Source organism: Orycteropus afer, unplaced genomic scaffold, assembly GCF_000298275.1.
Source record: "Orycteropus afer afer isolate SDZICR_OR568_19922 unplaced genomic scaffold, OryAfe1.0 scaffold00006, whole genome shotgun sequence".
Classification (NCBI taxonomy): domain Eukaryota; kingdom Metazoa; phylum Chordata; class Mammalia; order Tubulidentata; family Orycteropodidae; genus Orycteropus; species Orycteropus afer.
The window spans coordinates 12,692,981-12,746,038 of NW_006921593.1; the positions used below are offsets into that span (position 1 = coordinate 12,692,981).

The window sequence follows — 53,058 nt, forward strand, 5'->3', positions numbered from 1 at the left end:
GCTGTGGGTCAGAATGGACTCCAGGCAGTGGGTGTGGTTTGGGCTTTGCTTCTGTGAAGATTGACAGCCTGGGAGACCCTGTGGGCAGTTCCACTCTGTCGTCTAATTGGAAGGTTGGTGGTTTGAACACACCAGCTGCTCCAGGATGAGGCAATCAGCTTCATTAAAGTTAGACAGCCTAGGAGACCCCATGGGGCAGTTCCATTGTCCTCCAGGGGCGCTGTGAGTCACAGTCGACTCCATGGCAGTGTGCTAGGTGTTCCTGGCCTTGTCAGGAGTTCCTTAGCCCCGAGCCACAGCTCCTGACTGTGCTGCGGGTGTGCAAGCCCAATTCCCAGGCTGTCTTCAATCCTGCTCTGAACTCACGCCTGTCCCAGGTGTGTCAGGGACGGTCAGCAGTGACGGATGCCAAGGGGACCCCTTCAAGGGGAAGAGAGGCAGCAGAAACCCCGTCACCACTGTCCTCCTGCAAGTCACCACGCCTTACATTGCCGAGAATAAAAGCTGGGTCGGGTCAGGGGGCCTCTATGATGTGTGTCTGCTGATCCGTTAGGGAAACCATCTGTCTGGGGGAGTCAGCCCGGGGAGAGCCTGTGCCCACCTCGTGGGGGTCCGCACTGTGCTGGGGTGTCTTGGACACACGCGGGAGGGGGTGGGGTGGAGGGAGGCAGAGGTCCGTCTGCCTTCAAGAACCAGAAGGGCCGTGGGCCAGGCCACCACACGCCCATCCAGCTAGGAGGACACTCGAGACTTCTCTTGGTGGCCGCTGGACGTATGAGGAACACATTCTCTGACCTGAAGGGGGAGATGGCGGTAGAAATGAGACTGTCTGTCGACTAGCACTTATTGTAAGTGACACTTTAACCAGACAACGGTCCCGTCTCCACCCCATGACAAGGCCAGTCAGAAGGCCGCAGTGCCTCCTCCTACCCCCAGGGAGTTCAGGTCCCACGCTGTCAGGTAGTGTGGAAGGTTCCAGACAGGCATGTGGAGGCGGAAAACGAGTCCTGAATGAAGCTGCCCTCAGAAGTCCCGTGGCAGAATCTGCTCGAAGCCTCATGGCAGTATCTGCTGTCACGCTGAGCAGAATTACGATACGTTAAAATATGGTGCAAATTAACCGTATGGCCTGAGTCGGCAAGAAATCAATAAAAGACCAGAGTAGCAGCACAGACTGTAATTTCTTAATGCAGCTATGAAATGCTGGCACAAGCAGGTTCTCTCACTCAGATTCAGGAAGAAAGGCAATTACCCAGCCCAGACCCACATCCTCAGACACCCACGCAGACACACACACGCGTCCTCAGACAGACATCCTCAGACACACACATGCATCCTGAAACAGACATCCTCAGACACCCCCCAGACACACACACATCCTCAGTCACCCACACCCTCCCAGGCACACACACACATACACGCACCATCAGACACCCATCCTCAGACACCCACACACTCCCAGGCGCGCACTCAGACATTCTCTCTGATTCAGAAAGGAAAGTAATTGGTGAGCACGCTCACCCCCCCGAGACACCGCCCCCACACACTCAGACACACTGCTCTCGCAGACACAAACTCTCACCCCCCCACCCCCCCCCCCCCCCCCCACACACTCAGACACACTGCTCTCGCAGACACAAACTCTCACCCCCCCACCCCCTCAGACGCCAGCCCTGTATACACGCAGACACGTCCGCTCGCTCTCACTCTAGCAACAGTTTCCCCTACAGAGAAAGGAATGCACTGAAGTGACATCTCTGTGTGGGACGGAGAGTACGGGCCCGAGTGCACATGGTCCCTTAAAGGCTAAGCTTTCGAAAGACGGCATTTTGCCAAACTACAGACCCCCAGTCTGATGCTGGGAAGGGCAGTCCCAAAGGGTTTTGATGAGCCATGTCCCCAAACCCACAAATCCACACAGACACCAGCCAAACCTGTCTGCAAGGCACCTGTCGCTGCAGGTTTGCAGGTTTCCCCACTCCCAGAATTCCCCATCAACCCTTCTCTGGAGGGCCCGAGAGCAGTCTTCCCCACACCTGACAGGTCCACCTGGGATTCAGGAAGTGCCAGGCACACCTGCAGGGGACTCCTGGGTGGGACGAACCAACCAAAAGGCTGCAGGCTCAAGTCCACCCAGAGGGGCCTCAGGAAAATGGCCTGAGAATCTGCTTCCGAAAGGTCACAGCCACTGACAGCCCCACGGACCACAGTTCCACTTCGTCACCATGAGCACGGCCAACAGGTGAGCTTGTGTTCCTGGTTACTCTCCTTGTGGGATAAGTGTTAGGACCCTGAGCCGGGCTCTGGCAGATGTTACACAGGCACTTCAGGCCAGGGGTGCCAGCAGTTAGACCCACAAAGCTCTTGGCCAGAGGACATGCACATGTTGACCCGGCTGTCACCAAGGCCAGGTGCACGCAGCACCATCCTCCAGGCCCTTCCTTGGCTGAGCGATGGCCCACCACCACTGCTGGAGGACCAGAAGGTTCCCTCCTCTCTTCCTGTCCCCAAGCAGCTGTGACTAGGAGGGTGTCCCAGTGCTCACTCACTGGCAGGGTTTGTGGCCATATGGCTCCCGGGGCTGACAGGGCTGGCTAGGGTGTGGGGTGAGAAGGTGGGGCTCATGTCTATGTCCCAGCTGGGCTCCCCTGAGAACAGAACTTCCTATAGCCCTGGGGGAACAGAGGCCTTGGGGTCCTTGCCCCCTCAGACTTGGTGGTTAATAGAGTGTCCCAGTTCAGCCCCTCAGTCTGTTCTTGGAGGGACAGGAAAAAAGCCACACAACCACCAGTGTGAGCCTGGATTCCACTTGGCTGTTCTCACCTCGTTCCCACCCAGCTCTGCCAGGGCTGAATGAAAACCATCCGTTTACTGCCGGAGTTTCTTTTGGAACATTTATTGGGTGCCCCTGCAGGCCAAGCCCGGAGCAGGGAGCCCACGGTGCACATCACAGTCAACCTCACAACAGCCCTGTGAGGTAGGATAGCTCCCATCAGTCACCCAGAACCCGGGGCCCCGAGGCATCGGCCTTCACAGCTCATCCAAGGTCCAGGACTGGGGTGGAATTCAGTCCTTTCTGACTCTAAGCATTTTAGAAAATACAAAAAGTTTGGTCCCTGTTCACACCTGTCCTTGAAATAAGTTGCCGGACTTTGAAAAATAGGATATAATTTTAAAAATCAGTATTGGTGTGTGGTTTGGAGCCTAGCAAACTGTACGTGGTTTCTGTGTGGGTCACCTAGCATCCTCTCTCGTCCACCATTGACCCTGTCTGTGGCCCATGTGCCCTCCTCCTTCCCCGTCTCTTCCACGAAGTCTCAGACCCATGGAGGGGGAAGCGGCCAGTGGCCATTCCCACCGTGGTCACTGCCCAACACACGGTCCTGTTCCTTACACTTAACAAGAGTCAGCTCTCCCACAGGTCGGACCAGACCCACAGGCAAAGCTTCCGGGCTAAGCAGTGGGCGCGGCCTGTGCTAATGCGCCTGCCGGCTCGGCCGGGCCACCAGGAGCCTCTCTTCCGGCTGCTGAGGATAAGGAGGCCACGACAGAAGAGTGAACTGCAAACTCCCCTGGGGCTCCCAGTCCTAAGATGAAAGCACAGATCTCCTGAAATAAGAAACCCGGCAAAGCTGATGCAACTCCCCAAATCACAAGGGGGAAGTTAACGAGCAGGCACCACAATTAATATTTGAACACAAAACGTGAAACGTGTGTCTCTTTGGCTGTCAGGAAACCTGGGCGTGGGGCGCCACGTCTCCACCAGGGATTCTTGTCGCCGTCCCATCACACTCACTCTGGCCACATGGGACCCCTAAGAGCTGCTGTGCGCAACACCCTGCTCGACAGACCCGGGCGAGTGAGCTCTCTGCAGGCCCTCGGCCACACGATTCTGGCCCGGTCCACGTTCCGAGGCCCTTCCGATTCCTCTGGAAAAGAGAGGCCCCGTCTAGGCTCCAGCAGACCCTCTGTGCCAGAGATGGCTCCGCTCAGAACAGCTCCAGCTCCTGGTGGAGCCAGGACGGCATCTGCAGGGAAGTCCAGGCCGCTGCTCCTCTCCACCAAGGGCCTCCTACTGCCGCCGCGAGCAGCTCTTCCGGGGTCTTCCACGGCTGCCACGGTTCCGTTTAGGACTTCACTGGCAAGCTGGCCACTTCATAAGGAGGCCCCAGGAATATGGTCGTACTCAGCCAGGACGCCACACGCCAGGCTGTCAGTGAGACACACAAACACTCGCCTTTGCCTTCCCCAAGCTCCTCCAGCCCTGCAGAGGCACAAAGACGGCCTGGGACCTGTACCTCCAGCCCCAGCCGCTGTTCAAAAGCCTGGCGACGTGACACGGTGGTGCCGGAACACGCTCTGCTTTCTGATGCTTATCCGTGCTCTCCCTTTCAAAGGGCCCACAGCCCCACGCTGTCCACGGAGGCCCCTGCCGGCTCGCCCTCTCAGTGTCTTCATCTGGAACGCAGCGCTCGAGGTGCGTGAGGCTGTTCTAACCATGAAACGATGGCGGGAGGCGAGGCGAACGCTGGCACTGTCTGAGCCCTGGCCCTCTCCCTGCTCTCCAGAACAGACGCTAAGATCCGAGGCGGGAAGGCACATGAACAGCCAGCGAGCAGGCGCCCCCGGCCCACTCCCCGCGCGTTTCCCACTCTGTCCACTGCCGACCAGCCGGAGGAGCCCTGACAGGCAGGGCACTTGGGGAAGGAGCCCATTCGGCCACCCATCAATGCCAACTCGGGACATCTGACAGACGAGCAGCTGGCTACATACATGCTTCTCAAAACTTCTGAAAACAGCAGCAAATGCCACAATGATCGACCAGGAAAATTAAGGAAAAACCCACCACCACCACCTAACCCTAATGAGGGCCTTCCTGCCCTCCGGTGCTTCCTTTCCAGCGAGCCGGCCATCTGAAGGAGCGCAGCTCTTCCCACCATGATGCTCCCATGCCACCCCCACATAACACAAGCCGCCCGAAAGGGACTGTCCGGATCAGCCGACCTGGAAGAACTGCATCAGGACGGGGACATAGAACAGGGAAGGACGGTCCAGGCGAGGGGTCCCTAGACAGCACGCTCTCCTCCTGTCACCAGCCGCTCAGCACGAGGGCCTGGGACCTGTCTGTCTGTCCACGGTACGTCCATCTCTCAACCCAATGACTTGAGTTTATTGTGTCGTGGCCCCCAGCTCTCCTCGGCTGGCTCAGCACACGAACGCATGCAAAGCGAGGAGGGTGTGAGGGCTTCACCAGACAGCTGATTTTGGCAAAAAGAGAGAAACCAAAAACCCGATACCCCAAAGAGCTAAACTTCGTAAGCAGAATTAAAAGCCACGGAAGTGGAAATGATGTCTTTTCTCAGCAGTGTGGACTCAGACTACAGCTAGGACCTGTTGTTAAGTCTCTGTCATCCTCTCCCCGAGCTCAGGCCAGAGCTCACAGCAGCACGGCTCCAGGTCCTCTCACGTGCCGTGTGCTCTGCTTCCGGGGTCAGGGTTCACAGGTCAGGCTCAGTCTGTCCGAAGGACCATGGGAGGGTGCTCACTGTCCTCGTCCAGCCGCAGGGCGCCGGCCTCATCCTCCAGGCAGGCGCCGCCGGCCGCGCCTAAGTCGTCTGTGTAGGCTGCAAAGAGACTGCGAGGTCACGTACAAAGGCCTGGGCCACAGGACACACACTCCTGCCACCCAGCTGGACTGCTATGAGTCATGCTCATGCTGAGAAGGCACCGATTTTAATCCTTCTAACAAGGCTGACATTTGAACCCCCAGCCACTCCTCGTAGACTGCTGCCTAGGAAACCACGTGGGGCAGTTCCTCTCTGAAACACGGGGCTGCTAAGATCAGAACTGACCTGACAGCAACAGGTTCGGTGTGTTCTAACGAGGATCCCCGCAGCTCAGACGGCCTGAGGTGGTGTTTGTCACAAAGCTGCCCACGTGCTAAGTGGCTGATTACCATGCGCCCTGAGGGGCGGGGGGGTGGAGTCCACCCAGAGGTGCCTCCGAAGAAAGAGCTGGAAATCTACTTGTGAACCAGCTGCTGAAAACCCTGTGAGTGCACCTCCCCTTTGACCCACAACAGTGGTGCTAAGCGGAGAGGTGACAAGCTTTCTTTAGTGAACAGGGCACGTGGACACGACCCTTCCTGGCTGACAGGTGGTGGTCTGACAGGATGACGCTCTGAGGCACTAGGCCCTAAGAGGGCTGGTGAGAGCATGCTCAGGTGTGAGACCACAGGCCTCCACGTCAGCACAACCTGACTGCCCGGACAGCCGATTAGGGAGTCACCCCAGCCTCAGTGCCCCACGTCTGTCCACGTGGGTACCGGCAAGCCTCGGGTAGGTCAGCTCAGAAGCATGGGGTGCCGCCTGCCCTGCTCACTGCTGCAGCCCCAGCCCCCAAGGGGATGTGGCATGAAGCAGGTGCTCACAGGCAAAGACCAAAGCCAGAAACACCTGGCAAGCGTGGACTCCCTGGGGACAGAGCCCCAGGTGGGAGGCCTTACCAGGTCTGGTTGGGGATGGAGGCACGTAGGTGCCTTTGGCCCCGGCTGTGCTGTACGGCTGAGTGACTAAAGGACCCTCATGGGATGCCGAGTCCAGGATCTCACTGGCCGTCTCCACGCTGCCATCCAACCTGGAGAAGGCAGAGGAAGGTGAACAGCGGGCTCAGAGCCTGCGCGAGGACCAGCCGTGGCACCACCACCCGGCACTCAGCCACGGGCGCTCACCACCGCAGCACACCCAAGTGCTGCCAGAGTCAAGGTCTACCTCACAAGACCACCTGACCCGTCTTTAACTGAAGAGAACTTTCTAAACAACCTCCCCCAGCCCCACCCCAACCTTCCAACGCCTTACTACACCACTGTGGGGGCTTCTGCACTGAACAGAGCACACCCGACTGTGCTCCCCCCATGAACCAGTGCCCCTGTGAAGGGCGGGTGCCCTCCATCCTGTGGGAACACCGGCCCCCTGGGAGAACGCAAGCCCCCCCACCTGTTGAGAACGTGAACCCCGCCTGGCGAGGTGTCTCTTTCAGGGAGAATGCCCACAGCACAGTGCGCTAAGCTGTGATGTCACCCACTGTGTCCTTTCCTCAGGACGCTCAGGCCCATTCTTGGCCAGGTCCCAGGAAGTGGGCCAGGGCTGCCCCCAACAAATTAAGGACAAGGGTAGTACTCTGCCCTCCAACTCCGGCCACCAGCCTGGCCACAGGGCCAGAGCAGAGGCACCGGCAGCCAGCATTGTCAGAGCACCAGCGGGTGGGGTCAACTCTGTGAGAAACGGCCCCCAGCCCAGCCGGGCTGCTAGTCTCCTAGAGCCGGGTCCCAAGGAAACGAAGAGGCCAAGCGACAGGCTGCGCGCAGAGGGGACACGCGGAGGGCTCGGGCCGAGGCTGCGACAGGCTGCGCGCAGAGGGGACACGCGGAGGGCTCAGGGCTCGGGCACTCACTTGTGCTGCTTCATCAGGGTGCACTCGCCCCCTTCCTGAGGGTCCAGGTTGTACATGTACAAGTAGCCGTCGGACGCACCCACCAGCAGCCGGGGGATCTTCTGAATTCTAATGACAGCAGAAAGCAGGTTCTAGGAGCAGAGCGCTGATCGCAGTGTCTGCTTAACCTGGCAGCCCCGCTCTGGCCTGGCTAGAACCCCTCTATGACTCGGATTCCGAGCTGCACGCCGAGCAGCCGTCAGGCTCCCGCCAGGAGGGCCGAGGATGGACGTGCTGTGAATGCCCCCGCCACCACCTCTGATCCCTAGGGAGGAGCCTGGGCAAAAGCGGCTCCCTGGGGGCTCTGATCACCAGGACTCTGCTCGTCTGGTAGAAAAGAGAAAGACGCTGCTTCCAGGCTGACGGACTTGAGAAGGCGTGCACCACCGGGAAGGGGCCTTTCTCCTGGTCAGTGTCAGGGAACCCATCAGCCTGCGACTGTAAGAGGCTGCATGCATCCTGTGCCCTGCACTGGGACAAGGCCTGTGACTGTAAGAGGCTGCTTCTATCAACCACAAATGGCTCAGCACTGCCAACCTCACAGTTCAACTTAGAACTGTTTTTCATTAACATCAAATACTTTCCATCAAAGAATCCAGAATTAAGCAGAGCCCCCCCAGAGGAAGGCTTAGCAGCTCATCACCGGGCAGGTGCATCTGCTGGCTCCCTCCGTCCCTCCCTGCACTGACCCTGCCCCCCGTCCAAGCTGTCCTGGGTCAGGAGACACTGTCCAGGCGCCTCGCCCCCCTCTCTGGTGTCCGCTCTGGTAGATGGCTGCAGTGGCACACGCTACTCACGTGGCGAGCGAGCAGATGTTCTTGTGGCCGCAGAAGGGCAGGCGGACAGTGGCGAAGGCTCTGCCCTGGTTGAACATCTCCGTGACCTGGGAGGGCAAGTAGCTGGTGGAGGCCAGGAGCACTTTGCCCAGGTAGCCGGTCCAGGTGGTGGGCTCCTCCTGGGGCCTGTGAGGACACACACTCAGACCACAGAGCTCCGTGCCCACGGCCCCTCCCCAGGGATAAGGGTCTTCTGACTCCAAAGCATTTGTCCTGGACAAGGATAAGGGCTCTCCCGGCACACTGTCCCAGGGGCGAGTAGAGAACTGCTCCCAGGTCTTGGAAACAGGCAGGGCCACGCCCCAGGGCCAGGTTCACAGCAGATGACCGTCACTATTGGGTGCTGACCCCATGTGCCAGAGCAGTGCTGCCTATACGGTTTCTCGGGCTGCAATCTTTCCGGGAGCCAATCACCAGTTCTCTTATCCCACGGACCTACTGGTGAAACTTTCGGATAGCACCAAGCACTTAACTGTCGTGCCACCAGGACACCTTGACAAGTGACTAGCTCCCCTTTTACAGCAAATGTAAGACATTAGGGCCAACTTTACAGGACTCCCAGCAGTAGCCTCCAGAGTCAGTGGTGCGCCCTGGGGCCCCTTCGGCTGTGTCCCTCTCCATCAGCACAGACCATAAACAAACAGGACCTTCCCAGCCGGATGCTGCCACACAATTAGAGGAGAGAGAAGAACCCTGCTCACTACACGTATTCGTTACTGTAACGCCTAATTTAAATCAACTGCTATAACATTGGAAACAGCCTCACCCCTTGGCTTAGGTGCAGACAGGATACAAGAGACGGGGTTCTCACCCAACAGGCATCTCCTCACTAAGACATGCCAAGAGGTGGCCACGAGCACTGACCAGAAGGTTCTACCTTCGGTTTAGGTGGGCCAAGCTCCTCCCACTTTCAAGCATCATGTTAAAGTGGGGAAATCCACTATATGGCTGAGCCTAGATTTGGTGGCACTTACAGCATAGTGCCTAAGGCATCTGACTGCTAACCACAAGATTGGCAGTTCAAACCCACCAGCCACTCCTCCGAAGGTTGGGCAACCTACTTCCGTAGTGATACTGCCTCAGAAACCCAAGGAGGGGTTTGCTATGAGTCGGGCCTGACTTGGCACATAACAACATTCTTCACTGACAGAAGTCCTGGTGGTGCAATGGTTAAGTGCTCGGCTGCTAACTGAAAGGTTGCTGGTTCGAACATACCAGCAACTCTGCAGGAAAAACCCTTGGTGATCTGTCCATGTAAAGATGACAGCTAAGACAGCTGTACTGTCACAAAATGGGTCACCGTGGTAGAAACAGACTCAATGACACCATCAACATTCATTACCAGTAATCAGCGTCCACAAGCAGGACCGTGTCTGTGCTTAGGTTCTCACCCCACAGCGTGTGCTGGGTGGCAGAGGTGGTCTGGGATCTCACCCCACAGCGTGTACCGGGTGGGAGAGGTGGTCTGGGGGTTCTCACCCCACAGCGTGTGCCGGGTGGGAGAGGTGTCTGGGTTCCCAGCATGCCTTTCCACTCACTTTTCCTTCACAGTCTCGAGTTTGAAGATGTGCACAGTCTCTGTGTTGCTGGACGCCGAGAGGAACATGCCGTCCATGCTGAAGGCCAGTGAGCAGATGCTGACACACCTGGGGACAGTGCACAATGCACAGGTCTTATTAAGTTGTCACCAGGACACGGGTTAGGGTGTTATAACTAAAAGGATAGAGAAGACAAGTCCCCAGGGCAGGCCGACTCAGGTCTGCTGACATCCTTCTCACTGCCATCCAGCCAGCTGCCCAGAAAGTACTGAGCGAAGGGTGCTGGAAAGTCCAGATCAAATAGGAACAACTCCTTCATCTCGCTCAACAGCCCACACTCTTTGTTTTAAAGAAAGAGCCAAGACCAGATGCTAGAGGAGAGGGGAGCAGGGGGGCGAGGACAGGCACATGGTGCCCAGGCGAAGGTGGGGGAACGTCGTGCAGCACCAGGGCTCCCTGAGGCTTGGGCAATGGTACCAGGGCCCTGGTTCTGTGGGCCTGCCCAGGAAGGAATGTGGCCAAATGAATGTCTGGTTTGCATTTGTTTATAAAGATGCTCCGTTCCATGCCATGAAGAGACCCCCCCCTAATCTCAACCGACCACTGAGGTGGGCTGAGGGGCCTGGGCATCCACCTGGGTCACAGGTCAGCAGATGCCCGAAGCCCAGCCTGCACGCGACTCAGCCCGCAGATGCACACACTCTACCTCTTTACTCCTCTCCGGAACTCAAAGAGCTTATGTCCCTCTGGGGTGGAGAACACCCGGATCACGGTCCCCTGTGACGGGAAGAGAAGGGGCGACAGTGAAGGGTGTGCGGCGTCCTCCGTGCCAGCTCTGCTCTGGCCGGTGAGGGAGAGCTGGGGCTGCCCTCTGCTCTCCTCCCAGCATGCCCCTTGCTGCCCTATTGCTCCCCTCCACTCTCCTCCCAGCACACCTCTTCCACTTCCTGCCCCTTGCTGCCCTATTGTTTCCTCACCTCAAGTCTTTTCTCTCAATCAGCCTACCTCAACTTACTACTAATTCTAAACACCAAGAGTCGTGGATTCAAATGTAGAACATAACATAACCCACCAGCCCCTCCTCGGAAGGAAGGTCGGGCAATCTACTTCTGTAGTGATACCGCCTTGGAAACCCAAGGAGGGGTCACTATGGGTTGGGGCCGACTCAACGGCAAATAACAACAACACTTGGAAGTCACGTGAAGTCACAGCTCATATAGGTAAAAAGCTGGGGCAGGTGCTGCCTGCGAGGAAGCCTGTTGTTGGCTGCCGTGGGGTCAGTTCACACATGGCCACCATGTTACAAAGCGGGGCTGCTCCACAGGGCGTGCCTGGCTGCAATCGTTTTAAGGACCATTAAGCTGTGGAACTTTGCTTTCTTAGTGAAAACATACACAACAGAAGACACACTACTTCAACAATTTCCACGTGTGCAGTTCAGTGACACTGTGCTATTCGAGTGACGCCGCGTCTCACGCCAAACGGGTTCATCACATAGCCCCAAACGCACTGTGCCCTAAGTTTCCCGTCTGTCCGTCTGACACGCTGCTATCAACCCGGTCCCTGTCTGGCTGTGATCTTAATGGAAGCTGATCACCTTTTCTTCCACGGAGCCACCGGTGGGTTCCAAAGCCCAGCCTTTAGGTCAGCAGATGGGGCACCCAGGGCCTTTCTTAACCTGATCATCAGGTGCCCACTGAGGCCCCTTCCAGGCACTTACAGGGATACCTATCAAGGGAACTGAGAGCTGGGAAATATGACTTAGCCACCCCAAGAGACACCTCACGGAGCACAGGAGTGCAAATGTGGAGGCTCTGACTGGAAAGACACGGCAAGGCAGGAATTAACGGTGAGAACGTCCCCCGAGCATCAAACCCGTGTCTGGAAGATGCCCTCCAAACTAAAAGGGGACTTGTGGACAGGGAGGCAGGCAGTAACAAGAAAGCGTGCATGTGAGAGGAACCAGAGGGCAGGGCTTTCAACTTCCGAAGATGACAAGACCGCTACAACAGCTGTATTTTCCAGGTAACCGGATGGCAAGCCCCGGGACGGGAGCATTGCATGGAGGGAAGGAAGACTGATTTCAGAGTCTTCAATCTTGAGCCACACCAATTTTAGAAGGTTTAAATAACTAAATATAAAGACAAACAAATAATTAACATCTAAGAAGACATCTTTTTCCTTTGGGGACAAGAGTGATTGTTAGCACTCCAACAAGAGAAACGACATAAAGGAGCGGATCGGAAATGCTAAGGCCGTGGAGGGTGGATGGGGAGGGCCCCTGCTGGGGGGAGGGGCCGCCGAGGCGAGGCCGCCCAGGTGACTCCCAGTGACCCCGTGCCTGGTGCTGCCCCCCTGCCCCCCCGGACCAGCTGCAGGTCAATAGTTCACTTCTGGAAGGAGATCATCAGGCCTTTGTCCCTAGTCTTCATCCAAAAGCACTGCTGAAACCTCAGCACCACAGTACAGAGCTTGTCAAAAGGCCACAGCCCTTGACCCAGAAATGCTTCTTACCAGCCCCTCTCAAGATACCAGGCAGAGGTGCCCACACAGACTGATGTACAAGATTTACACACAGTCGTTTATAATAAAATATTAAAACCATGTAAGCCACATAACTCAAAGAACGTAGACAATGTCACTGAATTGTACACAGAAACTGTTGCATCAGTGCATGTTCTGGGGTATAAACTATGAAAACAACAAATGAAAAAAATAAACCAGTATTATTGATACAGAAGGGACGCAGTCCCATAGCCCTACCAGGACCCTGCCCAAGAGAAGCACGGTGCCAGGCACAGTGAGAATGAGATGGTACCCATACAACTAGGGTGATACCAACTTTGTTAAATGAATAAAAGAATGCAAAAAGCACACTGAAATGTGTTCAGCAGCTCAGAGTGGGATTCTGTGTTTGCTTTCATGCACAGCACTGTAATGCAAACGTGTTCTACACTGATGTTTTGTGTGTTTTTTTTTTTTTTGCAAACTATGCACTTGTTTCCCTTGATTTGCTGTGTGTGTTAAATGTGTGTGCACATTATTTTCATGGGTGCATTATGTGCAAAAAAAATATGGTACTTCTTGTCCTTTTCTAAGTTTTCTATCCTAAGATACATGGTACCTTCCACCCTCTTCTGAGTCCTCTATCCTGAGATATACGGTACTTCTTGTCCTTTTCTGAGTCCTCTATCCTAAGCAGATGGCCGATTTCATAGTTTAAACCCCAGCGAGGGCATTTTCTTCTCCTCTGTGGGACTCTGTACTTCTCAGAGCAGATGCCTTTATCATCAGAAAAAGCCCAGTCTGTGTTTTTCACTCATTCCCAGGCAGCCCATCTGACAGCCTGGCAGGTGGGTCTCTGAGATTTGATCGCCAGACTGTGGGTCTCTGAGTCGGCCGTGGGTGAGTGGTGGGTGAAGTCTGTGTAGACCCCAGAGCCAGTGTGTGGCCGGGCCGCTGCCACGCAGACTCACCTTCTCTGAAGCAGTGGCGAGTTTCGTGCCACTCGCGTCAAAAGCCAGCGCTGCCAGAGGACTGTCATGAGCTGGGATCATGTTTGCAGCTCTCTGCAAAGGGAGGAGCGGGGACACGTAAGTGCACGCGGCAGAGAGGCCACGTACGTGGGAGGCTGAGGACGGCAACTGGCTGTGCCTGAACCACGTCAGTAGAGATTCCAGACCCACCAGATTGAAGAGTGGGGCAAGGCAGTGCTGATTAAAATCGGAAGTCAGCACTTGGTCCAGGTCTCTGCCCCTCACACTCACGCTGCTCTTGCGGGGACACTGGGGTACACGTGGAGGCAGAGGTGACCAGGCCTGCTCTGCCACTCACCAAGGGAAGCAGTGACACTTGCTGCTGAGCCCAGCAAGGAGAGGGCAGACCCCGGGGCATCCCCTCAGATGGAAAAGCCTGTTTCTAAAGTTCATTCGGGTCCCAAAGGAGCCTCACCAGGTTGATGGTGTCGAAGACCTGCACCTCTCCGATGGTGGCACTGCCAGGGTATGCCAGGTAACAGTTGTCATTGTTTATGGACAGAGCGCACAAGCCTGTGAAGAACAGAGAACATACACTGAGTTCAGGCCACAAGGCCTTCCTTTTCAGCTGGTGCACACCAACCACTAAGCTGACAATCTTCTCACTGCACCTCCAAACCACCAGGTGATAAAAAACCCCAAAACACCCAGCTGCTGTCAATTCTGACTCATGGTGACCTCAGGTATGTCAGGGTCAACCTGTGTGCCACGGGGTTTCCAATGGCTGATTCTTCCAATGGCTGAAGGAGACCTCTGGACTCGAACCCCTAAGCTTTAGTTAGTAGTTAAATGCATTTAAGTCTGCACCATCCAGGGACACCCTGAGGTGACAGCAATATTACTAACGGATGAAAGGCCTTTGGTCTGAACTGATAGTAACCTCAAAACTGGAAGCTGATCTAACCAATGACTTTATCCGGTCATACGCCTAGCATTAGGTAGAAGGTCACTTGGCTTAAAATCAGTTTTGTTTTATAGGATAAAGACTAGTGGAACCCCAGACAATGGTGCTCAGTCATTCTTCAGCCTGGAGCTGAACTCGTCCCTGAGGCTTACAACTTTCAGCCAAACCAGACAGGCCGATGTGGTGAACAGTAACCCGAGGGAGGCATGTGCTCCTTACAACAATCAACCAGACAAGGCCCGAAAGGGCAGCATCTGCCCGGGGCTAAAGCTCAGATGTCAGGAAGGGACAGAAAGGAGGAGGAATGGCGACAGGAGCCACGGAGAGATGGGGAGAGGCCTGTCACACTGCAACTGCAAGCAATGTCACGAAACAAAATGGGCACAAACTGTCGAATGGAAAATGGAAAACTGAATGGCTCTGTGAACTCACTCAAATCTCAATTGAGAGAAGAAAAGTTCAGCATTTTAAAAAATCTGTCGACATTTCTGGAAGCTGAAACCAGACCGGACAAAACAAGAAAGCACACCCCCTAACTCACAGAAGGCAGAATCAGAAACGGGGCTCTCGGCCGGCGTGAGTTACCTGCGGGGTTCGGGGGCGTCTCTCGGATGGTGTGCAGCACCTTCATGTCCCGAATGTTGTGGATGTACAGTGACTCTTCCAGGCACACTATTAACCTCTGGAAAGAGACAGGCCAGGTGTGAGCGGTCCGCACACTCGCTCCCGGCCCGGCCTCACACTTCTGTCCCCTCCAGACCCCCTCCACCGACTCAGGGCACAGACCGGCTGGTTCTCGAGGAACGGCCTTGCTGCAGGACTGTGTCCTCCACCCGCCCATGAAGTGGCACCGAGAGCCAATGGTGCCGTCCCCACGACTGTGTAAGCCACTTGTACTAATAATTCTAACTACGTGTTTGAGTCAACACCCTGCGAACTGATCCATTGCAGCCAAGGAGAACGTCCTGCTTCTGCGGGGCCTTGCTGCTTCCCTCCCCGCATGAAAATCGGGTGAACGCCAGAGCCCCACTGGGTGGTGCCAGCTGCTTTAAAAGCGGCTCCGCGGCACTGTGTTCGCTTAAGGACTAGTCGGGGTCACTGAACCAAACATACTGTCGCATCAGTGTCCGTTCCCTACAACAGCAGGATGAGACTACTGGAGGCACAAGTCGGACTGAAGGAAAGGCCGAGGGATTTCTATGGACTAACACCTCGCCGGGTTCTGCGCTCAGAACCTGCCTGTCTGAAAGGGAAGGCACGCAGACCTGCAGCCGAGGCGTGAAGGGGCGGCCCCTGCAGGACAGACTGCCTGGAACACCCTCGGCTCTACGTCACCTGAATGTGAGCGAGCACGTGTGTGTTTTAAAATAACAACAGGTGACATCGCGTCTCAGCCAACTCCGCCATCCTGGCCAACTCTGGCCATGAATGAATCAACAGGATGCAGTGAGTTTGCTCTCCCATCAACAGGCCAAGGCCCAGTTTCAATCACAGAAGACAGAAGTCCCTGCTCTTCTTGCTTCCTCGGGTACCATGCACTTCAGAACCTGCCAGCTGCCGTGCTCACTGTCACATCAGCCTTCTTGCCTTGGACACTAGGATCTAAGGCCAGTGCTGTCATCCTGCGAGCAAGCCAAAGCCACGTGACAGTCTCACGGAGCAAATGGAGAGCTATCCACCAGGCAGTACCCTGGGCCAGGGAGCCTGAGTAGCTTTGCGGAAGGTATGATAAAGCATTAAGTCTCTCATCTTAAATTTAAAAAAAGAACAGTTTAAAAAGGAAAAAAATGTTCTAATGAATTTTATAAGTCACATTTATAAAAGCAAAGAAGATAGCAGGTAAAAACGTTTTTTGTCAATTCCACCCCCAGAGGACAGAGCAGACCTGGCCCACAAGGTGTCCAAGGCTGTCCATCTTCAAGGACACCAAGGGCCACCCATGCCCTTCTCCCATGGGACGGCTGCTAGGCTTCCCCTGCCGGCTTTCCGGTTAGCAGCTCAGTGCTGAGCCACCGTGGCACCCAGGCTCCTCTGAGCTAAAAACATACCAACTCTATGGACGTGCAGATGGAGTTACACACATGAAGGCTCCTGTCACAAGCAGAATGGTTTAAGCAAACCGTGGAGAGACGGCACCAAGCCACCCCGTGGGCTGAGAGGGGACTCAGCACACAGCAGTATGGGCCAGGGCCAGTGTCTGCGGGACCTGAGGGGTCAGCTGAGGAAACATCTCCTCCCGAGGGCGGCGACCAGCAAAGCTGCCCAACTGAAGACGTGGAGCGACATGCAGAGCCCATATGGCGGCTGGCCACGAGCACGCGGGACGCACCTGTCGGTTCAGCTTCACGGCCAGGATGGTGTTGGAGTAGCTGTAGTTGCAGATCTCCGTGCCCTTCTTAAAGTGGCAGACCTTGAGCTTCCGGGGCGCCTTGAGGCTCACAATGGCCACCAGGCTGCTGGAGAAGAGCCTCTCCACGATGCACACGTCCTCCGTGTCATCTGAGGGGGGAGACACACGTGTTACAGACATGCACCTCCACGATGCACACGTTCTCTGTGTCATCTAGGATATGCAAGTGTGTTACAGACTTGCACCTCCATGATGCATACGTCCTCCAGGTCATCCCAGGACAAACACTTGTGTAACAGACACATACACCTCCACGATGCACACCTCGATGCGCACGTCCTCTGTATCATCTGATGAAGAAACCCACATGGCACTAGAACATGATGGGGTGGTGTAGTCACACTTCTGAGGGCCCCAAGAGCAGAGGTGAGCCCTAGAGGCAGGCAGACAGGCCACCTCCCCGCTGGTGGGCAGCGGCTCCTCAGGGTCTCTCCCACTGTGTGGCTGGTGCAGGTGCCACCTGCAGAGGCCTTGCCCTGGTCCCACCAAGGGGCAGCCTCCCGGGCGCTCGCGGCCTCCTGTCCCTGTCCTCCTGTCCGTCCTCCCTGGCTCTCACCCACACGTACTGTGCCTGTGTCCTTCCTCCCTTCCTTCCTATGACGCGCCGGGAGGACAGAGACCTCACCTGCCCTGCTCAACGCTATGTCCCTGGCACTTCAGTGAGCACCTGACAGGGGACAGGCCCCAAACTTCCTTCAAAGAGTCCATCTGTCTGAGTCTTCCTTTCCTGAACTCTGACCCAGGGTCATTAGAAGCAGTGACAGGTACCAGCCACACCTGGTACTCCATACACCCTCACTCAGGAGGTCTGGGGTCACAGAGGCACACAGGGGTGCCCTGCCCCCAGCAGCGGCTGCATGTCCTGCGTGGATCCTCCCGTCGGCTGAGCCGGCTCTCCTCCCCTCTGCTTAGAGCTGCCCTGGCGGGTGGGGGTGGGGTTGATCTGGGCACAAGGAGGGTCCGGGAGGAAGGAAAGCCTGGAGAGGAGACGAGACCCCAGAATACGCCTTCCTTGTGCAGCCCGCCTCCGGACTCAGCTGGAGGAAGGCCCAGCACTGCGAGTCAGATAAGACCTGGCCATCTGCTCCTGCGGGGTCACTAGGAGTCAGGATCAACTCCATGACACCCAACTGAAACCACACTGAAGTGAGTTTAGAAACTGAAGTAGTAGAGAAGGTGAAACAGCCATGTCTCGGGTCACCTAACCAAGACACGCTGTTTTGAAAAAGATGCATCACCGTTCAGCACAGATCAGACAGCCCCGTGAACTCAGCTCCAGTGGTCAGCTTGTCATACCCTCCCATCTCTGGGGGGAAGTGATGAGAAAGGACACACACTCTGCTGTCCCCCAAGTGGACCTAGGCTGTGGAATGTGGCTCTCGGGGGGGGTGCTCACAGTCATTTTTGCCAGGTCAGTTGACACCAATCACATTCATTCTTTCTCCTGCAGGAGTAAGGAATCTTCAGTCAGAAAGAACAAACACAGTGACTACCACAACTAGAGGTGCTGTTAGAAGCCAGGGATGGACCCTGGGGTTGGGGGTCTGGTTTGAAGCTTCTTACCTGGCCCCACCTGTGTAGTTGCCAAGCCCCCAGGAGCTGCCTCTCTCAAGAAGTCATACTCGGATACTCTGTGAGCCAAGGCCAGGGGCTCGCCCGTTGCTCTCAAAGACTCCCTCTACTGGCTGCAATAGTGCCTGGCACGCCACGGCACTCAATCGCTCAGTGTGGAGCGCCAAGGCACCATGTCCACCCAAACTCAGCAGAGACTAGTGCTCACCCAGGAGACCCATTCACCGGCAGCAGAACTCACTTCCAAGAGGACGGATGCCCTCATTCCCTTAGGAATCTAGCACAGGCAGAGAGGTAGCGGGGTCAGTGCAGGCCCTCCAGGCCTTCCCCACACTGTGCAGTGTTCCCTCTCAGTTCCTGCTTGAAGGGTGACTAAGGGCCACAGTTACAGAGGTTCCACCAGCCTACATCTGACCAGACAGCCTGGTGTTTACGATATTGAGTTTGGTCCACATGTTTCCCCCACTCTATCGGGAACCTCTTACTGTGGTCCCAGAGGGCTCAGCAGTGGTAGCAGGGCACCGTCCAGTGCTGCAGGGGTTCAGGGTCACGGAGGCTGGGCTTCATGTGGTCCCCTGGTCTTTGGACTTGTTGTTTCCACTCATCTTCGATTTTCTTCATTCTCCTTTGTTCCCGACAGGGAGAGACCAAGAGCTGCATCTTAGATGGTCCCTCACACAAGCTTTGAAGACGCCAGTTTTAAGACTCACTATAGTAGGATGAGATCACTGTCTTGTGGACCACATTATGCCAACTGACCTGGATAATTCCCCAAACTCTTCAAAACAGTTTGTTTTAGAGAAACACTGATCTCTTGAATTGGGTCATATCTAATAACGGGCTAATCTCATTCACTGTATTCCATTTCGGTGGGAAGAGCTATTACCCTCACGTGCTACAGTTATATCTAAGAATAGAACGGTTCTGGGTAAAGTTCACCTACATTGTCCTAATACAGTAAAACCTGTGAAAGATGGAACCTGTGTAAGGTGGAAACCTGTCAAGACAGAAAGGGAAGTACTTCCCACTAACAGAGACTGACAAAAAAGTGCAACACTACACCTGTCAAAGGTGGAAAACCTGTGAGACTCAGCAAAACACAGCTGTCCCACTGAGTTCCAGCTCCCTGTAAATGTGCTGAGGAACTGCCTTGGCACCTGGCACCTTGGTCAGACGGGGGATATGGTGACTAAGCGGGGGCCCCACACAAAAACCAGAGTGTAAAAATGAGAAGCTCAGCTGTTCATGAGGTGTATGGCTGTTGCCAATTTTTCAACACTTGTAAGAGGTCTTCTGCAGCAGAGGTGTCCAAGTAAAAATGAAATTCTTGACAACTTCAGCATTTTCTCTGTTTATCATGATGCTGCTTATTGGTCCAGTTGAGAGAACATTTGTTTTCTTCATGTTGAGGTGTAATCCATACTGAAGGCTGTAGTCTCTGATCTTCCTCAGTGAGTTCTTCAAGCTATCTTCACCCTCAGCAAGCAAGGCTGTGTTGCCTGTATATCGTAGGCTGTTAATGCGCCTTCCCCCAATCCTGATACCATGTTCCTCTTCACATGGTCCAGCTCCTCCAATTATCTGCTCAGCGTACAGCTGAGTGAGTGTGGTCAAAGAACCCCAACACACAGTACTCCCCTGCTCTGTTCAAAGGATTCCCTCCTGAACTATGGACAGGTTCCACATGGATACAGTTAACTGCTCTGGAATTCCCATTCTTTGCAATGTTATCCATAATTTGTGATGAGTCACACAGTCGAATGCCTCTGTAGTGAATAAAACTCAGGTAAACATCTTTCTAGGAACCCTGGAGGCACTGTGGTTTAAGTGCTCGGCTACTAACCAAAAAGGTCAGCTGTTTAAACCCACCAGCCCCTCCTCAGAAGAAAGATGTGGCAGTTTGCTTCTGTAAAGATTTACCCTCTTGGGAAACTCACGAGACAGTTCTACTCTGTCCTGCTGGGTCACCAAGCTGAAATCAACCTGACGGCAGCGGCTTTTAAAAACGTATTTCTAGTATTCTCTGCTTTCAGCCAAGACCCGTTGGATTTCACTCACGATAGCCCTCATTCCGCCTCCTCTTCTGAATCTGGCAAGAATTTCTGGCTTTGCCTTGTCGATGTACTACCACAGCCATTTTTTAATTATCTTCTATAAATTATTACGTTTGTGATATTAATGATATCGTTTGACAATTTGCACATTCCACTGGATCACTTTTCTTTGGGACAGGCACAAATGGATCTCTTCTGATTGGCTGGCCAGGTAGCTGTCTTCCAAATTCTTTGACACACATGAACAAGTGCTTTCAGCATTGCATCCGTTTGTTAAAACACCTCAACGGCTATTGCTGAAGCCTTGTTTTTCACCAAGGCCTTCAGTGTAGCTTGGACATCTTCCTTCAATACCCTCAGTCCTTGATCGTGATACCTCCTGAAACGGATGAACAGCAACCAACTCTTTTTGGTGCAGGGGCTCCTTCCATCTTCTTTTGACGCTTCCTGCAATGTTCATATTTCTGCCCATAAACTCCTTCAATATTGCAACTCGAAGCTTGAATGTTTTTCTTGCTGTTTCAGACTGAGATTGGCTGAGTTTTAAATAACTCAAAGACCTAACTCCAGGTCTTTGCATGTTTCATTGTAATTCTCTACTCCATCTTCTCAGCTGTCCTTTGAAATCTATCAGCTATTTTATGTCATCATTTCTTCCATTTCCTTTAGCTACTCTACATTCCAGAGCAAGTTTCAGGGTCTGTTCTGACATCCATTTTGGACTTTTCGTTCTTTCCTGTCTTTTTAATTATCTTTTGATATCTTCATGTCACAACTTATCTGGCCTTTGGTCATCAGTGTTCTGTGCATCAAATCTGTTCTTGAGATGGTCACTAAAGGCAGGTGGGATATACGCAAGGTCATACTTTGGCTCTCATGGATTTATTTTAATTGTCTGCAGTTTCAACCCTGCATATGAGCAACTGATGTGTTTCAGTCATCCCTGGCCTTGTTCTGACTTATGGTAATAAGCTTCTTTCCACAGATGTAGTCCATCTGATTCCTGTGTATTCTATCTAGCAAGGTCCTTATGTATAGCTGTCATATATGTTGCTGAAAAAATTTTTATTGCAAATTTATACGGAAATTTTCTATTTCCAATGAGTAAGTCCTTGGTCTCGCAAAGTTCTTTCATCTGATCTTGAGCATCATTTCTATCACCAAGGCCACATTCTCCAACTAGCGATCCTTCCTCTTTGTTTCCAACTTATCCGTCCGTCTGTCCTGCTGTGGTGGCTGGCGTATTGCTGTGCTGCTGGAAGCAATGTCACCAGCGTTCCAGGCACCAACAGGATCACCCACGGTGGACAGGCGCCAGCGGAGCTTCTAGATGAAAACAAATTAGAAAGAAGGACCTGGCAGTCTACTTCTGAAAAAAAAATGAGCCAGTGAAAATCTTACTGATAGCAGTGGGACACTGTCTAAGGCCCTCATCTGCTGAAGATGCCACAACTCAAAATCAGATGAAACACTTGTAAACATCCATGAGTAACTGGAATGTGGAATGTCTGAATATGAGTCAAAGAAACTTGGAATGCTTGATTGATATCCTGGGCATTAGTGAGCTGCAATGGTATTGACCATTCTGAATCACATAATCACAGGCTCTACTATGTTGGGAATGACATATTAAAGGGAATGGCACTGCATTCCTCATCAGAAAGAGTATTTCAAGATCGATCCTGAAGAACAATGCTGTCAGTGATAGGGTAATAAACATACGCCTACAAGGAAGACCAGTTAGTATGACTATTATTCAAATTTATGCACCAACCACTAATGCCAAAGATGAAGAAATTGAAAATTTTTACCAACTTCTGCAGTCTGAAATTGATCAACCATGCAGTCAAGATGCACTGATAATTACCAGTGATTGGAATAAGAAGGTTGGAAGGTAAGTGAATTTAGCAAAGTCACAGGATACAGTTTAATACAAAATCAATTGTATTTTTAATAGACTCGCAGCAAACAAGCAGAAAAGGAAGTGAAAAATAAATTCCATTTACAATACTATCAAAACTATAAAATCAGAAATATACTTGATAGAAGATGTACAAGACTACCACACCAAAATCAGACTATTATTAAAAGAAATTAAAGAAGATCTAAATAAATGAGAGATATACCACGTCAATAGTTTAGAATATTCAATACTGTTAAGATATCAACCTTCCTCATACTGACCCCTAGATTCAACACAATCCCAATCATAATGCCAGTTGGGTTTCTTTCAGATACTGACAGATGGTTTTAAAATTCATAGGAAAGGCAAAGGACCTAGAACAGCTAATGGTATCTTGAAAAAGATCAACCTTAAGTAATTTATATAATATGATTTCAAGACTTACTGTAAAGCTACAGTAAACCAGACTGTGTAACATTGCTATGAAGACTGGCAAACAGACCAATGGAAGAGAATAAAGAGCCCAGAAAACAGAGGGAAGAAAAATCTTCCCAACAAACGGTGAGGGGACAAATGGAACTCATAAGGAATGAACCCTGACTCACACTGTACAACAAAGTCAGTATGAGAGATCACTGACCTAAACCCAAATGCTAAAACCAAAAGCTTTCAAAGAAAACACAGGAAGTATCTTCATGACTTGAGGTGGGCAAAGGTTTCTTAGACAGGACACAGAAAGCAGTAACCACAGATGAAAAATGATAAATCAGACTTCCTCCAAACTAAAAACATCTGTTCCAAAGATTCATTAAGAAAACAGATAGGCAAGTCACAAACTAGGAGAACATATTCATACAACATATCACACAAAGTATCTGAAGAACTCCAACTATTCCCAAGAAGAAATGACCAAACTTTAAAAAGGGCAAAAGATGTGAACTGACCTTTCATTAAAGAAGACTGACAAATGTAGACAAGCACATGCAAATGTTCAACATCATTAGTTACCAGATAATTGAAAAAAAACAAAAAACACAAGACATCATACACCCTCAAAATTAAAAGGACTGACAGCATTTCCAACAAATGAAAATAAATGCCCGTAAAAGATTTGTACAAGACTAAGAATGTTCAGAGTAGCTTTATTCATAACAGCTAACTATTGGAATAACTCAGACACCCATTAGTAAGAAAGTGGATAAACAAACTTCTGTAACTGCATAAGTAATTCATATTCATATCTAATTGGCAAAGACACTCAATATGGCTACACTCAAAGGCACATGCTGAGTGCAAGAAGTCTCACCCAAAGCGTAGGTACTGTACGATTCCATCCATGAAGTCCTAGTGCAGACAAACTAATCCATAGAAAACCCCAAAGCACTGGCTGCCTGGTGGGGGCGGAAGGAGGGGCTGGGATTGGCTGGAAGGGAACTTTCCGGAGTGATGATAAGCCTTGACGGGGGTTCAGGTTCCGCAGAGGTTAGCATCTACCGTAAGAGGAATTACAGACAAAACCAAACTCACCGCCATCAAGTCGGTCCTGACTCATAACATATGACCTCATAGCACCAGGTCTCCACGCCGTCTGTCTTTACAGAAGCAGATTGCCTCATCTTTCTTCCATAGACCGGTGGGTTCTAACCACTGACCCTTTGGTTAGCAGCCAAATGCCTTACCCTCTACACCGCCAGCGCTCCTCAGATCTGTGATAGACAAGTCTACTAAAATCTCATCTGAATCCGGGTGCTAGGCTGATGGGTGTAACTGTAAAATTCTTTCAACACTTCTGAGCGCCTGAGGATGTCCACACAGAGTGCCCGTCAAAGCGAGGGGGATGTTGGGATGCACGCAGCTGCTCACACGCAGGTGCAGAGAAGGCAGAGGACGAACTAATGAGTTAGTGTTTGTTCCTCCTTCGCGCCTAGTGATCTCTTGGAATTTTCATGGGGATTGGGGGAGTAGGGAAGAAAACAACCGCCAGGAAAGTCTTATTAGAATTTTAAAAACAAAGGAGGGGAAGGCAGGAAAGTGATCATTAAATTCAAATACTCATCAAACAGACGACAGTGTAGTTGGACTCTATATATCCATCATCCAGATTTAACAAGTGGTACCTAAAGCTGCCATTTCACTTCCACTATTATTTCTTCTTTGCTGGAGCTTCAAAGAGAAGATCACCCCTAAACACTTTGTATGCCCTCTAAACAAACAAACAAAAAACCACATCTACTGCCATTGAGTTAGTTTCCGAGGCGCTAAATCGTTAGGTAAGTAGACTGCCCCGTTCTGCTCCCACGGAGTGGCAGGTGGGTTTGAACCACTAACCTTCTGATTAGCAGTCAGATACCTTAGGCACTGTACTACCAGAACCCTAACCCTAACCAAACATCTTCTCCAGCCTGCAGGTCCGAGCAGAAGACCCAACGCACTAAAATAAATCCCAGGCGGAGCAAGCGTGTATTTCATGTAAACATGATGCCAAAGCACCACAAGAAAACACAATCAAGTGTTCCACGAGCCCCGGGAACAGGAACAGCCTTTCTGGACCCAGAGCCTGTGAGCAAGGGCTGGCACAAGGGAATACGTCACAGAAACTTGCGGCTTCAGAAGGGCACAAAGGACACTGAACAAGGTCAGAAGGCAACAGCAATCCCGAAGCAGTGTCTGCAACACACACCCAAGGCCTGGTCTCAAGTCAGTAAGAGAGAGAACTAACCCAGCAGGAACACAGGCACAGGCAACCACCAGGCAGCTCAGAAAATAAATAGTGAATGACTGTGTGGGAAAGATAAGAGTTCGATTTCAGATACAACATCCGATACAGCAAAGGGCCCTTCCTAACAGTCTCTCAGACTTGTAAATACGAAATGGCAGCCGTGCCTACTGTGGTGAGAGTGGGGGAAGCAAAGCAGGGCCTCCTACCCCACAGAAAGGAGCCCTGGTGGCACAACAGTTAAGCACTCGGTGCTAACCGGAAGGTCGGTGGTTTGAACCCACCAGCTGCTGCGGAGAAGCAAAGACCTGGCGACATGCCCCCGTAACTATGACAGCCTAGGAAACCCTTCGGGGCAATTCTCCTGCGCCACACAGGGTCACTGAGTCAGAGCTGACTCCACGGCACCCAAAAACATCCTGCTGACAGGAATGTGAACTAGTAACTTTGTTGGCAATGTCTATCGATTTTTAAATGTACTCCTCTGTTAGCCTGTATTTTTAATTCTAGGACTTTATCTTACAGCTGTCCTCACACCAGTCAGGCAAAACAAAGGGGTCCAGACAGCACCTCCATTCACAGGCACCCACTCCAGAGAAGTGAGAACACGTGTCCCCACCAAAGCTTACACACGGATGTTCACAGTGGCCAAAGAGCGCAAACCATGCAAGCGCCTATCGACAGATGACCAACGGAGAGAGTGTGGTGCACACGGACAATGAACACTGCTAGGCCAGGAAAGACACAAGTTCTGGGGTGTACTCTTACACGAATGAGCCTTGGAAACACTACACTGAGTACAAACTCACTGCCGGATCTGACTCATAGCGACCCCTCCTTGGGTTTCCAAGACAGTATCACTACAGAAGCAGATTGCCCAACCTTCCTTCCGACTGAGTACAAAATAACCATACAATTCCAGAACAGCCAACCTACAGAGACAGAGCAGGTCAGTGGGTGCCCAGGACTGAGGGTGCCAGAGCAGGCTGGTGGGTGTCTGAGGCTGAGGGTTGGGAGGAAACGGGGAGCAGCTAAGTGCTAATGAGTTCAGGGCTTCTTGGAATGATCAAATAAATTCTAAAATTAGTTGGCAGTAGGTTTCAGGCATTGTAAATACGCTAACCACCACTGAGCTGTACATTCCAAACATGTCAACGTCACAGCCCCCAACTCACACCGGGATTCTGCTCTGGTGGCCACGCTGTAACTTGGTTCTGATGTGAGTCAAACACCTCCCTTCTTTTTGGTTTTATTATTATTGCATTCTAATATCAGTGTCTTTATAAATCCAATCTTTGCTTGCTCTGGGCAGTGGCATGAGGATGACAGCACGAGCAAATTATGCACACGTCTTAGGTAATACACGTTACCAACGACAAGACGTGCCACAAAACAAAAACCAGGACGGTCCTGAGTGAGCTTCATCATAAGTCTGGGACAATCTATGTCGAAAAGTGTTTAAGGAAACCCCCAGGCCGACCACGCAGAGATCTGAGCTGTGGCTGGTATCTTAAGACCACAGGCAGGAGTGTGTGGCAGTAGGTGCCGTCCAGACCAGGGTGTACCACCAGTGAGAAAACCGACAGAGAGGAGACAGCCACTGGGACCACGTTCTCCAAGATCACGAGTCCATGGACCCTCAGAGACGGGTTTCCAGGGTCTCTGAAACTGCCCAGTCTCTGCTAAACGCTGCATGTTCTGGGAAAAGATTGACTTACCATCATCAGAGCTCCAAATAGGGGAGCCACCAGACGTTGGGGGGGGGGGTGTTGGAAAAGACAGAGGAGACAGTGGGCCCCCCGAGGAAAACACAAACTTCCTGAAGCAGGAATGAGTGGGACAACGCGACACACTTCAGAGCTCCTTCCGAGCTGCCCCAGCCACCTGGCTCTGCACAACCGCACCCCTCACACGGAGATCTAGTCCACACATCGTCGGGCTCTGGAGTTGCTGCTGTTTATTTTCACTACTGCCTTCTTTCCAGAAGCTCTTTGACATTTTTTTGTGTTGCAATTAAGGAGCCCTCGTGGAGATGTAGTCTGTTCGAACCCAGTGGTTCCACAAGAGAAAGGCCTGGTCATTCGCTTGTGTCCAGAGTACAGCTTGGAACCTTCCAGGGCAGTTCTCTGTTCTACAGGTCGCTGTGAGTCGGAATGAATCGACTTCACAGCAGTGGGTTTGTATGGCGTGTCACAGCCAACAGGACTTTCAGATCTAAACACATACAACCCACACCCCCAGAGCCACCGTTCCAAGTTCAAGTGCAGACGGCTCAAACCAAACCAAACCTACTCTCCTCAAGTCAATTCTGACTCCTGGCAACCCTACAGGACTGAAAAGAACTGCCCACAGGGCTTCCAAGGCTGTAAATCCTTACAGAAGTAGACCGCCTCATCTCGCTCCCATGGAGTAGCTGGTGGGTTTGAACTGCTGACAGTCTGGTTAGCACACAAACGCCTTACCCACTGTGCCACTAGAGCCCCTTAGCAATAGACCAGGCTGGTAAAAGGAGGCCACTGTGTCCTCAAATGGAAAACAAAACATGCCAGTCACACACGTGTAATACTCAGGATGGCATGTTACTGAAACACCAGGGCCGGCAAGCACCCTGCTGACCACCAAGGTAGTGGGAATATGCACGGCAGCGACCCCAGGCGTCGAGGGTAGATGGCTCTGCCAGTTTCTGCCCGTCCTCCCAGACACTGCCTTCTGGAAATTTAATTTGAGCGATGATCACTTGATTTAAGAAATGCTATTTTGCTTCTGTTGGCCCTGTTCCCAGCTGGCAAGGATAGTTCCTAGAGTAGAAGAGGAGGAGGACGTCACTAAACAATGGTACCACACAGCGCCACACGGGCCATCTGTCAGACGCACCTGAAGAGCCAGCCAGCCCGTTACAGACTCAAGCACAGAGAGGCCACTGGCGTTTCACCTCTGTGGAATCCATCGCTGTCAATCACACTTAGGCGAATATTCCATCCAGCACAAGTCCACCCCAGAGTCATGCTGTCAGAAAGCGCCTCCTCACACTCAGGGTGGGCGACGGCCTGTAAAGTAAGTGAGGCTCGTGTCCTGGCAGAGGCAGAAGGCCGGATGAAGGGGTTCTGTCTGAGGGCGCAGTGCTACCACCACAGTGGGCTCTGGCCACCTGCTGAGCTAAGAGATGGTCTGCTCTTGTTTCGCTTCGGGACTGAATGCTTTATGGTCTGTTTCTTCAAGCTCAGAAACACAAGATGCAAAGAAAACAAAACGGAAAAACCAATTTGCCTTCTAAATGTCTGTGCCATTTAGAAAATAGCACTTGTGTGCTTATCCCTCACTTCCTATCTGATCATCTGACATTCTGCAATTTGCCTTCTAAATGTCTGTGCTGTGTAGAAAATAGTGCTTGTATACTTATTCTTCACTTCCTATCTGATCATATGACATTCCGTATTTTCGACACTTGTAAAAAATCATTTGACTACCCATTGGGAGCTCTGGTAGCATAGCGCCTAAGGCACTTGACAGCTAACCAGAAGGCTGGCGGTTCAAACTCACCCACCAGCCACTTCTCAGAAGGAAGGTTGGGCAATCTACTTCGGTGGTGATACTGCCTCAGAAACCCAAGGAGGGGTCACTGTGAGCCAAGTCCGACTCCAGAGCACATAACAACAACAGCAGTCTACCCGTTAATACTGCACATCTGGCAGTAACAAATGCTGAGGTGCGATGGTTAAGGTTTTATGCTGACTTGGCTGGGCCATGACTCTCAGTGGTTTGGCAGTTACGTAATGATGGAAGGAGCTCTGATAACACAGTGGCTAAGAGGTCTATAGTTCGAACCCACCAGTCACTTGTGGGATAAAGAGAGGCAGTCTTCTTCCGCCAAGATTGACAGCCTTGGAAAACTTAGGGTGCAGCTCTACCCTGCCCTACAGGGTCACTATGAGTGAGAATCAACACGATGGCAATGGGTTCGGTTTGATTTCAGGGTAAGGATGTAGTCACCCTCCATCTTCACGTAACAGCCTGGTCTTTAGAAATCAACCGTGCAGGTAAGTTAGGAGTGGGTGTTTACCAGGGTCTCGGCGCGGGAATGGGGAAGGTCAGCATTGTTACTTCTTCTTAAATATAAAAACTGCCAGTGGCTACATGGACTGATGGGGAAAAAAACAAGACTGTTTTAGCAACGGGAACAAAGGTGGTGAACACGGATCCCCTGTATGAACACCAATAGCAACAGGAACGAAGGTGGTGAACACGGATCCCCCATATAAACACCAATAGCGATGGGAACGAAGGTGGTGAACACGGACCACCATATAAACACCAACAGCAACAGGAATGAAGGTGGTGAACACAGACCCCCGTATAAACACCAATAGCAATGGGAACGAAGGTGGTGAACACAGACCCCCGTATAAACACCAAACACAGAGCTGACAACGTTTGGGACCATCAAGTTGGCTCCGACTCAGTGACCTGTGCACCGCTGAGCAAAGCAACGCCGGGTTCTGCGCCACCCTCGCGGTCACTGCATGTTTCAGCCATTCTTGCAGCCACTGTGTCACTTCATCTCACTGAAGGGTCTTCCTCCTCTCACTGACCCTCTGCTTCACGGAGCATGATGTCCTTTCCAGGGACTGGTCTCTCCTGACAAAATATCCAAAGTGAGGCAAAGTCTCACCCTCCTCACTTCCAAGGGGCACACTCTGGCTGCACTTCTTCCCAGATGGATCTGTTTGTTCTTCTGGCGACCCACGGTAGATTCAATATTCTTCACTGTAACTCAAATGTTTCTTTTTTGGTCTTCCTTATGCACTGCCCAGCTTTTGCATGCATATGAGGTCGTTTAAAATACCAAAGCTTGAGACCAACGGAACAGAACTGAGAATCCAGAGTTCATCCATCTACAGACAACTGAACTTTGACCATTCTATGAGGAATAACCCCAAAAAAATAAACCCACTGCCATCGAGTTGGATCCGACTCATAGTGACCCCTCCTTGGGTTTGAACCACCAGCCTTCTGGTTAGCAGTCAAGTGCCTTAGGCACTACACCACCAGAGCTCCCTCAATGAGGAACAGACGGTCTCTAATAAGCAGTGCTGGCAAAACTGGATATCCATTTACAGAAAAATGAAACATGACCCATCTCACCACATACACGAAAACTAAAATATGAATCAATGATCTAAATGACTAAAACCATAAAGGTGCTGGAAGATAACACAGAGACAAAGGTCGGGCCCTAACTTTAGGCATAAACACACCAAACACAACTAAAAATCCACAAACAACAGAAGATAAACTAGATTAACTGGGACCCCCTAAAAATTAAATACTTAACACTATCAAAAGATTTTACCAAAACAATATGAGAGAGGAGGGGTGAGCAAGATGTGTCTACACGTTAAGCAGCCCAGCCCTGACAAAGGGTGATCCCAGAGACCGCAGACCACCCACCTCTGAAGCAATGTCTTCTGGGTACCACTGTGTGGGACAGAAGCCCCACAGACGCCCCCGCTGGTGATCTTCAGAGACACCCACGTCCACCCGGGCCCCGCCAGCACATGGTTCACACTTATTTTATCACCTGACCCCACCTTTCAGCCTCCACACTAGAGGGGCTGTTGAGAAGACATGGTCAGCGCCAGCAGCCGAGCCGAAAGACAGACAGGACTAGTGACTGAGCCAGCCAGGTGGGAACCGGGAGTCAGGGACGCTGACTGCAATAATTTCCCTTTCCTCCCCAATCTCACACCACCTCCCTTTAAAGGGCCCAGATGCTTGTCCGGAGCAGTAGCAGCAAAGGGCTTGCTGTGGAGGTGATGACAGGAGGGGCAAGCGAGAGTTCCTGGAGGCAGGCAGGCGTGAAGGGGAGTAGGGGCCGCAGACAGGGCCCGGGAGGGAGCCTGCAGGGCCCTAACCGGCAGCCAGAGGTGCTTCGGCGTCAGGTCCCTGCGCAAGAAGCTGCTTCCTTCCTGGGTCTTCAGCGTCTGTCAACCCGCTGCTGTTGAGCCAATTCTGACCAGCCAGCAGCAAGTCTGAGTGGGTTCCAACTGCCAGCCCTTCGGTCAGCAGTCGAGCACAAACCATCTGTGCCACCCAGGGGCCTTTCACTCACGCTACAGGTGGTGACAGACTGCTCACCCATGCAGCCGTTCTGCAGAAGGAAGACTTGGCAACCTGCTTCCATAGACATTACAGCCCAGAACACCCCCAGAGCAGCTCTCCTCTGCAATACAGGGGGTCGCCATGAGCTGGGGTCAACGTGACGGCTGCCAACAACCACCACAACACTCACACTGAGGCTTGCTTGCCATTGCATCCCAAGCCCAATGTCCTACACAAACACAGGCACTAGTCTCTCATCCGTCCTCCTCCATTTAAGCGTTAAGGGCCACAAGAACAGAAATCTCACCACTGCCATCTCTCTCGTGGGCAGGACAGACCTGGCATATGGCAAGTCCTTGACAAAAGTGTTTACTGGATGAACGGAAACAAGAACATGAGTGAGATGTGCCTAAACGTTAAGCAGCCAAGCCCTGACAAAGGGCGATCCTCGCAGAGACAGCAGGTCCCACAGTGGGGGCAGAGCTCAGGACACGGTGCCCTCAGGAAGGAGCTCCTGGTGTTTTTAATGAGGACAGCTTCCAGCACTCTTCACAAGAGCAAAAAGATGGAAACAAACTAGGTGCTCATCAACAGAAGAACGGATAACCAAACCATGGTACATGCACACAATGGAATACTACGCAACCCTAAAGAATAAAAGAATCTGCAAAACACGTCACATGGATGAACATGGAGGACATTATGCTGAGTGAAATAAGTCAATCACACAAGGACAAATATAGTATTAGTTCATTATTGTAAAAAGTCAAGGAAAGGTTTATATATGGAAGGAAACTTTGTTGGTTACCAGGGGTCGGGGGAACACTGCAAATAAATAAATAAAGCTTTGACCCATGTCACTTTAATTTTGTGTATTTCACTGTACATAAATCATATTTCAATAAAATGTACTTGAAAAATAAAATAAGGACTGCTCCCGAAAACTTCATGCCCACGTAAAATCTTAAGGGGCAAATATCCTTGAACCCAAATTCCAGCGTGACTAAGTACAAGTAAGGAGACTGTGAATCCGGAACTCCTCTGCTCTCTAATACAAGGGTCCTTCACCTAGGCCAAGGCCATGGGCAGGCGTCAGGGGTCTGCTCAAAATGTTACATATCAGGGAGCCAAAACTGATAAACCACAAAGCCAACCAAAGACTAGTATAGTATCTATGATACACGCCAGCTACTGCAAAACTCAATAGTGAAAACACAATCAATCCACAAGAAAGTGTGCAAGAGACATGAACAGGCCTCCACTGCAGAGGACACAAAGATGGCAAACAGATAGATGAAAAGATGTTCAACAACATTAGCCACTGGGGATATGCAAATTAAAACCAAAGAGATAGTACTACATGGCTATCAGAATGGCTACAATAAACAGGACAAGAGCTAGTGCTGGCAAGGACGTGGGGAAACTGGACCTCCCATACCAATCACGGGGCTGCACTCCTGGACATCATCCCAGAGAGATGAAAACATACATTCACACAAAAACCGGTGCGTGAGCATTCAAAGAGGCTCACTGCTGAGAGCCCCGCACTGGAGTCAGCCCAGGCGTCCTATGGTAGGCGAGAAACCAGACGACCTGTGGCGCATCCCCACCACGGATACTCCTCAGCAACAAGAGAACTAACCTGACTGACACACACACACACCTGACCGAGCCTCTAGGGACCACGTGAAGCAGAGACCCCAACCCTGCAAGATTCCAGAGCTCCACTTAGGTGACACTTCTGAAACAGCAGTATTAGAAAGGGAGGACAGACTGGTGGTGGCCAGGGGTTAGGGCTAGGCAATGGTGGGAGGGACCCTTGTGGTGTGCAGAGCTGGGACTATGCTGCAGGACACAGGACAAAACCATATAGAATCAGGACACCCATACACATGAGCAGAGTGAGCTGGGGCAGTCGGAGCGAGACTGCAGACTGCCATCGGTGTCAATACCCTGGCCGTGCCATCTCACCACATCTGTAACCACCAGCAGGAGCTGGGCAAAGGACGCCCGGGTCTGTACCAGTCCTTGTCACGGCCCGTGAAGCCACAGTGATCTCCATTTTTTCAAAGTTATGGGAAGTGGAGAGGGGCTCAGCTTTCCATCATTCTCACCAGGGGAGGCGGACAGCTGCTCCTCTCCTCTATTCAGCGAGCGCCACGCCAAAGGGGACCACGTACGACACACTGTTAGTTGTGTCTGTCACCTCGCTAACCAGTCTTTAGACAGGTATTACTGAGGAGGCTCATAGTGGCGTGATCCACCCAAAAGCCTACAGGCGGTAGCTGAGTGAGTGACATCCTGCTATTCCTACTCCTCTCCAACAGGGAGGCTACTCAGGGCCCTCAAAGGATACGCTAAGAAAAAAAACTGTTCTCACTGGGACTACAGGGTGTCCTCTTCTCTGGAAGGCCTTTAAGACAGAAACGGCAATGGTTTAAATGGCATGAGAAAGAGGGAAATACATGTATTTAAAGAGACAAGCCATAAAGCAGAGCTATTTCTGCACGTGCACCTGGGTGGGCGCCAGTGGGCAGAAATGACTGGGAGGAACACAGTCCACATGTTAACAGCTGGCAGCTCTTGTGGAGACCACGCCGAAGAAGCGTGTTGGTCACGGGGTGTCAGGAGTTAAACCAGTGCTGGACACAAGAATGTGCTCTAATTCAAATACAACTTATCTTTTTTATTTTTTTTTTTAAAGGGGAAAAAAATAAAGCAAACACTTACTGCATTCATAGATCTGTTCCAGCTTATCCACAGAAGAAAGGGAGAAAAACTTATAACCGGACTTACTACCAACAGCTAGGGACCTGCAAAAAAGCCAAATGCAGAAATAAGAGCTGAGACGTGTAGACAGTGACCATGTACAACTCGCCCCCACATCACCAAATCACGGCCATCGTCATCCAAACTCGAGCAGAGGTGAGGTCAGGGTCGTACCAGGGGACAGCAGCTGGGAGGAAAGGAGGGAAGAAGGGACTGAGAAGGACACAACTCGGGGCCAGGGACATATGGGCGCCGACAAAACAGAGACAGGCAGTACTCTTATTTAAACCCATAAAAACTGAAAGGTGAAGTCTGAGCTGTAAAAGGCAAGTCTGAGACTGAAATGGAGGCAAGGAGCCCAGAGCCATCGATTCCCCCAAAGCCCACGGGGACTCCTGAGGGGACGTGATGGACGGTAAAACGTGTGAAAGCCAGAACCATGTCAGTGGAAGAAAATTCCAACACGCTCCACCAAGAGAGCAACAGGGAAGAGGTGAGGCTGCAGCTCGTCAAAGGCGGGAAACTCCAAGGGCGAGGCTGTTCCAGCTCTCCCAGGCTCCCGGGTGCACGCCTCGCCCATGTGAGGGCCGACGGAGAGGGCAAGGAGCTGACAGGCTAACATTGAGACGGACTGCCGACCCAGCGGGGACGCTGCGCCCCTCTGCGCCCACTGAGGCCCCGGAGAAGCGACGCTCCGTCAGGGCGCTGTGTGCTGAGCAGTGGCTGGGAACCAAACGGCCCTCACAGCTGACCTGGAACCCGAACCAGCAGACCATGGAGTTGGCTCAGGAGAAAAAAGCAAGGTCCCGCCTGAGAGGTCACACAAGAGTCCAGACTCTGCTCACACCCTGCTTCGGCGAAGCAGCCTGGGGGTCCCCTGAGAACTCTTTAGATCCCCGAGCACAGCTCTGTGCCACTGCGTGAAACACGTCCCAATCAGACGACTGCCACCCTCCTGAACCCGACTGACGAGGACAACCACAGCAAGGAGAGCCGAGGAGACGAAGAGCAGAATCTCAAACTCCCTGGACTCCAGACTTCCTGGAGCCGTGGAGACGAGCTGCATCTGTGATACTGCTGTCCTGAGATTATCTTTACAACTACCCCCTGAAGTCTTCTGAACATCAAACAAAAGCTTAGCTTACCTGGCACGCGACGCATGCCTTGAGCGTTAGGCTCTCGAGAACCACCCGCCTGGGGTGGGTTTTGGCTTTCATGGGACCAAGCACAGCACCAATTGTGAGCATGACCCAGGACCTCTGACCTGAAACTGACTCAACAGCAGCTACAGAAACGAGCAGAGCGACTGGAAAGATCAGACAGGAAGTTGAGGGGCAGGGAGTCTGTGTTAATGGGGGAGCAACAACTCAGAAAGCAGGGGGAATGGTTACACGACTCGAAGACTGTAACTGAAGTCACTGAATTGTATGGGTGCAAAGAGCTGAACTGGGGTGCACTGTGCTGTGTATTTTCTTAACAAAACAATTTTTAAAAAGCAAAGAGGACAGAAAGAAGCAGGAAGCAGTGGAAGAAGAGAAGAGTCAGCCACTAGGATCATCGCTCGTCTTTAATGTTCAGGACACAAAAACAAGTGGAGGTGGAAAAGGATCCAGAAAACGGGGTAACGAAGGCTGACGTTTCACCCTCTGAGGCTCTGGACTTCAAGACAAAAGTGAGGGCTATCTGAATGGTCATGTCTCTACTAAAAACTTGATCTCTGGTTTTTTTTCACACATACGTAGAAGAAATATATTCTAAGAAGGGAGATGCCATGAGCACTATTAAGTTTTTAAAATTGCATTGGCTCATCTTTGAAAAGAAAAAACTATCAGATCCTATCATTGTTCTTTGCAAATATACTTCATTATATCAGACTAACATCAATGAAGTACATTAGGTGGGCATCATTACCGTAAATATTTTGAAAGTAATAAAAGAGTCAGCAAAAATACAAGAATATCTAGGAAGGCCAAAAATAAAATATCCTAGCAACCCAGAACTTCTGGAAAATTGTGGTTAGAAAAACCTGTTTTCCAGATAACTAAGGATCGCCACTTTAAGTACCTCCATTTTGGATAAAAAAACTGTTTTGAAACCATGTACCTTCTCGTATTCTTAAAACCAAAAACCAACCAACCCCACTGCCATTGAGTCACTCCCGACTCACAGCGCCCCTAGAGGACAGAGTGGAACTGCCCACAGGGTCTCCAAGGCTGTCAATCTTCACAGAAACAAAGCCCAAACCACACCCACTGCTGTGGAGTCCACTCTGACCCACAGCGCCCCTAGAGGACAGAGTGGAACTGCCCACAGGGTTTTCCAGGCTGTCAGTCTTTATGGAAGCTGACTGCCACCTCCTCCCCCTCTGGAGCAGCCAGTGGGTTTGAACCGCTGAACTACAGGTTATTAGCCAAGCACTTAACCACTGTACCACCAGGGCTCCTTTCTTAAAAGGTGAGGATAGCAAATTCTTGACATTTTCCTGGGTTCACATCACTAAAGGACACATTACAGTGTCATGATACAGGGGGCCCTCTCTGACCTTAATGAGGCATAGGTTTTGTGTACCTACATCAAATATAAAATGGTTGAGTTTTTAAGAATATTTTTTTCCACCTTTTGTTTGGCTGATCGTTGTCACTCTTCTTTGTAACCATTATGTCTGTCATTAACAGTCTCCTTTCTAATTTCTTGTTGACTTGGAAACCGCATCCCAAGCTTATTAGCATTATGGGTAAGATAGGCTTAGAAAGGGCCTCTCCCCTGGGCAAGATTAATGAGCCTTCGAAGCGGGTCTCCCACCCCCCAGGCTCTCATGGCTCCCGATGGGCAGGACCCATTCCGGCTGGGCTGATCGAGGGTGACGTTCTAGATCCAGGAACTGACTTAGATTCAGCCCCTCAACTAGGATTTTCATCCCGTGGTCTCCAAAACTGATCATGTGCCCATCACTGAGGAGGAGTCCCTGCGTGGACAACCGAAAGGGATGCACCCGTGCAGGGCGCCTCAGTGGGCAGGCCTGGGGATCAGCTTCTGGGGGGCCACAGCCATGAAAGCCCGGGTCGGGCAATGGTACTCTGACCTGTGGGAGCTGGTTCGGCTGGTTTTATCATTAGGAAACGTAAACACACGCCCCTAATACACTCACGCACACACAGAGCAGCGGTATGTGCCACATACAGAAGTTGTTAGCTGGCGCTGACTCATGGTGGCCTCACGCACACTGACGGCCCTGCTGCTCGGTCGGCCCCCCACTGGCTGTGGCTGAGACTGCTGTGGCCCACAGGGCCCCCACTGGCTGATCCTAGGAAGAGACGTCCACACTGCATCCTCCCACTGACCCACCCATGCCCTCTGCGTGGAGAAGCGTGTGTGTGTGTGTGTGTAGACACCACACACACACACACACAGTGTAGCCTGAGTGCCCGCTGTTATCAGTAAAGGTAGAAACTTTAAAAGGATGACTGTCAACAAAAAGTTTGCCATTTTCACCTCTAACACCAATGACGGGGTCTCCCACCCCCCACCCAGCCCCTTTGGAGTTTCTGGTTTTAATCATCAGCCCGGCCATCCAACGGCCGGCCCGGGAATGGGGGCGGGGGTGCACAGGGAAGGGAAGAACTATCTTCCCCAGTAAATGCTCATGTGGTGATTTTTTAAAAGTCAACAAGTGGGATCGGTTAATAACAAAGGAAGAAACGGGCCAATGGTTTCTCCCACCATATCACTACTGTACCCTGCCTCCACTGAGCCTGGGGCCCGGCCCAGAGTCCCGCACACATGCTCCGGAGCCAGAGTGGGGGAGCAGCACACCCTGATCCAGTCCTCTCGATGCTGCCCACACAAACCCCTTTACCCACTTGCTGAGGTCCCCTCACCCGCCCAGCCCCAGATCTTGGGGGATTCTGCGGCTGCTTCTCTGCTACCTCCAGCACCAGATTTAGGAACTCGCTGCCTCTGCCACTTGCTAGCTTCCAAAAGTGGGTGGCTAGTGTCTCCTTCCTCATTCTCCCTATCCTCACAGGTTTAAGCCTTTTTAAGTATCTGTATTAACAGGTTACTGGGGTTTGGGGAAGGAGTCAAGACAATGCAGGGGTTTGGCCCACCATCTTTCACTGACAGTCTCTGGCGATAAATTTAAACTGAGGTGGTGCAAATGGTGAAGCACTCTACTGCTAACCAGAAGGCTGGCAGTCAGAGCCTATCCAGAGGTGCCTTGGGAATGCCACCGCCCTGAAAACCCCATGGCGTGTCACTCTGCTCTGCACACACGGGGCTGCCACGAGTCCAATCAGCTCAACAGCAACTATCTTTTCTTAATTCAATACAGTGATTTCCACAAGAAAGCAAAAAAAGTGAGTCAGATCTCATTCTTAGTGTTCTTTTCTCTTCTCTCCATGCTCCCAGCCCGTGAAAGTATTTCCTTTTCCTGATCTCCACCATGAAAGAGCCACCCTGGACACCTGACAATGGACTACGGTGCTGGTGGGAACAGACACCTCGGGAGGGGAAGCAACCTGAATCATGGCTGCCGAGACTGGAGGGGCGCTCGCACCCTCGTTTGGTGCCTCTCAGTCGCTCCTAGCTCGTCATCCCAGCAGCCCCCATCTCCACCCCAGACCTCCACCTGGTACCCAAACAGCAGTCCCCTCTACCCTCCTGTGCCTCCTTCCCTAGTTCTTCTCCTATCACGTTATCACTGCTCACCCAGAGCACACGCCAGAGCCTTAGGGGTCCCTGTGACTTCTCCCTTGAATTCATCCCGCGCATCTCTCGTCACATCAAGTCCCCTTTCCACTGGCTACAACTATGGACAGCATCCTGCTAAGCGATTCTCCCGCCCTCAAACATACCCTCTACCCTGCAGGCAGTGACATGAACTTGAAGGTTGCAGGATCTGGAGAAGCCACCTGCTACCCAGACCCTCAATGTGCAGACGCTGTAAAGAAGAGTGACCACCTGTCACCATCACCCAGAGGCAACTTGCTGCTCATTGTTCCCCACCTTGAACTTTCCCAGATAACATCAACTCTACAAACAGAAGACTTAAAAGGTAAATCCCTTTCTTTTGTCCCTTTTAAGAATGTTCCTTAAAGCAGGGGTTGTTGAATCAAACACTTCCCATAAGCTGAGTGGTGACCACCTGAACTCACTTTCCATTTAAGACTCTAACACTCTGCCACTCTGCTACTTTAATTTGAAAAAGCCAAAAATTCTTCAAATAGAAGCTTTCTCAAGCATTACTTTCAAAAACTAGGATTGAGATCAACTACAGATAAGAGTCAATGTTGAGAGGACCCAGACCAGCTGTTTCCTGATGCTTCTTTCACTGGCCTCACTGAAAAACATCAATGAAACAGATGGCAAAAAGCTAATAAAGCTTCCTCGCACTTTAAGGAGAAGCAGCGTAAAGAGAAAACAAAAATACACGACAGTTCATCACACTGCCAGTACCAGAAAGCAGGGCTACGTGGGGGTATACCAAACACCCTCCTGCTCAAAGTATTGCAGACACATTCTAGGTGATGTGGCTTCCAAACTTTCTCCCTGAGGCTACTGAAGGGGGTTCCATGACATTTTTTGACTTGCTAAAAATTGTGTTCCTACAGAAAAATAATCTGGGAGATGGGTTGGTGGTGCAGAGATGAAAGAGCTCAGCTGCTGAAAGAAAGGTCGGTGATTCAAACCTATCAGCTACTCTACAGGAGAAAGATGTGGCAATCGGCTTTAAGCAGTTCCACTGTCCTCCAGGGGGGTCCTGAGTCAGAATGGACTCCATGGCAGTGGGTGTGGTTTGGGCTTTGCTTCTGTGAAGATTGACAGCCTTGGAGACCCTGTGGGCAGTTCCACTCTGTCCTCTGGGGCGCTGTGGGTCAGAATGGACTCCAGGCAGTGGGTGTGGGTTGGGCTTTGCTTCCGTGAAGGTTGACAGCCTTGGAGACCCTGTGGGCAGTTCTGCTCTGTCCTCTAGGGGTGCTGTGAGTCAGAGTCAACTGGCCGCAGAGGGTCTGATGAGTTTTGGACACCGGGAGGAAATGACATACACAAGACCTCTCCTCAGGTACTTCTTTATCTCTTTTAAGTGTAGGTTTTTAACAAATCATAGTCATCTTAATTCAATAATCTTCTCCAACAGAAGCCTAACTTACTGTTCCTTAATTTATGCTCATACTAAACCAAGGTTTCCTTGGTAAGTCAACATCACGACAGGGAAATCTTCCCTAGAACTCACAGCATCAGGACTCACAGGTGGGGAGGTGCGTGGTTTCCAAGGGTGAAAGGCTCGACTTCAGGCCACACGCGGCAGCAGTCTCCTCTACACAGGGACCTTGGGAGCCTATGTGAAACAGCAGCAAAAGAAAACGCTTGCCTGTATCTGAATTCCTTCCAACATAAATAACATGTGAGAAGTAGTGAAAAAGTCAGAGTAGTAGAAACTGTTTTAGGATCCTCTAATGTATAAAAGGCACAGAGAACCACACTACTATTTCTTGAAACCAAAATCCCAATGAGTCTATTCTGACTCATAGTGAAAATATGGACAAAGAACTGCTGCACAGGGTTTCCAAAGCTGTAACCTTCACGGAAGCAAAGCCCAGACCAAACCCACTGCCATGGAGTCCATTCTGACTCAGAGTGCCCCTACAGACAGAGTAGAACTGCCCCATAGGGTTTCCAAGGCTGTAGTCTTTATGGAAGCCGACAGCCACACATTCTTCCAAAGAGGGGATGGTGGGTTTGAACTGCCGACTTTTTGGTTAGCAGCCCAGTGCTTAACCACTGTGCCACCGGGACTCCTATTTTCTTACTAGTCTCAAAACATTAAGGGTTTGTTATTGCTGGTGCCACTGAGTTAATGCTGACTCACAGCAACCCCACGACAGAGCTGAACTGTCCCATAGGGTTCCCGGGCAGTAATCTTTATGGGACCAGACGTCAGGTCTTTTCTCCTGCAGAGCAGTCGGGTGGGTTCAAACCACTGACCTTTCAGTTAGTAGCCACGTGCTTAACTACCGCACCACCAGGGCTCTTCATTAAAGGCTTAACATCTAGTTGGTTTCTCTACCTGGATTAATACGATATCATCTATTCCAATTACAACGAACCCAACAGGTTATCTGGATTATTTATTTATTTTTTAATGGCTTTTGGTCATACAGACCATGACAGTAATCTTTATAGAGTACTGTCATCATTCTAATTTCTAAGTTCATCGCCCCCAGAATCCTACTCTGTTGTTGTTATGTGCCATCGAGTGGGCCTCGACTCATAGCCACCCCTCCTTGGGTTTCCGAGGCAGTATCACTACAGAAGTAGATTGCCCAACCTTCCTTCCAAGGAGTGGCTGGTGGGTTTGAACCCGCCAGCCTTCTGGTTAGCAGTCAAGTGCCTTAGGCACTATGCTACCTGAGCTCCTAGAATCCTACTCTACAGGCAGGAAAAAAACAGAGGCAGTGTGGAAAAAGCATTGAGAGAGACCTCAGGAGACGAGATTCTAGTCCTTAACCCGCCATCCACCAACTCTAAGACCAAAGCATGTCTCTGAACCTCTCTGAACTTCAGGTGATCAGACTAGGTGATCAGCTTCCTTCCAACTCTCAGTACAGAACCACTTTGCAACTGCCTTCTACTGGGCCCACAACTCTGGGAAGGCGCTCCCCATTCTACAGTTAACTTTAAATTAAAAAAAAAAAAAAAACAACCCAGAAACCTTCTTCTCTCTGCCAATGCCACTCAACCAGGCAAAAGTCAACCCAACCACTGCTGACATCGTGTCAAGCCCAATGCCCACTCCTCCTCTTACATCACTTCCTGTTACTCACGTCCCAAAATGGCTCTCCCTTCCAGCCCCACAACTCATCCTTCCTTCCCAGAAACCTCACCTAGCAACCATCCTCACAGGTCACCAGAGGCAGCCTCTGAAGAATCCGCGTGACCCCCTGCCCCCAGCCCTCTGGGCAGACAGCGTGCCATCCATGGCTGGCATCCGGGTCCTGTCCTCCACGGAGGCTGGATGATCCAGCCTCCGGGGCACCAACCCTTCTCTGAAACAGCCCCCCGGGCTCTCGCCCTAGAACTGGGGTCGGCCGTGAGCGCTACGCTTGCGTCTTGCCACACGAAAGTTATCTATCACAGAGAAAAGTGAGGAAGGAGGAAAGGAGAACAGAAATGGGGGAAGGGACCCTAACAAAAGCAGGAAAGGGCCCGGCAGGGGAGAAGGCGTGCGGACGAGAGCGCAGGGGAAGGCGGGGAGGGCAAGAAGGACGGACCCGACCCCCACCTCCCCAGAGGCGCCCACAAGTCAGGCCACCGAAGTTCTGTCCCAACTTTGCGAGCAGCCAAGTCGGAAACAGAAGCCCTCCGGTGAGGAGGTGAAAGACATCGGTCTCCATCGGAAAGTGCAAGGCAGCGCCCGAGGGTCCCCGAGCGGACCCTCCCGCCTCGCCCCGCGGACGCCTTCTCCCGTCTCGGCCCGAAGGCCCGGCTTCCACACCCCGGCCCCAGCACGGCGCGCGCCCCCCGCCAGCCTGCCCGGGCCCCGACCTCCGACCCCGACCTCCGACCCCCGCCCCGCCGTACGTGTTGTCTTGGTTGAAGTTGGCGAAGAGCAGCTGGCCAGAGCCGGCCTCGCCGCTCTGACTGGCCAGGTTCATGGCTGGGGCGGCCGGCTGGGGCTCACGCGCTGGATGGTGGGTCGGGCTGCACTCAGGGTCGGCGGCGGGCCCCGTTCGCCGCCGCGATCGCCACCACTCGCTGCTCGGGGATCAACCGCCGCCTCATCCCGGCCCCGCTCTTGTTTATGCTCTGGCGCCGGGACACCCAACACGCCTGCGCGGCCCCGCCCCCGCGACGCACGGCGTCTCCCGGCGCAGGCGTACAGAGGAGACCAAGCCCCTTCACCTCTGGCCCAGCTGGGTTCTTGTAGAATACGCATGCGTAGGGGCACGTTGTGAGAAACCTTCGGGCGGAGCGGAGCGCCGAGCCTGCGCAGGGCGAGGAGCAGGCGGGTGCCTGCGCTCTGGGTACCTCCATAATTTTAATGAGCGTTAAAATGGCCCGCAATGGAGTCAGCCATGTGCCAATCCTTGTGCTAAATACTTACTTAAGTGCATTGTCTTATTTTATCTCCACAACAGCCCTAGGTAGATAGACACTATTGTAACCCCATTTTAAAGATTTCTAAAATGAGGCTCAGAAATACTTACCTGTCCAAGGTGAGTAACTGTCAAGTCTTGGACTAGAAAGGTTATGTCAGAGAAAAACGGATGATGCCATATAGCTTGGTTTGGTTTGGGAGTTTTCTTACAAAATTAATATTCACTTTAAAGATATTCCTAACCAAAATTAATCCGCCAGCAACATTTTTTCATCCAAAGTTGCAAATCCTTTCTTTGCCTTTATGACCTATGTATGAGAGCTTAAATTCTAGCTGACCGTTAAACTAGCATTGTGGCTATGCACAGACAAGTTGCAGGACACGCCTAGGGAGGGGCGATTTGCCTTCAGGAAGAGTATTTGAAAGTAGATTGTGGTCACAAAGAACTTGGGAACCTGCCTGAAAGCGTCCTTTTCTAATTCAAATTAAGGTTGGGGTCTTGGAATATTTTTGCAGCCACCTCGTGATCAAAGGGGCTGCCTGGTCATGAGTCACAGTCTCTCTGGACCACCACCTAGCCAGGTAGTCAAGGCCCGGAACCGACCCTTCAATTACGTACCTATCCCAGTCATGCCCTGTCCACCACCTTCTGCAGTCCCTGTCTGCAATGGTGAATCAATCTGCCACCAATCATGGTTTTGCGATGGTTCCCCTTTTTTTGCAATCATACACAATTAGCCCCGTGGCCATGACTCAGCGGACTCCATTCAGCTTTCTGTACTCTATGCTGATGGTTTCCCTCATCCTGAAGGGTTGTCTTTGTTTTCACTTCCTTCGGTCCAAGACTTAATAAAAGTGTCTCTATTGAACCTGTTTGAATCTGGGGTCTCTTTTCCCCTAATCATGCCCTTGCCAATGTCACCTGCAATCTCTCTGTCTCCTTGGAGTCCCTTACCCTGTCCCGTTGCTTCTGTGTTCAGAATACCAGAGGACACGCATGTAAAGTGTGCCATATTTATTCCAGAGTGGAACTTCTACCTGGAACCCTGGGCTTCTTTGCTTACCCAGAAGACTAGTCTGAACCCCCTGGAAAGGAATATGATGGGCATTTTTCTCATGTGACCACCCACTCTCTTCCTGGGTCACCCCCGCCATGTTCACTTATCATCTAACTGGAACTTCTGAAGGGAAGTTCCCCATTTGCCAAGGATTGTCAGGCTTCTGAAAAAGCACTTAACCCCTCAAGTGACTGCAACCAGAAAGAGTGATATCAAATGCAAACCTATCAGGTCAAAATTCTCCATATACAAATTCTTGTATCGGCCAGGGTCCCAACAGAAAACAGCGCAGGCAAAGGGATAATTAAAGAAGTTAGTGGAGGGACTATTTACAGAAGGATGGAAAGGTATGAAGAGGGTTATGACAATGGTGTTGAAACATCAGAATCACCTGGAAGGTGATGCTGAGAATTTGCATTTCTATCAAGTTCCCAGGGAGCTCTGGTAGCATAGTGGCTAAGACACTTGCCTGCTAACCAGACGGCTGGCAGTTCAAACCCACCAGTCACTCCTTGGAAGGAAGGTTGGGCAATCCTACTTCCGTAGTGAAGTAGTTCCCAGGTTATGCTGATGGCCTGGGACCACACTTTGGGTTACAGGGGCCCAGAAGGTATCTCAGGACTAGCCAAAATAGAAAACTTTTATGGGGGATCAAAAGGGCAACATTTTCCCAGGGACATAGAGAGCAGGAATACACAGGGAAGGAGGACCCAAGAGATAGGTAACCACAGGGAGGAAGTGAAGAGAGCTGTTACATTATGGGGATTGCCATCAATGTCGTGAAACAAATGTGTATGAACTGTTGAATGGAAAATGAACCTGCTCTGGAAACTTTCACCAAAATCACAACTTTTTTAAAAAAATACACAATAGAAATTTAAATAATCACCAATAAAAAACATAAAATAGAAAGCTTTTAGCACGCCTGGTCTTTAAGGACCAAGGAGAGCAAGCACCATTACCAGAACTCATTGACTGCTGTATTCATAGAAGGGGCCACCAGCAAGAACCATGGATGTCAGTAGAGGAACACAGCAGCTGTTGAAACTTTGGCCCAGTAGGAAGGGAGAGAGGGATGGAAGTTCTTCTGCAGTCCAGTTTCTTGCTGGTGACTCCTACTGGCCAAACTAACCAGAGGCCAGACAGCAGGCAGCCTGGCTGATGTCATCCATGGTGGTCAGCCTGGACCAGAGTGGGGTAGGGTAAAGCAGAAAATGGATCTAGAGGGGCAAACTGAGAATAACTAGTACAGTCCACCCCTTTAGCCCTCTGCATTCATCTTTGCACTTTGGATGAAAAATATTCACATCCCCATCATAAATGAAACGCAAATTACCACCAGCTGCCATGTAATGTCATACTCCCACCTCAAACCTAAATTGTGACGCTGTTGTTGTTGTTGTTATGTGCCGTCGAGTCGGACCCGACTCATAGTGACCCCTCCTTGGGTTTCCAAGGCGGTATCACTATGGAAGTAGATTGCCCAACCTTCCTTCCGAGGAGTGGCCGGTGGGTTTGAACCGCCAGCCTTCTGGTTAGCAGTCAAATAAATGCCTTAGGCACTATGCCACCAGAGCTCCTAAATTGTGACATTAGCCACCCACCGTTAGTGCATTGTATATGATTTGCAGGTGGTGCTGCTGAGGGATTAAAGTCCCTGGGGCCGCAGAAATTATCTGCAGTCAACTGCTAACCTAGCAGTTCAAACCCACCCAATGATCTGTTTCCATAACAATTACAGCCGTGGGGATCCTATGGAGCAGTTCTGCTCTGTAACACATGGAGTCTCCATAAGTTGGATCATGATCAACGGTAGCACATTTTTGTTCTTTGGAGGAAGTAACATAAAGCATGGCTGCTAATAGTCTCCACTTCTACAGCTAAATACAAGGCCGCAGTTAATAACTACAACTTCCTTCTTTCCCCCACACATTCCGGTTCTCTTCCACTCTGCTGGCACCCTGTTTAGTGGGGTTTTTTTACACGGGGGAGAAATGTGATCTAAACCTTCATTTCTGCAGTCATTCCTTTTTGATGTCTTTAATGGTCCTGTCTTTATCAGTTGCCGCAGTTTCTCGCTGACCATTGTTATTGGACAAAAAGATACAAAGAGGTGCCCAAATGAATCCCCGAAGTTCTAGACATAGTCTTCCTGGATCCCATTTTGAGCAGCTACAAATCTTTGCCTAGGTCATCCGAATAAATTATTAACCGAGCCAGTATTGTAACCCTTTCTCTCACCACCAGTTCTTTGAATGAAGAACTCAAAATGGTCAAGAGGTAGTCTCAAACTTAGCAGAACCCTATTTCCTAGGATAACAGGAACTTCCTTGGATACGAGGATCTTGAAATCTAATGAGCCCAGGGTTACAGGGATGGAAAAACAATCTCTCAGGTGCGTTCTTGGATGTAACAGTGTGAGGAGACACTGTCACTTCCACTCCTAGTTCACAGGCACATACTACATGTGACGACAACACCCAAACATACAGCATGTAATCTCTTAGCTAGTGCCATAACTGAGTCGTCCATAGGCTAGGCCACCACCTGTCTTTGCCAACAGTCTGTCAGTTTGTCATACTGTGGTGGCTTGTGTATTGCTGGGATGCTGGAAGACACGCCACTGGGACCGGCACGCCCTAGGTTACAGAAGAGAACTGTTCCTAAGTCTGCTTTTTAAGGTAAGTCAGAATAGGTGCATAGGGTTCTACTTCTTACTTTAGGGCAAGAAAAGACTCGAAGCCTTTCCCTTAAAAGCTGTACATGCAGCAAGTGAAGCCAATTATGATGAAGAATTTGTTGCCTATAGGGGTTGGTTCAATCTTTCAAAATGAGGACAAACTTGCATAACATCAAGAGGCAAGTAATTGTCTAGTTGTCTGCAAGTGGAATGTTTGTAATGTGAGGATTTGCTGTATTTAAAATACCAGCAGGGTCACCCATGGTGGATAGGTTTCAGAGAAGCTTCTAGATCAAGTAAAAGACCCTGGTGATCTAGTCCCAAAAATTAGCCAATGAGAGCTTTATGGATCCCAGGAAACCATCACCTGACTCTCTTGCTTTGGACTTGTCCTCAGAAGGACAATCACTAGAGACGGACATTGTGTTTGGTGAAGTGGAGGGGTACAAGGGCGAGGGATACTCTCAGTGAATTTAATTGATACAATGGCTGTGAGGATGGACTTGAACTTGGGGGCAATCATGAGGATGACCCAGGGTCAGGTAACCTTTCTTCTTGTTGTATGTAGAGTCACTGTGACTGAGAGTCAACTCCATCACATCTACCTGTCTATCTATCTATCACCTATGTATCTATCAACCATCTATCCGGGTGAAAGGGCTGTGAGATAAGGATTGTTGGACATCCTCCACCTTAAATGTAAACTCCTTGGTCAGCAGCCATATTGTATGGAGCACCACCATGCTCTATTCCTTTCCTTGCTTTATATTTCAGCATCCACTTACCACCTTCTGATCTACTACATAGTGCCACGAACTCCCAACTAGAACATAAGTTCCATGAGAGCAGAGATTTTTGTCAATGCTGTTCACACTCTGTCCCCATTGCCTAGAACCTGAATACCCAGACCTTGGGCCTCCATTTCTGGTGGCCGGAATGTCCAGGAACTGAGAACTGCTGGCCACTCACCTTCGGTTCCCGAGTCCCTGTTTTATCATCTGGGTGATGCTGGGAACCACTGAGAAGTGTGGGTTATATTATAAAGGAAATAATACACACTGGAGTGGAGATAAATTTATTTTCTGCCTGAACTTCTGCCAGAGAGCTTGACTGGGGCCTGACTCTGCAGTGATGCGCACTCACGTCCCAGCTCACCTGGTACATCACGAGCTGATGTTCCTGGTGGCAAGGTGAGCCTCCGTCATCACGGCCAGGATGCCCCAGGCAACTGGCCAGCTGTCAACTTTAGAAAGAAGAGCCTCCTCCCTCCCTTCTACCTCAGCAGAAACATCATCTGCACAAAACATTCCTCAAGTATTATTCTGATGTGTAACACTCAAAGCTGAGCAACCTCCCACAAGCAGCCTCCTGAAACAACTCCCAGGATAAACAGGTGGCATGGAGGAAGATGCTAAGGGTTGAAGAGTGGACATTTCTGTCTTGTTCCTGATCTTAGGGGGGAAAGCATCCAACCTTTCACCATTAACTAAGTTAACACCATGCTGAAGGCATTTTTTTTAAAATTAATTCTTTACTAATAAAGCTAAACTATTGTTTGGTTTTAAGAAGACTTCAGGGGAGATTTTTGGTTTAAAGATCATCTCAGGGTGTATACCCATGTTCATCGAAGCACTATTTACAATAGCAAAGAGATGGAAACAACCTAGGTGCCCAACAACAGAAGAATGGATAACCAAACTATGGTACATACACACAATGGAATACTGTACAACCCTAAAGAATAATGTAGAATCTGCAAAACACCGCATAATGAGGATGAACTAGGAGGACATTATGCTGAGTGAAATAAATCAATCACAGAAGGACAAATATAGCATTAGCTCATTATTATAAAAAGTCAAGGAAAGGTTTATAGGTGGAAGGAAACTTTCTTTGTTGGTTACCAGGGGTGGGCGAGGAGGGGAGGGAGCACTGCAAAAATAAAAGAGAGAATAAAATAAAAACATACAAAAAAAAAAAGAAAAAAACCCCACATTATCCCAGGGGCAATAATGTCAAGGGTCCATCTAGTCTCTGACTCCAGGGGGGCCTTTTCTTGAATGTTTTCCCCACTGGTTTTGTCTCTTCAAATTCTAGCAGCTTGCAGTTACCAAAACAAAACCCTCAAAACAAATAAATATATGGACATAAACAAACAAACACAAAGACCCAGACCAGTAGCCACCAAGTGGATTCCGACCCTTGGCACCCTGTGTGTATCAGGGTGGAACTGCGGGTCCCTAGGGTGTCTGCTGGCAGATTGTTTTGAAAGGCGATCTCCAGGCCTCTTACTTGTGTAGCCGCTGGGTGGGTTTGAACTGCTGACCTTCAGTTTAGTACCAACGGTTCTCCTAATTGTTCACCACGATATGCATTGTTTTACATAACACCCTTAACCTGTGGCCCTGGGGTGGATACTGACTCATGACAACCCCATGCATTATGGAACAGAACTGCCCCACGAGGATTTCTTGGTTGTGATCTTCACAGAAACACTTCACCGGGCCCTCTGGGTGCGTTCAAACCGCCAACCTTTCATTAGTAGCCAAGCTGAAACCGTTTGTGCTACCGAGAGACAGACAACACCCTCAGGCATGCAATTTTCCACTCTTGATGTCAATTCCAGCCAGTGTCCCCCCGCAAAGCTTCTGAGCTCCTCAGCCTTTCCTCTGGGCAGAACCCCTGACCACTTCTAGGGCTGGGGACTGTTTTTTTCTGGAATGACACAGAAGCTCTTTGAGTGAGTGCTGGGGGCATGTGGAGGAACCCCTGATCTTCTCGGCTCATCCCGCCCTCTGTCCCAGAGTGAGCTGAAACGGGGGTGTTCGTGCCAGTGCCTGGGGTACAGCTTCCAGGGAAGAAAGAACTGATTCCCTGGGCTAGCTGCACCTCCTGGGAACAGGGCTCCTGCAACACAGGGTTGGAGGGGGATAGGAGATGCTTGGAGCCGCTGCTCAGGTGAATCAGTAGCCTCAGACTGGGAGCTGGCGGGGAAAGATGGGCCTCCATCTTCTCCCTGCACCTGTCCTCACTAGGCTTTCCATAAAGCAGACCTGGGGCGGTGCCCTGGTTTCTTAGAAGTGTTATAACAGAAATACCACAAGTGGGTGCCCGGGTTGGACTTCTAGCCTCTGGAATTCTGAAAATGAATGCCTGCTGCCTAACACCAAGGACTTGTAGTATTTCTATCACAGCACCTCCAGGGAGCCAAGACGAAATGTCTCTGTGTGTGTCCTCACCACAATTTCCAAAATGTTTGCATCACCCCAAGCAGTAGGTGTGTTTTAAATTCTGGCGTAGATGCTGCAATGCTGTTGTTCATTTTCACTCCAGCAGTAACTGAGGGCCAAGAAAAAGGAGGGAAACTCCATGAAGAGGGTTGACCCAGTGGCCACAGCCATGGACTCAAACATACCATTGACATAACGGTGGCCCCAGCCTCGGCGATGTGCTGGCCTGTCCCATACGAGATCACCACAAGGCAGAGGCAAGTGGGGGGCAACAGACAGCAGCAACCACAGAGAACACGCATTCCCTGCCGTCACCCCCAGTCCGAGCCAAGCCCCAGCCTGCACCCATTTTTAACCATGTAATTATTCCACTTCTGGCCACAAGAGGCCACCATGCTCTAGCACTTGGGGTCCAAGGAGGCCCTTCTAGGCTTGGCCACTTCAGCTTTACATTGTTTCTTCAGAGCAGGGGCATACGGGGGCCATTCCACAGAGCACCTCAAGTCAAGTGGGAGGTGGCGCAGATCATAAGGCCAGGGGTAGACAAGAGCTGAGCCATGTCAGAGAGGGCACTTGCCATGGTTGACTTCTATCCCACAAGCATATGTGTTGACATTCTAACTGCTCTCTGCGTGTGACTTTGAATGTGACCCTGTTTGGATATGCGGCTTTTCCTTTGTTGTGTTTATGAGGCTGAGCCAGGGTAGGGTGGGCCCTAAATCTAATCCCTCCTGGGTGAAAACCAAACAAAACCACACCCACTGCCCTGGAGTTGCTTGGGACCCACAGCGCCCCTAGAGGACAGAGTGGAAATGCCCACAGTGTCTCTAAGGCAAGGCTGTCAATCTTCAGGGAAGCAAAGGCCAAACCACACCCACTGCCATGGAGTCAACTATGACCCACAGCGCCCCTAGAGGACAGAGTGCAACTGCCCACAGGGTCTCCAAGGCTGTCAGTCTTCACAGAAGCAAAGCCCAAACCACACCCACTGCCCTGGAGTCCATTCTGACCCACAGCGCCCCTAGAGGACAGAGTGGAACTGCCCTGCAGGGTCTCCAAGGCTGACAATCTTTATGGAAGCAAAGCTCAAATTAAACCCACTGCTGTGGAGTTGATTCCGATTCACAGCATCCCTAGAGGACAGAAGAGAATTACCTCAGAGGGTTTCCAAGGCTGTAATCTTATCTATCTATCTATCTATCTATCTATTTATTTATTTATATTGTAATTTGGGTGAAAGTTTACAGAGCAAATTCACTTTCCACACAGCAGCTCACATACACTCTGTCTCAGGACATTGAGTACAGTTTCCCACAATGCAACAGCCTCCTCCCACTTCTTCCCCATAGCCACCTCCTCCCTGTGTCCTTCCCTCCCATGTACTCCTGGCCCCTCGAGCTGTTACCCTGTGCATACACAGCCCTTCAGTTTGCCCATGATTGGTCTCTTCAAGGAGTGTACCTACCTAATGCAAATGCTCAGCTCATATTCCCATCTTTTGTTTGGCTGGAAACCACAGGAGTGGGTTCAATTCCGGACTGAAGGGCAGCTAGGGGACACAGTCAAGGCTGTAATCTTTAGGGAAGCTGACTACCTCACCTTTCATGCAGAGAGCGGCTGGTGGGATCAAACCACTGACCTTTTGGTTAGCCGACCAGTGCTTTAACCACAGTGCCCCAGAGCTCCTAATCCCTCCTGGGTGGTGTCTTCTAAAGAGGGATAATAGACAGAGAGAGACACAAACAGGGGAAAGATACCATGTGAGGACCAGTTCACACGCCAAGGAATGCCTAGGAATGCCTGGGCCACTGAAGTTGAAAGAGATAGGGAAGGGTTTTCTCCTAGACCTTCCGAGAGAGCGTGGCCCTGCCGGGACTGTGAATGGAACTTAGGTCCCCAAGCCTGTGAGACAATACATTTGTTTCTATAAGTCACTCACTTTGCTAGGACAGGCCCAGGAAACCAATACAGTAGGGAAGAACGTGCTGCAGGGAGGACTGTCTCGCACTGGTTAGCGGCCGTCAAGTGGCCCCACGTCCAGTAGAATGAAGCCCGCCTGGTCCTGCCCCATCCCCGTGACTGGTGACCATCGAGATCCTAGGCTTGCATTGGCCGATTTGCAGGTGTAAATGACAGCCCTTTCTTCCTAGGTTAGCAGCCCCACTGACTCCTGCTCAGCCCCTCAGCGACACCAAGGCTTCGTGACAGATGGGTGGTGGTGCACATGGGGAGCCTCGACCAGGAATCGAACTTGGGTCTCCATTATAGAAGGTGACAGGTCTACCTCTGACCCCCACCGCCTCTATTGAACCTACCTGCTTCTGAGTCTGCCTCTCCCCAGACTCAGTGCTTAGCGTTTGCTGGTAGTGTGGGTGGTTTTACTGTTAGAACTCGGTTTGAACTCTCATTCAGCCTTTCTGTTTGTTTGTTTGCTGTGTGACTTAACCTGCCTGAACCTTGGTTTCCGCTTCTGTAAAACAGCAATGGCCTTCCCTAGCAGGTAGACTTCCGGAGAGCATTGAACCAATCAAACTGACCCGCCTCCTGGTGACCCATGGGTTGCCGGGTAGAACGGCTGGTCCATGGGGTTTTCAAGGCTGTCACCTTCTGGAAGCACATAACCAAGCCTTTCTTTGCCTCTAGGTGGGTTTGAACCACCAACCTTTGGGTTCGTAGCCCAGCGCTTAACCATCTGACCCACCCAGAAACTGTGTTGTTGTTGTTGTTGTTGTTAGGTGCCATTGAGTCAGGTCCCACTCATAGCAACTCCATGGACAACAGAAAGAAACACTGCCTGGTTCCACACCCTCCTCACAATTCCTGCTGTGCTTGAGCCCATCCTTGTAGCCACGCTGTTAGTCCATCTCATTGAAGGTCTTCTTGTCACTGATCCTCCACTTTACCAAGCATGATATACTCCAGGGACCAGTCCTTCCTGAGAACATGAACAAAGTATGAGAGACGACGTCTTGCCATTCTTGCTTCCAACGAGCATTCTGGCTGGACTTATTTTTTTATTACTTTTTTTAAATTTTATTTTGATTTGGGTGAAGATTTACAGAGTACATTCACTTTTCATACAGCAGTTCACATATACTTTGTCTCATGTCATTGACCAAAATTTACAATGCAACAGATCCCCTCCCACTTCCTCCCCATAGTTAC

The 53,058-nt window shown here is 51.0% G+C and overlaps 1 protein-coding gene across 1 annotated transcript; it reads right to left on the reverse strand.

Annotated features, from left to right (window-relative positions):
- Positions 1–5,511: 5,511 nt before the first annotated feature.
- Positions 5,512–42,482, reverse strand: WIPI2 (WD repeat domain, phosphoinositide interacting 2). Its single transcript, XM_007941130.1, has 12 exons — positions 42,409–42,482; positions 33,790–33,872; positions 16,635–16,804; positions 14,891–14,987; positions 13,817–13,914; positions 13,342–13,434; positions 10,572–10,642; positions 9,866–9,973; positions 8,289–8,453; positions 7,453–7,560; positions 6,506–6,636; positions 5,512–5,624 (listed from the first exon to the last, which is right to left on the reverse strand). The coding sequence occupies exons 1-12, from the start codon at positions 42,480–42,482 to the stop codon at positions 5,512–5,514; spliced, it is 1,311 nt and encodes a 436-aa protein (XP_007939321.1).
- Positions 42,483–53,058: the final 10,576 nt, after the last annotated feature.

What these genes read in the sequence shown, in the direction of transcription:
- WIPI2 (XM_007941130.1), bottom strand. Translation starts at nt 42,482, where the DNA reads ATGAACCTGGCCAGTCAGAGCGGCGAGGCCGGCTCTGGCCAGCTGCTC. An exon ending in GGAACAGATCTATGAATGCA is followed by an intron (nt 16,805 to 33,789) that starts GTAAGTGTTTGC and finishes CTCCCCCCTCAG; the next exon opens with ATGACACGGAGGACGTGTGC. An exon ending in CCGTGAAGCTGAACCGACAG is followed by an intron (nt 14,988 to 16,634) that starts GTGCGTCCCGCG and finishes GTCTCTTTCCAG; the next exon opens with AGGTTAATAGTGTGCCTGGA.